Consider the following 72,089-nt stretch of genomic DNA (forward strand, 5'->3'; position numbering starts at 1 on the left):
TCCATGCAAGGTTATACAGGTCTGGTTGATTATGCTATTAGAAACGGAAAATTAGAAAATGAATTATAAATCTCTTTCAGCGCAAGTTTGGATCTAGTGATGGAATTCACTGCTGTATTATGATAATATGTTTTCTGTTTAGAAGCCTATGAAGAAACCACTATTTAAAAAAAAAACGAGGAATGAAGGAATGCTATTATTCAGATCAGTAGCTCAGCAGCCTGTACAGTAGCTCCAAGATCTTTTACTTTTATGTTGCATATTGAGATGCTTGTCCATGATGGACACTAATCCTACATCATGAACTAGATTATTAAGAATTATGGATCTGAATTGACACTGAAAAACAAGAAAATTGTTACTAAGTACTCTATACTTATTTATTTTATATCTTGCAGTATGTATTGTCCTCAAATAGGAGTTCATCTCAGAAAATTAGTAAATATCTTAAGTGTAGCAATGTCTGGGAACAAGGTAACTTAAAATTACCTTATGTTTGTAAAGATTTCACAGACTTTTAAGTTTGTTTCTTCCATTTATTTAATATTCATATGATGTTACATCTTATTACCTGAGAGTATGATCTGTATGCCAATATTGTAGGTAAGGATTTTATAAATCGTACACATGAAAGCTTTATACATGACACTATCTCAAATTTGCAACTCCCTTTTGAATTGTACACAGCTAAACCCATTGAAAAGGTATACAGACAGAAATCTATAACATGTAAAATGTGAAAATCCACAAAGTACAATATTTGTGTTTTCATTATACAAATAGGTCCCAGGAGCTGACCCTTGACAAGTATGACAACCGGGACCATTTCTGATATATATATAATGATGCATAGAGTGAAATGATGGAATGTGTTAAAAGAAAATGTAACTCTAAGGTTTAAATCAAGATGTCGATAAGAAGTGTGATGGTGCCTCAACACTTCATTTTGCAGCACTATGTCATTACAGTCGAGAAGCACTCTCCCCTTTATACTACTGTGAGAGATTTAGACATGGGACCTTTTTCCCAGCCCTGAAATGATGTAGGGACTCATGAAGGTCCAGAAAGCTGTTTTTGTGGGTCACGGGATGACTCTATCCAAAAGTTGAGATGATGTTAAAAAATATCGGGATGGGTGGCAACCCTGTGTTAAGGAGAGAGTAGTAGTGCTTGATAATTTTAGTGATGGTTCTAAAATTACTCTGGGGCAAGTACCAGCTTCTTCAATCCTCCCTTTACTGCACCAGAGTGCTCCAACTGCTTCACCCACCTTTTGCCAGTGGGGCTCCTACATCTTCCATCTTCTTCCTAATTAACAAAGTAAATCAGATTGCTGCCTCTCCCAGGCATAAGTGTCAGCCACCAAGGGGTTTCTACATGAGAGTCCACCCAACCCCCCACACTTGTGACTGGAATAGTTGCACCTCCTTTGCCTCCCTTGATGTAGAGGCCATCCTCTTGGTTACAGACCCAGCTCTAATGTCTGAGTACAAGAGACACACCTCCCTTGTTTGCGCAGGGGACCAGTGTTACAGGAATGGCAGGCTGCATTTTTCTCTTGGGTCTGGCTGACCAGACAGAACCTGTTTTGTGTCACTGACTCCTCCTGCGCCCTTGTGCCCATCCTGCCAGGCGCTAGTGCACCCCTCTCCCTAACATTTACATTGTGCTGCTCATCACCAGGGGCTGATCAGCTGGGATCAGTGCTTCACCCCCTCTAGTGACTCCAGCAGCACCTGTCCTTTCCAACATGCCCGGCTGCTGTTTTGCCCCCTATAACTGTCTGCTCTGCCCCAGCGGGTTTGCAGGTTCTCCTGTTGGCAAGAAGCGTTATCAGCACCAAAGTGTGTGCGCGGGGGGAGGGGTATAAACCATGGGAGGAGGCCTGGGGGAGTAATTTGGGGGAGGGCAGGCGGGAAAAGGAGTTAGGAAGGAGATGGAGGGGCGGTAGGGCAATGGGGGAAGGAAAGGGAGCTGGGGCGAGGGGGAATGAGGACGCGGGAGCTGGGGGAGGCGATCGGGACCAGCAGCGGGAGGCGGGCGCTGGGCGCCCAGCTGCGGGGGCTCAGGGGCCGCTCCCCCGCCCGGCCTGGAGGCGGAGCCGGGCCCGGCGGGGCGGGTCTCTGCGTCGGGGCCGCGCCCGCCTCCCGGCGGTCACCGGAGAAGCAGGAAGGACTCGCGGAGCCGGGTGCGGCGGGAGGCTCCGAGTCCGGCTCTCGCTGCCCGCGGCCTCTGCTCGCCGCCGCCATGGCCTCGCTCTTCAAGAAGAAGACGGTGGATGGTGAGCGGGAGCGGGGGGTGTCCCTGTCCGTCCGTCTGTCCGTCTCTCTCCGGGTCAGGGGCCTTGTTCCCGCGGGCCGCTTCCGGCGGAGCCTCCCTCCGCCCGCGGGCCCCTCCGTGTGTCTGTTCCCGCGGGGGGCTCGGTTGGGGGGTGCCCTGAGCGTGATCCCCCCCGCCACACACACACCCACACCCCGGCCGGCGGGCTGGGGCTGCCCCGGGCCGGGCTCACACGGACTCGGTCCCGGGTGTGTGTCTGAGCAGAACGGGGCCGGGCTGTGAGATCTGGGCTGGTCGGAAAATAAGGGAAAGGGAAAGGGAGGTGCAACTAGAGTGACTCGTCTATAACCTTGTGTGTGTGAGAGAGGGAGACACACGTACCCTCCCCACGTACTGGAAGCGTCAGGGACAGCTGATAAGTCAATTACACGAGGAAGGAAGTCTGTAATAAAAGTGGAACTTTTTTTGCTCAGTACAGCTTGGGGAATATGTTTGCACGGTCTCTAAGAACATGGGGTGACTCTTAAGGGTGGTGCCTCGAGATAATACAGTTAGGTCGAACCTAAAGAACCGGGGGCAGTAGTGATTGGTTGGTTTTTGGGACCAAATATATATTTTAGCTGTTCGAAGTGATACAAAAATATCTCTAACTTAAACAATCAGGAGAGCCATGGAAACAAGTTGCTCTGTTCTCTGAGAACACTTTTCTGTTTGTTTGGTGATGAGAACAGCAGATAAACATTGCCACAGATTCAAAGAGACTGGTGTCTAGCTGTGAGCTGTTGGTGTTCTGTAGTTATCAAATCACGGTTTACTATCTGTTGTTTGTATATATAGATTTAAAGTGTTAATCTGGCTATTTTGGGGGATAAGTTTTACCGACAAAGTATTAAATCCAACGCAGAAATAAGAACATCCTTTTAAATACACTACAAAAGGGCAGCTTAATTCCCCTCATAAGAACATTTTCTTGCATCATCATACGTTCTCCAGTAGGCAGGTGGGCTTAATTGGAGGAGAGTTGCTTGTCAGTTATCAGCAAGAGTTTTGAAACTGATTATGCAATACATTCACCTAGCAAACCATGTGGAGTCTCACTCTAAAACAGGTCACAAAAAGTGATGCTTTGTGTATCAGCCAGTTGTATTTCATCAAGCAAAGATTAGTATTTTCCATTTCTTGTCTGGAAGAGATTTTGGGCGCACAGCAGAGAGGAGTGCAGAAGTGAGTTTTGCCACCTTTTTGTTTGCTTTGATCATGAGGGCCAGTTCAGTCCCCTTGGGACAGTTGCCAGCCTAGGGTTTCAGGAATGGAAAGTGCCTCAAACATGTCTATGGAATGCACCATACATTGGGCATGAAGGTGATATGAGCAGGTCCTATAGAGTTGTCCCTTTATGCTACCTGGTGATCTCTATATACGTGGGGGAGTTTCCGCTGTTTAAAACCTTTTCGTCCCTTTTGTGCTTCTGGAGCTGGGCCAGGGATCTCACCCTTTGTTTTATTCCTCTGTGACAGTTTGCTGTTACAAGCTCTCATTTTCTATTGGATTCTTCTTCATTTGCAGAAACAAATGAAAGTGCCTCTAGTTACTGTTAATGCTAGTTACTATCGGTTGTCTATTGCTGTAGTTCTTTTAAAGTAGCTGAGAATCTTCTGTGGCAGAAGAAATATAAAGAAAATGAATCTGCTGACTTTTTCCCTGGCTTCTAACTTGTTTAAAATGCTAGAGCCTTTATTATATTTGGGTTCAGTTTCTACTCTGCAAGTTTTCTAACAAAAGGGAATATTGCCTGTAGAGTAAAACTGTCCAGGCTAATCTCATACATAAATATATTTGCATTACTATTTCTTCTCAGTGTTCTTAAACTCAACTATATATAGCATAGTTAAATTTTAAATCTCTTCACCTCCCTCCCCTCTCCCCCTCCCCCTGGCAAAGTCCTCTTTTTAAAGTCTTTTTGACAGAGCTCATGCTTGATGCTTGTCTCTTGAATTGCGCCCGTTGTTTCTCTGCTGGGCCAAAATACATTGTTTTTATTGGTCAGCCTTTATTTTAATATATTGGCTGTCTACTCAATGTCCATTGAAAAGTGTTTCTTGAAAATGTTACTTGTGGGGTCTTGGGAGCAGTAACATGACTAAAATGGCCCCTTTCACTATCACGTTTCTTTTCAGATAATTACTTCTTAGGCTTAAAACAATTCTCGAGCAGGAGTTTTTTGTGCAGTGTGTGTTCTTCTTAAGATTCCATTAAAATATTTTGTTGGAGCCTATTACTGCTGAAATAATTTCAGACTTAGATGGCTTGCAGTGTCTTTGCACATCTGGGAAGGAAGAATCTGAATTGCTATTCTTTTTTCCAGAAAGATTGATGTATGCTTTAAAATGAAGACTATGGCTGCAGTTTCTGCTTATTGTTCATGCTTTAGTCATCTGACAGTAATTGAGCCTGTCTAGATTGCATTTCACTTGTTACCCAAGTAAATGAGGAAAATAGCAGCATACTGAGACAAGTGTTAGTGTGCTTTTGTGGAATACAAAACCATGATGTAGACTTAATTATAGGAACATTATTTCCTGTTCAGACTGTTTTAAACATATTTTTTAAATAGAGGTTGCCCCGTCTTTACAATATAAACCTGAAAAGGGTTCCTGATTTCTCATCACAGCACAACTTTCAGTAACTTATTCATCTTTCTTTTTATGTTACATTTAAATGTTTGAGTATGAAACAACAAATTCTATGTTATTTATTACGGGGTTAAATCAGATGAAAAGTCATGTAAAGGAGCATTATTTCTGAATCTGTTTTTGAATCCAAACTTGTTTGCAAATCCAAACTTGTTTGCATGCCTTACAGTGCGAAAATCAGATAAGCATATAAATGTAATTCTTATAAAAATAGACTAGAAGAAGCCTTCTAACCACACCAAAAATCAACTGCTATTGGTAATTACATCATTCTAGTAATACACTATAGTATGTGAGGTATGCAAATTCAACTCTTGTGAATCTTGGTTCATATTCAAGCACTTTTTTTCTCTGTTAGGAAACCTAATAGGATTAAACTCCAGTACTTGCTGACTTTTTTACTCTTTAGAATTCTGCAAAATTAGAGCAATATGGGAGGCTGCTTTGAGTATGCAGCCTATACCCAGGAGAGCTATTTGTCCCTCCAACAGCAGAAAGGGAGTTCTGCTTTAGGAATAAATCCCTCTGTACATTTTAATATTCACTCTAAGGCCTACGCAGCCTAACAAATGAAGACAAATCTTTAATGGAAGCTGAAATGACTGGTTCTATATCATAAATTGAAATTTGCTTTTAATATATACACTTTATCAAGTAAATTCCGTAAGGCTTCTATGTAAACAATAGAATGAAGAAACTGTTCTCTTGCACCTACTGAAAGCAATTTGCATTATCCTGTCAGGAAGATAGTTAAGGTACTGTCTCTGCCCTCAGATGTCATTTTCTGTTGTTTGCAGGGGCAGTATACAAATGTCATCAATAGAGCATTGTTCATGTTTGTTTTATAAATGTCTTATATTAAGTGTGATGTTTTGTTATAATGTTGACCTTCGATTTCTGTATGCACATGCTAAAATTTCATGATCTGGACTTAGGGAGCTTGTACTGTATATGACGATAAAGTAATTCTATGACTAATCACATTTTGATAATCTGTTGGCAAATGGAATCATAGGACCCAATCTAGTGAGGCACTCATTGTGGAGTGCCTGCAACACCTTACAGGATTGGGCTTTTAATGATGAGTGGGGAAGATAGACAAATAGCATATTTAAGTCAAACTTTGAATGTGTAAAAATAGGCTTTTGTTTTGTTGTGTATGGTACACCTCTACCCCAATATAACATGACCCAATATAACACGGTAAAGCAGCGCTCCGGGTGGGCAGGGCTGCGCACTACGGTGGATCAAAGCAAGTTCGATATAATGTGGTTTCACCTATAATGCGGTAAGATTTTTTGGCTCCTGAGGACAGTGTTATATCGGGGTAGAGGTATACTTCACTACTGAAAGTGCCCATCCTTCTGGAAAGTGCTCGGGTACTGCGGTGAGAGGATGGTATAAAGATCTATATAGCTATTCAATACTACATTGGCACACCTATTGTTGATTAGGGGTAAAACATTCTAGTTTTTGTGGTAGTTGATGTGACAAAAGGGGCTTTTGTGGATGGATGTTAGTTTCTGATATTCTAAGGACATTGTTGACAGAGTATTGGAAAAGTAGTTTGTGTAGTTCAGTGCTAAATTTCTATACTTGCAGATATGAGGAGTGTTTACTAAATTTAACCTTTATCCCAAATTTCCTTATTTTTGTTTGTTAAAAAGTAACTCTATGATTGTAAAGATTCTTAAATTACTGATATGTACTCAAAATCGACTTCAATTTAAAGGTCGTCTAGTTTAAATACATTAAGAAAAAAAATCCTGACAAGGCAAGGGAAAGGAGCACTTCTCCATTTTCCTTTCATGTTACATTTAGATATGCAGAAGGGGATCTTAGGTGAAGCCCTAATGCTGAGTGCCTGTTGAGTCAGTTGACCAAGTCCTAGAAGGACTGTATGTCTCCCAAGTGTAAGTGTCATGGTAGTCAGAGAAACCCTAAGAGGTGCTTAATGGGCTTTCTCAAACCTCAACCCCCATGGGTGCCAAAGTTGCAGACACACTCACCTGTTAAATTCCTTTAAACTTTACTTTACAGGAAAATTTAGCATTAAAGCGACTGTCTTGACAGTTCAGGAAATTGAATTCCTTTCTCCTCAAAACAGATACAGAATGTGTATCTGTGCACTCCACCACTGTACATCAATCTTCCTATGCCCAGATCCCCTCCTAAGGGGTGAGACTAGTAAGAGGTAATTCAGTGACCAATCATTCCCAGTCCATCCCCAGCTTCTCTAAGGCTGCTTAACAAAGGTGTGGATAGACATATCCAGAACTAGCTTCTGGATTGTGAGACCACTAACTTTTCCCATAATGGATCAATGAACAGCTGGGAGCAAAGCTATATTTTTGGGCGTGCTCTTAAACCTTGTTCCTTTCCTGGCTGTCCTAATGGCTGGGGAAAATTTTAGCTAAATTTTAAGTTAACCTTTGGTAAAGGATGTGCCTACCACTTAAAGTACTGCTATATATTTGTTTAGGTTGGATTACTACCTTATAGAATTGCTCCTCTCAAAGAGGGTGTCAGGAATGGATAAAAGACTTGACCAGTTTTCAACCAATTCTGTGTCACATCTCTTGTGGCTTGACTTTTAGTTGAATAAGTGCAGCTATGTTGCATATGGGGAAGGGCAGGATTTTGGGGTGGTCTCTATGCACCTCAGTGAAGAAGGAGGTAAGCAGGGCCAGTGGATTCACATCAATGGAAGCTGCCTTCATTTCTCCCTGCTCTATAGAGAAGGTGCAACAGGAACCAATACTATTGCTCTGTTGAAGCAGCTCTGGAGCAGCTCCATGGTTATTCGGGGGGAGGGAGGATTCCTTCCCCCAACCCTATCATCCCAGACCTCATGGACCTCTCCACTGAATAGTTTGGCTACAGTGGCTAAGATAAGGAGGACTTGGCTCATATGCCTGTGAAATAGGAGTTACAGAGATATGCTTTTCTGCATGGGGAAATTGTTCTTGACACTTCCTGCATGATTAAGAGAGACATGTTTATGGAATATAGGAGTCTATTGTGCCAAATGCTTCTCTCAGTTACACTGGTACAAACTCCATTGAAGCCACTTAGGTTTCACTGGTATAAAAGGAGAACTTGGCCTGTAGTGTTGAAATTTAAGATAGTATTTCAGACATGTAAATTTATATTCTAACATCATTGCAGTAGGAGGCGCATGCTTTACTCTTATGATAAAAATCAAATTAATGAAGGGAACTGTTCTATCATCCAATAAATTGCAGATTTTCATTACATGTTTCAATACTGTTAAGCACTGGGCCTGAAGAATTATTTTACCAACTATAAATATTTCCTTTCCAGATGTAATAAAGGAACAGAATCGAGAGTTAAGAGGTACACAGAGGACTATAACCAGAGATCGAGCAGCCTTGGAGAGACAGGAAAAACAGCTGGTAAGTAGAACAGAGAATATTAATTTACCTTTTTAAAACACACAAGTAAGTGTTTGTTTGACATTTAAATAAATGGCAAGAGAATGTCTCATACCTAAATGACAGTCTTCAAAGTCTTTCTGACTTTCCCCACTATCTACATTAGTTAGCTTTTAGTGTTTCACCATTATACTTTAGGAGAAAGTTTTTGATTTCAAAAGGGCTAACTTTTAAAAATTAAGGAAATTAGTTAGGGAAGTGGATTGGACTGAAGAACTTGTGGATCTAAAGGCGGAGGAGGCCTGGTATTATTTCAAGTCAAAGTTACAGAAACTATCAGAAGCCTGCATCCCAAGAAAGGGGGAAAAATTCATAGGTAGGAGTTGTAGAACAAGCTGGATGAGCAAGCATCTCAGAGAGGTGATTAAGAAAAAGCAGAAAGCCTACAAGGAGTGGAAGATGGGAGGGATCAGCAAGGAAAACTACCTTATTGAGGTCAGAACATGTTGGGATAAAGTGAGAGAGGCCAAAAGCCATGTAGAGTTGGACCTTGCAAAGGGAATTAAAACCAATAGTAAAAGGTTCTATAGCCATATAAATAAGAAGAAAACTAAGACAGATGAAGCGTGACTACTAAACACTGAGAATGGAGTGGAGGTTAAGGATAATCTAGGCATGGCCCAATATCTAAACAAATACTTTGCCACAGTCTTTAATGAGGAGCTTAGGGATAATAGCAGGATGACAAATGGGAATGAGGATATGGAGGTAGATATTACCACATCTGAGGTAGAAGCCAAACTCTAACAGCTTAATGGGACTAAATCGGGGGCCCAGATAATCTTCATCCAAGAATATTAAAGGAACTGGCACATGAAATTACAAGCCTATTTGCAAGAATTTTTAATGAATCTGTAAACTCAAGGGTTGTACCGTATGACTGGAGAATTGCTAACATAGTTCCTATTTTTAAGAAAGAGGAAAAAAAGTGATCCGGGTAACTACAGGCCTGTTAGCTTGACATCTGTAGTATGCAAGGTCTTGGAAAAAAATTTGAAGGAGAAAGTTGCTAAGGACAGAGGTCAGTGGTAATTGGGACAAAATACAACATGGTTTTACAAAAGGTAGATCGTGCCAACTCAACCTGATCTTCTTTGAGAAGGTAACAGATTTTTTAGACAAAGGAAACACAGTGGATCTAATTTACCTCGATTTCAGTAAGGCATTTTATATGGTTCCACATGGGGAATTACTAGTTAAATTGGAAAAGATGGGGATCAATATGAAAATTAAAAGGTGGATAAGGAACTGGTTAAAGGGGAGACTACAATGGGTCATACTGAAAGGTGAATTGTCAGGCTGGAGGGAGGTTATTAGTGGAGTTCCTCAGGGATCGGTTTTGGGACCAATCTTATTTAATCTTTTTATTCCGAACCTTGGTACAAAAAGTGGGAGTGTGATAACACAAAGCTGGGAGGTATTGCCAATACAGAGAAGGACCGGGATATCATACAGGAAGATCTGGATGACCTTGTAAACTGGAGTAATAGTAATAGGATGAAATTTAATAGTGAAAAGTGCAAGGTCATGCATTTGGGGATTAATAAGATTTTTTTTATAAGCTGGGGACTCATCAGTTGGAAGTAACAGAGGAGGAGAAGGACCTTGGAGTACTGGTTGATCACAGGATGACAATGAGCCACCAATGTGATATGGCTGTGAAAAAAGCTAATGCGGTCTTGGGATGCATCAGGCGAGGTCTCACCAGTGCCTTGTATAACGATACTAACACCTCCTTATCTCTACTGGAAATACTTCATCTGGAATACTGTGTGTAGTTCTGGTCTCCCATGTTTAAGAAAGATGAATTCAAACTGGAACAGGTACAGAGAAGGGCTACTAGGATGATCCAAGTGTGGCGAAGTGAAGACTCACTGGCGTGGAACCAGTGGACAACCTCCTGCTGGTCATCTTGGGAATTAGCTCTTTCCAGCCTTCGGAGCACCCTCTGCCAGCAGGTGTCTCGCCTGCCTCAGGCCCTGTGTCCCTCCTGGACCCTTTTCCTCAGGGTTCTACCCCAGCAATACCCCCATACTCTGGGTCTCCCCTTCCAGGGGAACCCCCAACCCTCTACACCCACCTTGCCTCAGTGGCTACTGCCAGTCATCATCTAGCTCCCCGCTCACTGGGGCAGACTGCAGTCTGTAATGGCCACTCATCGTTGGCAAGGGGCTAGGACCAGCTGCCTCTGCCTATTCCCAGGCTGCACCTCTGTAGCCCCAGTACCTTCCTTAGGCCTGCAGCCTGGGGAGTTGCCAGGTTGGAGCTCCCCAGCTCCTTTGCTCTATTTCCCAGTACTGCTCCAGTTCAGGTACCTTCCTTTCAGGTAGCTAGTCCTTCTCCCTCCAGGACTGGAGAGAGACTCCTCCAGCTCCTGGCCCCCAGCCCTCTTATCAGGGCCAGCTGGGCCCTGATTGAGCTGGCCACAGCTGTGGCTGCTTTCCCAATCAGCCTAGCTTGCCTGCTTTTAACCCCTGTTCTCCAGGAGTGGGGCAATTGCCCCACTACACCAAGGAATGGAAAACCTGCCTTATGAAAGGAGACTCAAAGAGCTTGGCTTGTTTAGCTTAACCAAAAGAAGGCTATGGGGAGATATGATTGCTCTCTATAAATATATCAGAGGGATAAATACTAGGGAGGGAGAGGAATTATTTAAGCTCAGTACCAATGTGGACACAAGAACAAATGGATATAAACTGGCCATCAGGAAGTTTAGACTTGAAATTAGACAAAGGTTTCTAACCATCAGAGGAGTGAAGTTCTGGAACAGCCTTCCAAGGGGAGCAGTGGGGGAAAAAGACATATCGGGCTTCAAGACTAAGCTTGATAAGTTTATGGAGGGGATGATATGATGGGATAGCCTAATTTTGGCAATTAATAGATCTTTGGCTATTAGCGGTAAATATGCCCAATGGCCTGTGATGAGATGTTAGATGGCGTGGGATCTCAGTTACTACAGAGAATTCTTTCCTGGGTGTCTGGCTGGTGAGTCTTGCCCACATGCTCAGGGTTTAGTTGATCGCCATATTTGGGGTCGGGAAGAAATTTTCCTCCAGGGCACATTGGCAGAAGCCCTGGGGGTTTTTCACCTTCCTCTGCAGCGTGGGGTACGGGTCACTTACTGGAGGATTCTCTGCACCTTGAAGTCTTTAAACCATGATTTGAGGACTTCAATAGCTTAGACATAGGTTAGGGGTTTATTACAGGAGTGGGTGGGTGCAGGAGGTCAGACTAGACGATCATAATGGTCCCTTCTGACCTTAAAGTCTAAAGTCTAAGGCCTTGTCTACACTGCCACTTTACAGTGCTGCAACTTTCTCGCTCAGGGATGTGAAAAAACACACCCCTGAGCGCTGCAAGTTTCAGCGCTGTAAAGTGGCAGTGCAGACAATGCACCCGCGCTGGGAGCCCAGCTCTGGTAACTACTCCCTTCGTGGGAGTGGGTCTCCCAGCGCTGGTGCCACGACTACACAGCCAAGTTTAAAGCACTGCTGCGGCAGCGCTTTAATGTTGCTAGTGAAGACATACCCTTAGGCCAGGTCTACACTAACCCCCTAATTCGAACTAAGGTACGCAACTTCAGCTACGTGAATAACGTAGCTGAAGTTCGAAGTACCTTAGTTCGACTTACCTCGGTCCACACGCGGCAGGCAGGCTCCCCCGTCGACTCCGCGGTACTCCTCTCGTCTAGCTGGAGTACCGCAGTCGACGGCGAGCACTTCCTGGTTCGACTTATCACGTCCAGACAAGACGCGATAAGTCGAACCCAGAAGTTCGATCGCTCGCCGCCGAACTACCGGGTAAGTGTAGACCAGCCCTTAGTCTTCCTGACTCTCTAATAAATGCAGAGTCAGAAGCTGTGCTGTTTTTCATTATATAACCTGATTCTTTTTTGTCCAGTAGCGTTGGTAAATTTGGGCCAATGTTTCATAACCTGTTTTAAAATATTAAAACATCAATTGCCCTATGGATGAATTTGTCTTGCAAAGTTCTTTGGCAGCAAGTGAATATACTGTTGACTCAGTAGCCCAGTATTAGTGCTTTGCATTACAATGTGAGTTGTTGGGAATTCTATCCCAGACATGACTCTTCCATTATAGATAGCGAGGGCCATGAGCTTTGGAGGCAATGCTCTCAGTTCTTAGGTTAGAAAGCAGTCAGAAGCATGACTATAAGTCATTGAAGCTCATTTAAATGAACATCAGTGGTGAGGGTTTGAGGGGGAATATTAGGGCTTATCTTCAGTAGGACATCTCATCATCCCAAAACACAACATGACTTAACAACTGTAGACAAAGACAAGTCTAACATTGTCACCTGGATGTAGTTATTCCTATGGTCTTCGTAGAATTTCCCTACATCTAGCTGACTTTATTAAACATAACTGTGATAACTCACTCATTGAACGCTTGATTGTGAGAACATGTCCTTTAGTTTTATGTCCCCTCATACCTATACTGGTGGAGATATATGTCAAATTACATCCCTTGATAGATGACACACAAACTGTGTGGAAAAACTCAGTAACAGTCCACTCCCTGGTTTAGTGGTTAATAAGACATAGCCTCGTATGGTGGCAGGTGTTGTGAATATCAGTTTGAGCATGAGAAAAATTAGAGCGCCTCAAAGATGACTATTCTTGGAAGTTTTATCCTTTGCTAGGGATTTAAGATATGTCTAATAGATTGTGTAGGTGGTTAAGCTACCGTTATTTCTTTTAGTGCCTTGATTTCCGTAAAGAAATTCACCTTGAAGCTTTGAATACACTCGTGTCAGTAACTTGCTCCAGAAATATATTATTGTGTATTTTTTTCCTCTTGTGAAGGAAGAGGTGAAGAGAACAAGTCATTGAAAGACTCAATCTTCTATTGTTACCCTTGCTGCTCAGACTCTAAGGAATCTGAATTTTCAAAGCCTGGTACGCTTGTCATTTGAAAAGAGCAGGAAATTGTCAATGAATCAGAACATTGTCCTGTAACAATGGTCTTTTGCTGCTACTTAAAAAGAGAGGCAAAGCAAATATTTTTTTTTAAAGTAGATGTTGCTCTGTGATAGAATTGTTACAATTATTTACTATTTTTATATTTGTCTTTACTTGGACAATGTGGACTGTTTTGATGTCTGATCAGTATTGTATCCTGCTTACTATACTGTTGACTTGCTGAATTTTGAGTAGTAGTAACATGTGACTGGCTGCAATCAACTGGCTTAAAATTTCTTCATAAATACAAGAACTGTGGGTTAATCTTTTACTTTCAGAATTAGTGTTAATTATGAATACATCAGCCATATAGCAACTTGATTCCCTGGCACAGATTCAGTTTATAATTAATAGTTTAGTAATACTTGGCATTTACAGTATATAATGTTTCATCTTGAAAGTGTGCTTTTCATACCGTAATGAGATATATGGACTACAAGAACTACTGTATTTAACTGGGAAAACTAGCGCTTCCTAACATTTGCTATTATCACACTTGGAAATCTGTGTCCAAAATATGCATTCCCATGTCACTCTTATCTTAAACACCTAATATTGGTGCTGTATTTCAAAAGCATGATAGTTTCAGACACATTTTGAGCACCCTGTAAAGTGCCCTCATCTCTTATATATAGGCTACAAAAACAGGATTACCATTCCATTTCATGCCCACAATACTTTTCTATTGATCTCATGTATGTCACTTGCACACCTGTATTTTTTCTGATAAAATTGCATCTCTTACCAAATCTCTCATGAAATTTAGTTTTGTCAAAAGAAAAAAGAAAAGTGTGTGGGGGGGTGTATGAAGTAATTTCTGCCAACCTAATGTACCAGTCTCAAAATATTATCTTCCTACAACAGTTCAGTATTTATAGTTATTTCTTACACATGAGGTATCTCCTATGGTCGCAGGATGTTGTCTCTACCCTAGTGGTAAAACCAAAGCAATTAGTCAGTTAACATTTGCTTTTGGAACATCTCCGGCAGCTTTGTATCTCTCTTGCTGTTGGTTCCTCTGTGTCTATATGCTGTAGTCTGGTGGCCACTATTTACTATCACAGAGCAATTGGCTATGCTTCATAGCAGCCTCCTAGACATCTGTTACATTCAGGGGAGGGTAAAGCACCTCTCTTTTTCTGGCAGGTGCTTTCCCACCAACAGCTGTCGTGCTGTTATTGCACATCGTTTTACTTATTGCTTATTCCCCGAGAAAAGGTTGTGTCACAATTGTGACACATGAATTGTATATGTTCAGTCAGTAACATTATGGCAAATTGGAGATGAGCCCTATTTTTTTCTCTTCAATAAAATGCTTGGTATGAGGATTTTATATAGTGATCAAATTGATCATCATGTTCTGTGAAGAGCTCTTAAGTCAGGGGTGCAAAACTTTCCTTGCCTCCATTAGATTAGTCTTGTATTCCCTCCCCATATTGGTTATTGAGTTATCTGGGCATAGGCTTTGCCTAGACTAGGACTTAGGGTGTGATGTTAGTTTGTGGCACTGTAGACAAGGCACACTGCATTTATTATGTGCTAAGATTGAGTTAAATCCTGAGGGGTGGGGGAAAGTTTGGACTTCAACTGTTTCACAGGTTACTTCATGCAATCTGCCCTCCAAGAAAATAAAACTCCATAATCTTTAAGGAGAGGTGCTAAAGGGTAATGTTTTTCTGGGACCTACAACCTGTCCAAGTATGCTCTGTTGCTTATGTGGCCACTAGGTTGCAGCAGGTGAATGCAAGAGGAGGGTCTAAGGGTATGTCTACACTGAAATTAAACACGTGCAGCTGACCTGTGTCAGCTGGCTCAGGCTCAGAAAACAGGGCTGTTTGATTACGGTGTAGATGTTGGGGCTCAGGCTGGAGCCTGGGCTCTGGGATCCTCTCCCCTTGCAGGGTCCCAGAGCTCTGGCTCCAGCCTGAACATCTACGGTAACTCCTCACTGAACGTTGTAGTTATGTTCCTGAAAAATGCAACTTTAAGTGAAACGATGTTAAGCGAATCCAATTTCCCCATAAGAATGAATGTAAATGGGGGGGGTTAGGTTCCAGGGTAATTTTTTTTTTGCCATACAGTACAATACTATAGTTGGGAGGTGCCCCTGCCTTACCCCACACAGGCACAGCCCACTGGCACTGGAGACAATGAGGCAGGCAAGGAGGCTGAAGGTGCTGTAGGCTAGGAGAAGCACCTTGCGCAGCAGCAGTGGTAGCTTCCTCTACTCTGCAAGCACCAGAGGCGGGGAGCTCAACCCTCGGCCCGCCCACACCACCCCTTCCCCCAAGCCTCCACCCTTAACCCGCCTCTTCTCCCCCCTCTTCCCCCTTTACTCCACATGCTGCGTCCTTGCTCCTCCCCCCTCCCTCCCCTGCCTCCTGCCTGTGGCAATCAGCTGGCTTGTGGCGTTCAGGAGGCAGGGGAGGGAGGGGAACATAGGTGCTGACTCCATGGGTGCTCCGGGGCTGGAGCACCCACGGAAAAAAATCAGTGGGTGCTCAGCATCCACCAGCAGCTCCCCGCCCCGCCCCCCCCATTCCAGCTTACCTCCTCCGTGAGTGCACCGCCGCATGCTGCTTCTCCCCCCTCCCTCCCAGTGCTTGCACCGCGAAACAGCTGACTTGCAGGGTAGGGCAGGAGGAGGGGGAACGCGGTGCGCTGGGGGAAGAGGCGGGGCCGGGGTGGGGATTTGGGGAAGGGAGGGGGCAGGGTTAGGGCAGGGACCTCGGGGGGGGGGGAGGGGCGGGCACCCACCGGCGCCGGAGAAAGTTGGCGCCTATGGAGGCGAAGCCTGCGCACTGAGTCCTCGCTCCTCCCCCGTCCCTCCTGAACGTCGCAAGCCAGCTGATTGCTGTGAGCAGGAGGGGGGGGGGAGGAGGAGGAGGAAGGCGCTGATCCGTGGGGTCTGCCGGTGGGCAGAAGGCATTGGAGGGGGCGTAGGGGAGCTGATGGGGGGGGCTGCCAGCAGTTCACAAAGCAGGCAGCCAAATGATATAGCTAAGCATTGCACAACTTTAAATGGAGCATGTTCTGTAATTGAGCAGGGATGGAAGATCGAAACAACGTTAAGCAAGAGGACGTTAAGTGGGGAGTTACTGTACAATGCAGTTAAACAAGCCTGCAGTTCTACACAACAATGAAACAGCTCCACAGCCTGAGCTCTGTGAGCCCAAGTTGGCTTCATGGGCCAGCCGTGGGTTCCTCTTTGCTGTGTAGATATACCCTAAAAGACCAAGGAGGAGATGAGTTGGCAGTGGCACTGGTCGCGGTTAGTTCTTAACATGTATATTTATCAGCCTGTAAACTAAAGGATCTCTCATAAAAGTACACTTTAACTCTCTGTATATGACACCATGTCAGAATGCACAAGTAATATCTACCTCTATGTAAAAAATGGTATGTCAGAAGTGCACATTCCCACAGTATAACGTGAGTTATTCTTTTAGTGATAGAGTATTGTCATCTATTAACCTTTTTTCTTACTATAGACTTCTGCTAGAAAGGGAAATAGTCTTGCATCATTTGTCAATTCCTTCATTCTCAAAGAAGAGGTTTGTGAACGTGTGGTTAATTTATCCAATCTAGCATTTATTAAAAAGTGTTTAGTTGTATAACTTTACAGAATTCTTGTTCACTTAATGTGAATCTAAAAACTACTTTCCTTTCTAAAAATAGGAACTGGAAATAAAGAAAATGGCAAAGACTGGTAACAAAGAAGCCTGCAAGGTTCTAGCAAAACAGCTGGTGCAACTGCGAAAACAGAAAACTCGAACCTATGCTGTTAGTTCAAAAGTCACCTCCATGTCAACTCAGACGAAAGTGATGAATTCCCAGATGAAGATGGCAGGAGCTATGTCAACCACAGCAAAAGTGAGCAGTTAAATGGAATTCATGTTCCTGGCCACTGTCGTACTGAAACTCAAATACAATAGGTAGCTTGCAAAAGTCTTGACCAGTTCAATGTTACCTTGTAAAAATTAGCTGGAGATAAACGTATTGTGTAATACTACATCTAGCAGTGAGACGTTTACAGGGTAAATATTAATTCTTGTTTTGAAAAACACTAAATTAGCCATTCATATCTTGCTGGTCGATATCTGCTATTTAAACTAGCAGGCTCTCACACAGTCGACTTATAATATCTTTGTCATAGCCCAGAAAGCTGTTCAGTGTTAGTGTCTGGGTAATAATTAAAATGGATCCAGTAAGTCTTGATACAGAGGGTAATTACAGTAGACTAACAAACAAATAGCTTTTCATTATGCAATGTCTCGCCTGTAAATTTTGTCTGTCATGTAACTGCTTCTAGTGGATAAAGCCAAAGTAGGGTAGACTGATTCTAGAAATCAAGGCAGTACGTCACCCAGCTTTATGACTTGTGTGAAAATGAGGCATTACTTTCTGGCTGACACTTCTAAATGGCTTAGTGATCTAGAATTCTCCTTCATCTTCACCCTCTGCACACCAAGGAAATTGTGTTAAATTGTTTTGCTTCTTGTCTCATAAAACTAATGCACTGTAATTTGATTTGATGCAGGAAGTAGCTGCTAGGAAGACTTTGCTCTTAAAGGGCCACTATGAACAATGTTTTTTTTATAAAAAATAAAGTTTAAAAAAAACAACAGTTCAACCATCTAAAGCTGTGGCTGTGCAGTAGGCCTTTTTTCCTCCAAGAGATAGTACAGCTGACTCCTTGATCAAGTTAAACAAGACAGTTTATGCTAGCATGCACCTTCTTTCTCTCCTGTGCCCTCCTTGCCCATCATTCATACAACAGCTTCACATATGTGAGGAAGTTAATCTTGCTTTTTAGAACTATCACATCGCTCTCTAGCTGAGTGGTGTTCTCTCTGGGCTGTTATCCTTGGAATGTTTTAGATTAAACTTCTTAAAGCAAACATAGTGGTATAATCACAGTGGTGGAACAAAATCAGTAGAAATGTCAATAAATACAGATCTTAACAGATTTGAAAAAAAAATGAAGCAGGTTCGTCAGTGGGCTATGAAACATTATGGGTATTGAAGGAGAATTAACCATTAGATGGCTAAAATAACTTAACTTTTTTTCAGTTAATGCAGTAAAAAATACAGAACTAAAAACACTGACTTAATTTTGGAGCCATAGTGTTTTCTAACCCATACCAAGATCTACAGGCATACAACATTCCATTAAAATCGTATGCAACTCACTGTCTAGCTGCCTCAACAAATGAGATGAGTAAGCAATTTCCAATATCTTGTCCATAAATTTATCTGTAAATAGGACACTGGATTTTACTGTCTATAAAACTAAAGCACACCCTTCTCCGATTGGAGAATATTTTCCCCTCAGAAAAAATGTATCTATATCCACTGACAACCCTTGAATTGGAAAAGGAGAACAAAAAGCTTTGTTTTCTCAAGTTAAACAAAATTAGAAATGAAGGCAGACATGTTTCCCTTAAAGACTTCAGTTTTAAGTTTCTAACATATCACTGATATCAATTATTAATGTATCCTTTTAAACTAGTTTTCCATTTGTTCCTAAAGTGTATGTAGCACTTCCTACGAAGAGGCTACTTCCTTTATTTTTTGCACATACAGGGTATCACAATTTAGTGTTTGACATGGAAGCTGCTTTGTGGTGACAAAATACCATAGCTTTATATTAATGAATCAAAAAGGAAGTAGTATTGAATGAATGCGTTTTTTACACACCTGTGGTAATCAGTGCCATGGAGTTTGGTAAAATATTATGTTGTGTAAGGTTTAGTAGTGTGTGGCAGAGGTTTTCTAAGTGATACCAAGTATTCAACCTGTACTATTAACCTTTGAACACCCTGGCATTTGCCATTAGGAGAAACTTCATACTTGCTACTACATTATCCTATATGGAGAAACATCATAATGACTTCATGCCCTCTTCCTAGTGGTGGTTGATGAGTGTTCTTAACTTGCTTTAAACATTATTGCCATTTCCATCTGTCTGATAACAATTAGTTGCCTAATTATGGAACTTTTCTCCTCTTCCCCTATGCTCGTCCTGCAAGCCAGAAAAGTGACCTTAAATTAAGAAAAAAGTCTAGCTTGTTGTTTATACTGCACTAGTCACAGTAGTAGATTTTATTAATTACTAGACAAGGGACCAATTGACGATTCCATATGCACCCAAAGCTCCCACTAAAGTTGGAGTCTAGATGTGCAAAGCATGCAGAACCTGGCCCCAGGTTTGTTAGACTAGAAATCACTTAACTTTGCCTAGCATGGTCTGTGTACTGCACAATTTTGTGCAATTTTATGATTAATATTCTCTAATATTGTTAGACAATGCAATCTGTTAACAAGAAGATGGACCCTCAAAAGACATTACAAACTATGCAGAATTTCCAGAAGGAAAACATGAAGATGGAAATGACTGAGGAAATGAGTAAGTTATGCGTTCTAGTAAATAATTTCAGCAAGCATTGACACTATCAGTCAACTAAACAGGGTAGGCACACCTTAATCACACTTCTGCGTATTACTAACAACACATGAGCTTACTATCAGTAAGCAATGATTAAAGGGAAAAATATTTCACTTTCTGCATGGTTACTTTGGGTATTTGACAGTACTGTGTGTATAGTTGTATGAAAGACCTGTAAAAATGAGAACAGAAAAATTGAAAGAGGCACTGAGAGAGAGAGTTGTAGAACTAGTGTAATACCTAATACTACTACTACTTGAATTGACTAAACCGAGGGAATATCCTTTTAACCTAACAATTAGAAATTCAGATCCTGGGGAATAACTAGAGATGGCATACTGTTTTTCACGGATAGTAGAAACTTCACGTCAGCAAGTGCCATGGGGAGTTTCTGCTCTTGTGCAAGGAAAGAGAAGCAATAGCACAAGCTCTTCTGCTTTTTGAGAAGGGACAAAAGACTAGAGTGCAACAGTAATATGTAGTTAACAAATATATTTGCTCTTGTTTACAAAGAAGATGATATACTGAGTATGGGAATTCTAGAAATGAAGAAGAATTTAGTGTTGGCATACAGCTAAGCAACTCCGCCGTCTAGTCTGGAGTTATGACTGAGCTTTAGGATTAAATTTTAAAGTTTTGGGCTTGCCTGTAGATGTTTGTGTGTACACTGATCTGCAAATGAGAATAGTTGAAGGCCTCTCACTTGTAGCAGTCAGGGTTATGTAGAACTTGTAAAGTGTTTTGGGTGGAAGGGCAGGAGTCCTTAGAACTGTCCTTCCAGCAACTGACTTCTACATATAAAACAATAATGGACAAAATAGTGGTACAAAGCAGTCAAGCACAGCCTGGAACCCCATCCGCCCACTGACACTGGGTACGAGGAGCCACCCTTTTCTCTGTATTACCACAAGGGCTTATTAACTTGTTTGTAATTGTAAGTGTCAGTGATGCCACACTAGTCTTGCTACTGGCTACTATTAACACAGAATTCTTCTCATCCTAAAATCTGCCACTGCTTTGCCTCTGCTGGGGGAAATGTGCAGAATTTTAAAAATTACACTATGGTGCTAGGCATCGATGCACCAACCCCTTAGTTCAGTGGTTCCCAAACTTTAACAGCCCGCGAACCCCTTTCACTAAATTGTGAAATCTCGTGAACCCCCTCCTAAAAATGAATATTTTCAGGGATTTAAGTTTAAATTTCCTCAGTGTGATGGATGCCCCAACTGCCGGGCCCGGAATCTATGAACCTCTGAAAAATATTTTTAATTGAAACTTTTTTTAACGAACATAGAAAAAGCAGAAACCAAAAATGTTTCGTAAAATGTTTTTTTGGCTTTTGTTTAAAAAAAAATGGTTTCGAATAAAAATAAATTCATTTTTGGTTTTCAAAAATCAGAAAATGTTTCATGAAAACAGTTTTTGAAAATGGACCATTTTTCCGTTTCAGTTTTTTGTAAATTTTTCTTGGGGAATTTTGAAAAATGTGAAAAAAATTCAAAATTGTCTGTGAAAAATGCTTGGTATTTTTCACCCACCTCTAGTTTAGGGTGAGGTTGTGGCTGGTGGTAACAAGGAGGGCTGTGGTTCTGGCTTTAGATGAGATTTGGCAAATTCCTGGAGCTCGGGCTGGGGTTCGGGCTGCCGGCTCCCCTGCTGACGGGGGCAGGGCTCGGGCTGCCAGCCCCTACTGCCCGGCCCCGCTCTCCCTGGGGCTCGGGCTGCCAGCCCCGCACAGAGCGCTGGGGTTCAGGCTGCCGGCTCCCCTGCTGACGGGGGCAGGGCTCGGGCTGCTGGCCCCAATTGCCCGGCCCCGCTCTCCCTGGGGCTCAGGCTGCCAGCCCTGCACGGAGCGCTGTGGTTCGGGCTGCCGGCTCCCCCGCTGACCGCCGGGACTCGGGCTGCCTGCCCCAACTGCCCGGCCCCGCTCTCCCTGGGGCTGGGGCTGCCGGCTCCCCCGCTGACAGGGGAGGGCTGGGGCTGCCGACTCAAACTGCCTGCTCTCCCCAAGGCTCGGGCTGCTGGCCCCCCCGCTGACAGGGGAGGGGCTCGGGCTGCCGGCTCAAACTGCCCGGCCCCGCTCTCCCTGGGGCTGGGGCTGCCGGCTCCCCCGCTGACAGGGGAGGGCTGGGGCTGCCGACTCAAACTGCCTGCTCTCCCCAAGGCTCGGGCTGCCGGCCCCCCCGCTGACAGGGGAGGGCTCGGGCTCGGGCTGCCGGCTCAAACTACCCGGCCCCGCTCTCCCTGGGGCTCGGGCTGTCTGCCCTGCAACTGGGTCCCAGCAGAGTCCTCTGGCCGCCATTAATGAATTTTTTCTTTTGAACCCCCTGAAACGTTCTGCGAACCCCACTTTGGGAACCACTGCCTTAGTTGGATTTCTGCAATTTTGGGGAGCGGGGAGAGAAACGAGGATGTGGAGAGTTTTTTTTAATTGGTTTGCTTTTTAAATCTAAAAATTCTGAAACTAAATGCTTTCTGAAAAATAGTGAAATCAAACCTCTGTGTAAAGTGCTGGCACATTAATGCCTAGTGCAATTGTTAGCACTACTTCAGGGGCAAGATTTTAAAGTGCAGAGGTAGGCAGAGCACTCCTGGGTTGCCAGCATGTGGTGCTAGATGATGCAGTGCTGTTCTGCAAATGCACACAGTGTACATTCCTTTCTCTTGCCGTCTCACTTAGTGATACTACTGCTGCATGCTAGGATTGTAGAAGAACAGTGGTTTTTAGTTATTCTCCCACTTATTCTGTGAACACTAATCTTTCTGTACTAATGCAGCGCTGGTTTTTATTTTCCTTCCTAGTTAATGATACCTTGGATGATATCTTTGAGGGCTCTGATGAAGAAGAAGAAAGCCAGGATATCGTGAACCAAGTGCTTGATGAAATTGGAATTGAAATCTCAGGAAAGGTATGGAGAAATGTTCTTTAGGGTAGGGTCAAAAACCTTCCTTTATTTTTATTTTTTTAAATATGTCATCCTAACAGCTTTCATTTTGTAGTTCTGTGCTAGAAGTCAAATTGTCACAGTGCGTATTGTTTTTACTAAGTGAAGTTTGTGTGTTCCTTTAATAGATGGCCAAAGCACCATCTGCTGCCAGAGGCTTACCATCTGCATCAGCATCAAAAACTACCACCATTTCAGATGAAGAGATTGAACGGCAGCTCAAAGCTTTGGGAGTAGATTAGCCTGATGACAATATACAGCCTGCCTTCTAACAATTATTCAACTACAGACAGATGTAAAATGTGCACATTTTCAATACAACTAATGTACTTTGGTTTAAAAGGAGAACTGAAGGCTTCAGAAATAAGCTGATTCACACCAAAAAAGGCTTATTTCTTGCCAGAGAACCATTATCAGTGGCACTGAATTCCTAAAATTGTTTGAAAAACTGCTTTATCAGATGACATGAATAGATAACTTGCATGTGGGATTCTTTTGAACACCAGATTGCGATCTAGGGTAAAGGGTACATCCATTTACACCAGGTCTGAATTTGAGTTGTGTTGCATTCAAGATTTATCCCCACACCTTAGTTGCTTGAGCAGCACTGGCTTTTTTTTAATTTACAAAATGTCGGCTGGCAAGCAGACTTGGAACAATAACAATTATAATACAAGATCTTCATCAGTTTAGCTTTTTTGAAATTGTCATCCTATGATTGTTGACATTATTTCTCTGGATAATATTTGGAGTGTTTATAAAATCACTACACATGGAAAGTTCTTAGAATATTTTATGATCTTGTCTTTACAATTGCTTTCAGTTTGAAAAGGGATAACCTTTTTCTTTTGGTGAGAGAGAACCTTGACACTAGTAAGTGTAGGCAATTATAGCTTTGTTTTTCCGGTGTCTTTAGTAAAACTGAGTTGATTCATTCTTAGATAATTGTACTACTTACTGAAGGGTATGGGTGCAATCCAGCTCTTATTGACTTCAGTGGAAGAGGCTTGAACTAAATATTTTTAGTGAATATTTTGCATGAAAGGCACTGAATAAACTGTATTGTACTGTAACATAGCTAACTTCAACAGAATTGTTGTGCCTTTGTGTATATAAAACCTTGCTTATACCCTCCTGATTTTTCAAAATTGTATTAATCGTTAAAGGGTAAAGTAACTACTGTTAAGGCAGTTATTGCCAGGTACAAAATATTCTGAAAAGTCCCATCTAAACTTGATAGCAGTCCATGCTGAAGTTCATATATAAAGTACTTCAGCACTTGGAAAAGGAATCTTGCCTGAAATTTCATGTGTATATATTTTACAGTACTTATCCCCTAATAACAACTATTTAAAGATACAGTATTGTTTACAAAGGTACATGTGATTGCATATTGGCAGGTGAAATCTAAATCTTATCAGAATGACTTGGCTGCCTTATGCCTATGATTACTCCTTTTAGGTTAAAAAAAATGCTGGGTATTACATTGTACAATAGAAGGTATGGTTAGACAAGTGATTTGGATAACAGTATAATAGGAACAGGCTCAGATCCGAAGGTTTTCCACAGTCTCTGATCTGTATCATCATCAGGTCCATAGAATAGCAGTGGCTTTAAGGGGAAGCCATTTAATCAAAGAGTGCTTAGTCTCTAAGTGGGGAAGCAAGTCCTGAGTGGGATTGCTATTATCACATCTGCCAATGCAGGACTGAGCAGGGAAATAAGTTATAATCATCAGTTTGTGAGCCCAGGTCTAGGTTTTGGTGTAGAAATACAGAATGCTGTTTTCACTAGAAAACATGGGGCCAAACCATGCATTTGGAATGTGCAAGTGTACATAATACACACATACACTCCTGACACTTGGGGTGAATTTTCTTTTACAATTTATTTTGTAAAAATCTAATAAAAGCTTTTATTCCCACAATGGCTGTCCTGATGGTGGGGTCTTGCATGTAAGTTATCTAATAGTGGACTTCATAATCTTTTGTGATGTTATCACTTAGTAGAGATATTAGTTGTGAATTCCATCAGTTTTTTTATTTTTATTTTTTTAAAATTTGATTGTTACTGTTGCTGGTGGGGGTGGGGAGGCTTCTGCACACACTGAACCTTAGCACTAGCTTGTTGGGTTAGGTTGACCAGATGTCCTGTTTTTATAGGGACAGTCCAGGTTTTTGGGACTTTCTTATATAGGCGCCTATAACCCCTCCACTCCCGTCCCGTTTTTTCACAGTTGCTCTCTGGTCACCCTAGTAGGGCTACAAAAAAAAAAAAAAGTAGCTGAAAACTGCTGACCCTACTCTAGTCCCACTCCCCTCTTCACTGTTTCACCTTCCCCCTCCCACAACCCAGCCCTGCCCAATTTATTTTTGCTGCAATCAGAGCAAAGATTATGGCTGTAAGTATTAGAAACTGTGCACTTAAATACAATTGAAACAGCAGTGAAAATGGTCATTTGGCAAAACAAAAACCAGTATTCCTTGCTTTGGGCTTGATATTGCTATGTGCCCCATATTTCATCGACCATTTGTCTACAATGCGCCTTCACTATTTAAAACAATCTCTCAAATTGTTTAATTCAAAGCTCAGTTGCTTTTATCATTAGTCAGACAAAGTGGGTGAGGTAATATCTTTTATTGGTAGTGACACCCTATTACAGCTTAGTGGAGAACTTCTGTCCCACCACAAAGTTTAATATAAACTGTTAAAAGGCATCACCTTAGCCTTACGAAGGGAAATATTAGGAGCCAAGAATACGTATGACCTGTAAGGGGGGGAGGGAAGGGTAAGATACAGCCTGCATAAGTCAAATGCATATGGCTACCTTAAGACTGCAGCTGCTTGTCCCCCAGGTTTAAAGGATCAGGTATCAGAAGAGCATTCTCAGAAGGATGCCTGGAAGAGGGTGAAACCAGACGAGTGATCAGTAGCTTCTAGAGATCGGGTTGAACTCCCCACCTTCCTGAGGGTCAGGGATCTAGGTGTAGGACATCTTAAGGCTGTCAATCTGGTGGTCTGAAGTGTGCCCTATTGTGTTAATGTTTCTGTAACCCAGATGTTTTTGGACAAGCTGCTTGCTGTAGTTAACCGTTCACTATTCCGTTATGTGAAAATGGCACAGTGCCTGGTTTCATTTGTTTTGCCATGCTTTTGAAAGTGTCCTTTACCCATAATCACTCTTGGAGGACAAGAGCATCGGGGTAATGACTGCTGACGCATTTACTGTAGCATACAAAAAAGATTAGTTGCTCCACTCTGTTGCCACCTAAAGTAAAATCAAAATACTATCACAACCAAACAAATGTGGACCGTTACATTTGGTATTACAGGTTATTTGAACAATGCTTTATTTTTGGCAAAGAGTAGGGTTACAGTTTTTCATAATAACCCTTTTTAAACAGGCAAATAATTTAGAAAATAAATAAAATCTAAAACTATACCATATTGCAAGTTTGACTACATATGCATAATACACCACAAGAAACTTCAAACAAAGAAACAAAAAGTAACCAAGGAATAAAATTACAAGTCATCACCTTCATTTCTCTACTCTTTCCAATGTTTTTTTTTTTTTTTTTTTAAAATTATTTTTTTTTTTTTATTTAAACTTGCTTTGGTTGGGGGTGAAGACTGAGGCTTAATCCCAGAAAGTGCACTCTTGCTTTGTAAAGTAGTGACTGATCTGTGTTTGTGTTGCGACAGTCTGGGGGTTAGAATAGTTCAAATCCTGTATAAAACATGCATTAGCAAGGGGGAGAGGGATATTCTCCCCCCGCCCCCCCTTAGTTTTAATTTAGAATTCTCTCCTAAGGAGAAAAATAAAAGCAATAATGCAGTTCATTCATAACAATATATTTTCTTAATACAGGAGACTATATTCCTTAGTTTAACATGCCTAGGGCCCCTTCTTGGCTGTGCTTATGTATTATTTAAAGCACACCAACATAAATATGTTCTCCGTGATATACACTCACCTTAGTGACCTCAAATATTATAATCTCTTTCTGGATCTATTATCTAGTCATTTTCTAAATCACCATCACGCCTGCTTCATAAAAAATTAGTTTTGTATTTACCATTACCACTAATGTGCATTTCTGTAATTTTAGTCCTGGGAAAAAGCTTGAAATATGTACACATTAATTAGTATCACTGTAACAAATAATGGGAGCAATGTTGCTGCAGTGATCACGGGACTACCTGTCCCTTGAGTGCTGAAGTCACATTATTCCAACTCCCCTCAGTCCCTGGCTTCCTGGGAGGTGGAGCTATGAAATCATTTTGTCAGCTCTGCAGGACAGGAGAAGAGAGGACTAGAAATAATGATTTCTGCCTGTTCTTTTCTAAACCTCATTCTCCCCAGGGGAAAATGAGGTTATACTTGAGTTTTGATTTAATTAGGTTTAAAGCATTTAGAAAGTCAGCAAGACTTTCTGTAGCCTTTGGCAATCAGTGTAAAGGAAATGCCATTTCTGCTCAGCACCTGTCTAAATGGATTGGCTGTGTATTGAGAAATGTTATGCATTAGCGAAGGTGTCAGTACCTCAAGGGTCTTAAAGCTCATTCTACCAGGGCTAAGGCAGCAGCCAAAATGCCTCTGTAATGTTTCCATCCTAGAAATCTGCCAAGCTGCTACCTGGAGTCCTGGCCTCACAATTACATAGCAGTTCTCTTTTGACCAAGCAGCTACATTCGATGCTCCCTTTGGGAGGGCAGTTCTGCAGTCCTTGCTTAAATAGAACTCAATACAACCCCATGAGGGTGGGCTACCAGCTAGACTCCACAAGAGGGAAGATGTAGAGGCCGCTTTAAAGAAGAAAGGCTGTTTGCCAGTAAGCAGTTTTTTAAGACGGGCAACTGTCTCAATTACCTAGTCACTGTCCACAGAGTTCAATGATGCTGAAGTTTAGCAGGAGGACCAGCCACTGATCATGCAGCCTCCTCCCTCAGCTCTAAATGTTTGGTGCTGGGAAGGGGCACTTCAGTGATCCCAACAGTTGTTGCTTTTCTAGAAGGTTTGTGAAGCTCATTGCTGTTTGGGGAGTGAGGGGCACATCACACAAGTGTGCATGTGCAGTCAACATTTTCACACACTACAGTACCAGTAAGTAACTTCTTTGTAATTAACACAAAGGATTTCATTCCAGATCTTTTGGGCAAAATTCACATTAACTAGTGAGTGTATTGTACTTATGGTGCAATTCGTAACACATTAATCAACTAATGCAGATTGAATAGTTGACAGCTAAGCAACCGTCTCCCCTGCACAAATACATATAGTAACAATGTTTCCAATCTTTTACGTTAAGATAAAGCCCACTGAAGATATATTACAGTTAAAATTGACTAACTTGTAAAGGGAACAAGTGTTTCTGTTCAGACTGACAAAATATTTTTAAAAAAAAAATCCTAAAGGCCCAGAAATCCTCAACTATGCACAGGAAACTTTACCGGCACTCGTGATGCTCCTTCATAATGGAACTAAAGGTGTTCTGGTGTAAACTTGTCTTCACTCTCTTTTCCCTTTGTCTTCGGTTGCAAAACCAAACTCTCACAACTTCCTTCTCAAGGTTAAGCCCCTCAGCCATCCTCATAATCTCTTGAGAAGAAGGCTTACTTTGTTCCCCAAAGTTTCTCTCTAGAGCTTCTTTAGCAGCAATGCTGGAAGAAGGGATAAATAAAAATGCCCCTTTTATTGACTTTGGACATACTAAGGTCATGGCTGCTATTTTAGACTAAGCTGCAATGATATGAACATTAAACATATTGCTCTAAAAAAGGCAAGAAACTGCTTTGCTTTCCCGCTCAGTAAAAACCTGAGTTTAAAGGGCATTATGGTTCCATGCTGCCATGGGCTGCAAAAATCTGATAGCATCTTTACCTTCAATCCACACTGAAAATAATGACTTTATTATTTAGGGGTAACCCATTAAATGTAGTTCATGCAAGTTATATAGCACATGGCAGGCAACCTATCCCAAGAATCATCACACTCTCCCCAAAAGTCAGTTTTAGCCTACTATTTGCATTGCAGTAGAACCCAAAGGAGCTGGTACAGACAGCATAAAAGTTAAGTGCTATTTTCCTCCCATATTCAGACAGCGAGGCTAAATATAGGTGAAATCTGGCTGCTTTTTTTTTTTTTTTTTTGGTGCTGTTTATTGTCCCAAAAGAATAAGTGCCTGAAACGTGCTTGTAAAAAAGCAGTTAGGATGAAAAGCTTGATCTTGTCACACCTGGTTTTAGCATTAGCTGTATCTTTTTTTTTTGGTCCACAAGAGGTCACTGTACACTTTATTCTAGATACGGAGTGTGTTTATTTCTGTTAGGTTCAAGACACTTCAGCAGAAATTCTAGTACTGGTGAATAACTTTGCATGTAACTTTAGAGTGCTCTTAGTGTAATTTCATTAGTAATGCATTTTCTTTTTTATGTTGGGCTATTGATGCTAGCTAGCTGAAAATAAAATATAATTTCCCATATCCATATTATGGATAGTTTGATCAGGTCATACAAAGCTCCTGCACTGGAGTAGGCTAACTCACTTACTGTTTTTCATCTCCAGCTTCTATTTTATCCTCAAGAAACCTACCTAACAATTCTCCCTATCTTCAATGAGAGTGAAGTGCAGATAAGGTAGTGTACTCTCTTCCAGCTCATTCTTAAAGAGGTTCCCAAACTGGGTCCTCATGCTCCCCAAGGGATCAGTGAAGATTTTCTTACTGTGTCCACAGAGTGCCCCTTGCACAGTGTGTATACAAAACTGATCATTTATAGTGTGTAAGGAACCACTTAGTTGTATTGGCTTGCAAATCAAAGGTGTTTCATGGATGCCAGCATAGCACTGATGCATCAGGAGTGTGATAGCTGAGCAGCAGCATGCCATGTAGAATTGGAGATGTGAAGAGGTGTCTCATATTGGGACTATGACCTCTTCAGTAATTGGAAAAAGGGTCTTTGACTCTAAACACTAAACACCACGGATCTCTGAAGATTATTCCAGATGGCCACTCTCCCCCTAACATAGAAATCTAGAGTCATGCTGGTTTTAACAAAATTTTGTGCAAAGCTCTTTGCAATGACACTGGGATTGTATACATGCTAGTACAGGCATTGGGACAGATCTGTGTACTGGAGCCATTCCTGGGTGTTATCCAGGTCATCATAGTTTGGAATAACCTAGCAGAGAGGTTTCATCATGTTTAGCTAATAATTGGATCAAAATACATAATTTTATTGATGTATCATTACCCCTCTGATTTTGCTTATTTATGTATGTAAATACTTTTGTTAATGAGCTATATTAACAACAAGAGGGCCCGTGCCCGCTCTGCTTCCACAGACAGAGGGGGCTGAACTCCATAGATGTGGGCCACCAAAGATGCAAAAACAGAGAAAGCCAGCTCCAAGGGACATCGTCCCCACATTCTACCCTAAACCACACGGCTCATACAGGGAACACATACTACACCCTCGATGTCCGCCAAGCACTTGCTTTTTATCTGCACCGCACTTGTGCCTTCTGCGCTTCGTCCTGCCTCTTCCTCACCATTGCAGAATGCTGCTGGGGCTGCACCCTCTCTTCACAACGCCTCTCCCCCTGGATCTCCCTCTGTATTATGGACTGCTACGCTCTCTCTCACGTCCTCCCCCACACACACACCTCCCATCAGGGGTCATAGCCTACTCCATGCGTGCTTAAACCGTCATGGCAGCCTTATAAGGATGTTCCATGGCAGGATATTTGTTGGGAGGCCACTTGGTCCTCTGTCCACACTTTTACTGCCCACTATGCCCTCGCCCCTGCTGCAGTGGTGGATGCGGCAGTTGACCGAGCTGTCCTTCAGCCTGTAACTTCTGGTGAGCCCTCACGCCCACCTCTGCAATGAGTACTGCTCACTACTCTCCCACATTTGGAATCCACATACAGACCATCACTCGAAGAAAAGGTTATTTACTGTAACTGGAGGTTCTTTAAGATATGTGGTCCCCATTTGGATTCCAATATCCGCCCTCCGCTCCAGGCTCTGTTGCTTACTGGAGCAGCGTCAATCCTCACAGCCCCTTTAAAGCCTCAGATACGCCACGCAGTTGATGCACAAGGCATGTGCGGGTCAACGGACACAATTATGAACAGTTCTGGCGCACCGCGTGCATGCGCACCCACATTTGGAATCCAGATAGGGACCACACATCTCAAAGAACCTCCAGTTACAGTAAATAACCTCTTCTGCCAACAGGAGCGCTAGTCAAATCCCATTCACAGTCTCTCAGCACAAGCAGCCCTGGAATGCGCTTCAAAACTCTATGACAAACACCTGTTCGAATATGACCTACAGTCTAAACACATTTTCAGTGATTAGTGTATATAGAAATTCTATAATGTATTATTTCAGTATTATGTTCAATGCAAATTTATCATGTGTATGTACAAAATTCTTTGTTGAATTCTGTGGAAATGTTATTTAATGACATTTTTGGCGCCTTTTGAATGCTTAAATAGCGGCATCTAGTGACTTTTCAGGGTTTCTCTGACAACTTCCTGCTATGTGAAGTTGGCAACCCTGCACTCCCTTCCCTTCTTTCTTTACAGCCTGTGAAAGCCACTCTGCAGAAGCTCCACAGGATCCAGATCCCTGGCTGAGGGAGGGGAAGATGCTCTTTGCAGCAAGCTTTTCCCCAGACCCACCAGGACTAACCACCACAAGTGATAGCAGAAGTAGTGCAATTGCTCCTGTATCATCAAACCTCCCACAAAGGAAGTTCAGAGGCTGTATAAGGAGCCAGTGGGGTACAGAAGCTTATTACTGAGTTGGACATCTAAAGGATGGGATTACCAGGGGTCATAAGTGGGTATGTTTTTTACAAACAAAAAGTGTGTGTGTGTGTGGGGGGGGATGTTGTTGAAAAAAATTAAATGGCTGAAAGTTTTGGTGCAGCTCCTTAGTTGGTTGATAAATAGTATGAAATTTTTTGTGAAAATTTTCACACAAAATTTGTCCCCGTTTTTCAAATTTTGATTTTTTTTTCAAGCAGCTCTAGATAGGGCTTCTAGATTTCAAACCTAATAAGGATCTGAAAAAAAAAGAAAAAAAAAAAAAAAAGGACTTTCAATACATAATTTTCTGAAGTATTGTATTACCTTATGGTGGTTCTGCGCTTTCTTTTCCGCTCATTCACGCCAACTTTTTCATTGTATAAAGCTATATTAAAAAAGGGGGAGTTACCTTCCATACAAGATTAAAACAAGTACAATAATTTCTAGAAACCATTGTTACCAGTCATGTTTTAATACCAGGAACGCATGCCAGATATTGTTGCTGAATGGTCTGCTTTGAAACATTTCTCTGTGGGACATCTGGTGGCTGAATGTTGTAATTGCACCCTTCAGGAGTAAGTAAAGGTTTATGTTGTGAATAGTGCTGAAGGAACCTATCTATGCTGGTTCAAAACAGATTCATTTTTTGAGTGTGTCAGAATCAGTCTGTACATAAAAATATTTCCTGTCCAACCCCAGGTAATGTTTCCCAGGGCTGAATCTTGTTGCAAACTCATAGGCCTGGTTTGGGTTTGATCAGAGGTTGTTGTTTTGGTTTGATTTTTTTGCAGTTTTGTGCCAGTGGGTTTAATGGTCATAGTGGGAAATGTTGATGTAATTTGTTCCAAGAGATGCAGTTCATTTTCAAAATGCACTGGAGAAACACCAAGTCTGTTGGCCTGGATATCCACACACAGGGCAAAAGAATTTGTACCCATTATGAACATGTTCCAAGAAGCCATTGCTGGCTCATGAATGTAGGCTGAGCTCACACAAGGACTGATTTTGGGTGCATCTGAGATTGCATCATTGGCTTCCTCAACCATTAGATGCTGTTCCGGGAAGAAGGATTGCTAGGAAGAGATGGGGTCCACCTGACCAAGAAGGGCCAGAGTATCTTCGCGTACTGATTCACCAACCTAGTGAGGGCTTTATACTAGATTCAAAGAGGCAGTTGACAAATGCCCACAGTTAAACAGAAAAAAGCTAGATGTTGTGCAGGACATGGAAAATTACAATAGGGTCACAGGAGCAAGAAGAGGGAAATTAGTGGGGGAATCTGCTCAACATATTAGATGCCTATACACAAATGGAAGGAGTATGGGGAATAAACAGGAAAAACTGAAAGTTAGTACATAAGCTAAATGATGACAATTGGTATCACAGAGATTGGTGGGCTAAATCTCAGGACTGGAATAGTAGTTATAGAGGGGTATAGCTTGTTCAGGAAGGACAGTCAGTGAAAAAGGAGATGGTATTGCATTGTACATCAAGAATATATACCCATTTATCGGAGGTTCAGAAGTAGATGAGAGGCAGACCATTTGAAAGTCTCTGGGAAAGATAAAGGGGGAATAAAATAAGGGTGACATGATGATATGGAATCTACTATTGACCATCAAATCAAGAAGAGGAGGTGGAGGATGCTTTTCTAGAACAAACAACAACAGGCAAAAGGGGCAGCTGCCCCAGGGCCCGGCCATTTAAAAGGGCCTGGGGCTTCTGGTGATGGCGGACGTCGCTGCTACCGCAGCAGCAACCAGAGCCCCAGGCCCTTTAAATTGCCACCGGAGCCCCAGGCGGCACAGGCCGGACAGCGCTGGCTGGGGGAGGCTGACCCCTCCCATCCCCGCCCCTTCCACCCCAGGCCCCGCCCCATCATTTGTGGTTTGGAGGAGGAAAAAGCAGGCAGGAGTTCACTGAACAGATAAAAATGTAGGGGTTAAATAGCAATGGTAAAAACTACTAAAACAATGGAAGTATCTTCTTACTTACACATCATTTCTCTTTTCTTAATGATCAGTAAAGTCATTTTGATAGTGATAGAACATACATGATCTGATTTAATCCAATCTAGTGTGTACTAGGTCCTCTGTCAGTGGCACTCCAGAACATATTGCATGCCTTAGGAGAAGCCTTGATTGGGAGATTAGAAAGGATCAGCCATCTTGGAGCCCAGATGAGAAATTCTGTCCAAGCTGAGTTGGATCCTCAATAGGAAGGAGTCAGCTATACTGTATATGAAAGAGTCCCATGCTCACCTGTTTTGGTCATTAGGGAATGTTACAGTGGAGAGAGGCTTTGGATCTGGATCCGCTTTCTTCTAACCCCCAGCATACCATCTGCTGACGTGCAGAACCTCAGCTACATGATTAAGGCCAAGGACCACACACTGCCAGAGACTCTCCTCATCCTGAGCCAGTTATGTGCTGGGCAGGTCTTCCGATGTAATTTACAACAGCTAACCTATTCTAAATCATGTCCTAAATCATGCCTCTGCCACAGAATCCCAGGGGCTCATCCAGCAGCTGGGGTTTTGCAGGGCATAGGGAAGGGGATCCTTCAATGGCAAAGAGCAGATGTCAACACGCCCATGATAGCCCCCACCCTACTACTGATATAGGGGGCTTGGTGTTGGCTAGTCACATTCCTTTTCCCATTGCCACATCCCTTACAACTGTAGTAGGGAACAACATCAGCACTCTGCCATTGGAAGATCTCCTTATACCAGTGATTCTTCCACAGCCAGCTATGCTGTCTTTTGGACTAGAATTCAATGGTAGTGCATCAAAAACAGCTGCCCTGCACCTCAAGATCTGGGTTAGTTTGCATGAATAGGCTTGAGGGAAATGAGCGACATATAAGAGAGTCACATCTCTCTAATTTGTGCCGGCCACACGTGTTTGACAGGTCTGCTTCCCTCTACCCACGACACAGGCATCAGTCCTACTGAATTTAATGCATGTACTGATCCTACAATATTTATATTCAACTTCCCCACCTGAATAAACAAAAAGCTGGACCAGTGGAAGTTATACCCTACTAGCCATCTTATACATTAAAGAGCTTCTTATAGGGGTAAGACTAAATTCTAGGGGTATTATAAATATCTACCTCCTATTTGTTCTGCTTCTTCCAGCCACTTGGATAATATCAATTTCAGTTTGCAGGCATTCTTGAAGCTTAGCTGCAAATTTTCAAATCGGCAAATAGTTGTTTGACTGAATTCAGAGCCATGCACAGCTGCCAGGGCTTCTCCAACGTTTGTTTGTGTATAGCCTGTCAAAAAGCAATAAAGAGAAAAAAAAATTGAGTAACCTAACCTGGTTTATTTACATTAAGACACATTCTGCCTTGGTCACTGCCCCCAAAACACACTTTTTGGCAAGATGCCTTAAGCATTTTCTTTGACTGTTTTTGATCTGACATCAGTCTTACTCTGCTGTAACTCTCTTGACTTCAGTGGAGTTCACAAGTGTAAACAGATGAGATGAGCATCCGTCCCCATGTCTATCATGAGACATATGCAATTTGACCAGTATGATAATACAGGCAGGAAGCAACAGCAAATGGTCATGCAGTAATTCTGCACACAGAATTACAAGTTTATTTTAATGTTAGGGGTCTGATTTCAACCCAGAAAAGAAGAACAATTCAGAGTTAAGACTTAAAAATCTAAGAATATACATTGATTTTTACTCACACCATTGTAACTTCTGTGACTGCTGCTTCTCACAGTAATCATTATTGTCCTGTTAAATCTCGTTTACCCTCAGTTTGTTGTGTCCACCTGCTGATTCTCCTCATATACTTGGATTGTAAGCTCTATGGGGGAGGCTCTGTCTTTTCATTATGTATCTGTACAGTGCCTAGGACAATGGGGCCCTGATCCATGAGCAGAGGCTCTAGGCACTACCATTATGCAAAGAAGAATGTAAACAACAAAATAAAGCACAATTTCCAATCCCATTTCCTGGGTTGGTCCTTTCTCTCACAGGCCTGGGCCACACCTCAAAAATTCGATCGACCCAGTTATGTTGCTCAGGGCTTGAGAAAAATATCATTCAGTGAGCGCCGTAGTTAGGTTGGCCTAATCCCCACTGTAGACACAGCTAAGTCTTCTTCTACCTCCTCCCCATAACGGACATAATCCTCAAGGTGCTGAGTGTCTTCCCCTCCTATTGACATTAGAAGGTAGTGAGGGTGCAAAGTACCTCACAGTATCAAACCCTCTGTCTGTATTAACATTAACATTTTGCCCTAGCAGGGCACTGTCCACTTCAGTTTAGGCTGTTAGTACATCCCATTTTTATTAATGGCACTAAAACCAATCCTGCAGTCTCTATTCAGTCACATCTGTTTAAGTCAATGGAGTTCTGAGTGTTCAGGAATTCAGGATCATGCCACCGTAAATAATTACTACTGAAGTACTCTTGGGCATAGGTCAGTGGTTCTCAGACTTTAGTACTGGTGACCCCTTTCACATAGCAAGCCTCTGAGTGTGACCCCCCCTTATAAATTAAAAACACTTTAAATACACCTCTACCTCGATACAACGCTGTCCTCAGGAGCCAAAAAATCTTACCGCGTTATAGGTGAAACCGCGTTATATCGAACTTGCTTTGATCCACCGGAGTGTGCAGCCCCCGAGCACTGCTTTACCGCGTTATATCCGAATTCATGTTATATCGGGTCGTGTTATATCAGGGTAGAGGTGTATATTTAACACCATTATAAATGCTGGAGGCAAAGTGGGGTTTGAGGTGGAGGCTGACAGCTCGCGACTCCCCGTGTAAGAACCTCATGACCCCCTGAGGGGTCCCGACTCCCAGTTTGAGAACCCCTGGCATAGGTAATCTTGCCCTTTCTATGACTGACAGTTAAATAGTCAGGATATACAGCAAAACAGCACAGGTCATAAACACTGTTTCAGTCAGCATACACTTGCTCTAGCCCTCATTTCTGTACTGTAAATGGATGGTAATATCCCTGTAGCTGTAGAGATAATACAGATGACTTTTACAGCCATATAAATTACATGCTTTTATAGAGCTGTGTTTTACAGTGGAGTTGTGTCATATTCTGTAATGATACAATCTATTGTTATAGGAGATAATGTAAAAATGACAACTCTTAATTCACAAAGTGAATTTAGTACCCATGAGGGCTGGATTTGCAGTGTTTGACACACACAACATCGTTTTTTTTCAGTGCAGCACAGACAGGACCAAGCTTCCTCACTCTACCCCACCAGTGTGCTTCCATCTTGTCATGGAGGGAAATCTATAGGGGTGATTGGGATAATCCAGCACCAGTGCCCATTTAATCTTTGTATGGTACTGAGGCTGCCAGTGAGTGTGATGTGGACATCTATCCACCAGAAACCAAGGTGAGATCATCCACACATTTCACATCATCCCCAAGTAGTTCTCAGATGGTAACAAACTGGTCACCACGATACTCAGCAGTGGTTAAAATAAATCTAAAACTGGAGGGGGAGTCCTCAGTTTTGGTTGTTGTATGTTGTACATTGAGATCATTTAGTGAAATGAAATTGCGTCATCATGTGTGATCGGACATGGCCCGGGGACAAGGGAATACGTGAATCTGAGAGAAGTCCAGGTTCCCAAAGAGCAAAACAGAAGGGCATGTATGTGTGAGAGATAGGGCATGGAGCTGTCCCACCATCCGCCCCCCCCCCCCCCCCACACACACACCACACACTATGCAGTTCCAGGTAGAGAGAAGGAACTGGTAGGGCCACTCTGTGCCCCCAGGGTTCCAGCTAAGGAAGGGGAAGAAGCTGGCAGGCCAGCCTGTATTTCCCAGAAGAGGCAGGAGAGTTTGAGGCAGGAGGCTCCCTCCCTTTCCTTCTCTGCCTTCCAAAGGAGGGGAGGGAACTAGCCGGGGGTCAGGTGTGAAGAATCAGGCAGATGCTGATGGGGTCTCTCAGACTGAACAATTATTCTCCTCCTGTCAAGTGCTGGGGATACTCCACTTACTGACAAAAGGGCTTGTAGAAAGCCACCATCTCCTCCCAGACTCTGAATTCAGATTTTTCTGCTTGAAACATGATCATTTCAACAGCCAGCAAAGAGGCAGGAGAAGGGAGACCTCAGTTCCCCCCAAGAAGTAAGGGCCTCTCCCTCAAAATAGGGTGACCAGGTGTCTGGTTTTCGAGTGGAACACCCGGTCGAAAAAGGACTCTGGCGGCTCCAGTCAGCACTGCCGACCGGACCATAAAAAGTTAGGTCGGTGATGCTGCGGAGCTAAGGCAGGCTAATCCCTACCTGTTCTGGCTCTGCGCTGTGCCCTGGAAGCTGCCAGCAGGTCCAGCTTCTAGGCGGAGGGGCCACAGGGCTCTGCGCTCTGCTCCCACGCCGAGCACCGGCTCTGCACTCCCATTGGCCGGGAACTGTGGCCAATGGGAGCTGCGGGGGCAGTGCCTGCAGGCAAGAGCAGTGCGCAGAGCCACCTGGCGTGCCTCTGCCTAAGAGCTGGACCTGCTGGCTGTTTCTGGGGCATGCAAAGCATGGAGTCAGGACAGGCAGGAAGCCTGTCTTAGCCCCCCCGCTGCACCCGATTAAGCACGTGCCCCAACACTGAGCCCCACCCTCCTCCCCCATCCCTGAGCCCCCCCAAACCTGGACCCCCCTCCTGCACCCCAACCCCCAACCCAGAGACCCCTCCCACACCCTGAACCCCTCTGCCCCACCCCTCATCCTGGAGCCATTTCCTATACCCCAAACTCCTGCCCCAGCCCGGAGCACCCTTCCATACCCTGAACCCCTCATTTCTGGCACTACCCTGGAGGCCACAACCCCAGTTAGAGCCCTTACCCCCTCACGCACCCCAACCCCCTGCCCTAGCCCAGTGAAAGTGAGTGACGGTGGGGGAGAGCAAGCCACTGAGGGAGGGGGAAATGTATAAGCGGGGGCATGGCCTCGGGGAAGGGGTCGGGCTCGGGTGTTCGGTTTTGTGCGATTAGAAAGTTGGCAACCCTATTTTCAGCTGTGTTCTCCCAGGCTTTTTCCAAGGCCTTATCTACACACAGTTACACTGATTTAACTAAGGCCTGTGTACACACAAAATTTGTACTGATTTCACTAAATCTGTTTAGAAATTCTTGTAGTTAAGGCTATATCTATGCTACAGAGACTATGCTGACATAGCACCGTATTGTAGATGCACTGCACGCTAGAACGAGGTTTTCTGCCAATGTAGTAACACCTTCCCAAACAAAGTTAGTTATGCTGCCAGAAGCCCTCTTTCATAAGCACAGCTGTATCTACACTGGGGGTTTGTTGGCACACTACATTGCTCAAGGGTGTGCGTTTTTTCACATCCCTAACTAAGGTAGCTCTGCCAATATAGTTTTTAAGTGTAGTCAAGCCCTAATCACTGCAACTCCCTTCAATTAAGAATGAAGTATCAATTTTGTTTGTCAGCATGGAATTCATTTCAGCTATATTAATATAAGCTGAGTTTAAATCCACTTCAGAGTGTCCACACAGGGGTTTTGCCCCAGTTTAAATACATCTGTTTTAAAACCAATTTGAGTTAAACCAGTGCAACTGCGTGTGTAAACAAGTCTTTACTTTAATTCCTGCATACTGGTGAGGGGGTCACCCTATATGTATCAATTGGATATTTAAAGGAAAAAACTTGGGGTACAATTTTACAGGAAGCGTTGAAGACTAGAGCTGGATGGAAATTTTCCATCTAAAATGAAAATGGCTTTTTGACTAAATGGAAATGTATTGCTACAACAGCTGCTTTCTTTTTTAAAAAATGGGTTTTATATAAAAAAATGTATTTTTTACTATTTTGGGCAACCAAAAACGTGGTGAAAATGAATAAAATTTCACTTTCATCAATTTTTCACAGGATAAAAATCATTTCCTGTTCAACTCCATTGAAATCACTTTAAAATGTGTCATTTTGTATCTAAATCAGACCTTAAATCGGCCTTACAACTTGTACAATGGCCTTGGTGAATAATTTTTGACAGGCAAAGTATCCTTAGGTTTTTCACTATCATAGTAACAAGTAGCTTTTGTATCCAGTTTGGCAAATTTCCATGACAATCCTGAAAGGCTGAATTAAATGCAACTTTACAGCATGATTTGTGTAATTGATCACGCTTTCCCCTAGAATACAGCTAGTCCAGGTAACAATAATTTGCTCTCAGAGGCAGACAGAAGTAGTAGATACAGCAGAAAGTTTTAAAATCACTTACTATTATTGCAAAAAGTTGCAAAAAGCTTGAGGTAATTAATTCTAAACAAGTCTTCTAGGTATGGAGAAAGCTAGGTAAATGTCAGGCAGGTTTTAAATAATAAAGCATATCACATGGACTAGAATATAAAAGATACAGAAATAATTGAGCTTTCATTTGGATTTTCAGGCTATAGTTGGCTGGTAGAAAGCACATACCTAGCTTAATTCTCCTCAGTTTGAACTCATTGGCAAACTTTTCCAGTTCCCTGATTTCAGGGGAATCCATGTCTATTGGCTCTTCAACAGACTTGGTTTTTCTGCGGAATTCCTGCTTGAAGTCAGTGGCTGCGGGATCATCTCCAAGGATAGACTGGTGCATGGGAGTGAAGCCATGCCCCAGAGCACAGGAACTGGCACTCAGCGCATGTTCAGGGAATTTATAAAGGCAAGGGGTCAGGCCACCTGCATGAAGCCAAAAAACACAATTTGATATAATCATTCTCCAGCATTGAATAATAAACCTTTGTGCCAACTACCAACTGTTAAGCTTTGTAATATTACATACTATAGAGAGGAAGGACTATCCAGTGGTTAGGGTATCAGCCTGGCACTGAGGAGAGCAGGGCTCAATTCCCTGAACTGTTACGCTTTGCCTCAGTTCCTTATCTGTGAAATGTGAATAATAGTACTATATGCTATGAAGTGTTCAAATACTATGAGAATGAGGGCCATATAAGTACCTTAGATAGGGACAGGTACTCAACCGGTCTAAATTAGCATCGCTTTCATTGAAGTAAATGGACCTATGTCAGTTTACACCAGCAGAGGATCTGGCCCATAGTCTTTGTTAGCTTTCTGGTACCAACAATACTACTTTATAAACTACATGTGAGATGCAGATTCGGTACTATATGCAACCAATTTCAATGGGAAATTTCCTTGAGTAAAGAGTACAGGATGAAGCCCAATGAGTGATAAGATCATCACATTATAATTTTAGAGATGAAAGTAATTGCACAAGGATGAACTACTTTATGCTAAATTTTATTCACTGCTGGACTACACAGCGCCATTTAATCAAGATCAGGTGCCCTTTGTGCTGGGCACTGAACAAACAGGGAGACTCCCTGACCCGAACAGACAATATTTGATATCTTCCACTGTTGCTTGCATTGGTGTTGTAGTGGTGTCGGTCCCAGATTTTAGAGAGACAACATAGGTGAGGTAACATCTTTTATTAACAACAAAAGTGGGTCCAATAAAAGATATCACCCACCTTGTCTCTCTGAAGTGACAAGGCAGACAAAGCATGGGAGAAAAGAAAAATTCTTACCCCCATTTTAGAGCTGGGGAATCTAGAGAGTAATTGACTTGCCCAGTCATGCAGTCTGTAGCCTAGTCTGGAAATGAACCCTCATCTCCAGCCCAGCATCTAAACCACAAGACCATCCTTCCTTTCTCTTCCTTCTCTTTTGTTCTTCTTGTCTTGTTCACTGCCTAGATTACATCCTCCAGAGAGCTGGGAATACAATGGAGGTTCTAACCCTAGTGATATATTAAGTCGCATGCAGTATGACTGTGAAAAGGGGGAGGGAGTTGTTAAATGTCTGAAGGGAAAAAGACTAAACAAGAGAAGGACTTGCCTTGCAGAGTGCTGACTCCATTCACCACATTGGGATGGGGCATGCTGCAGGTCTGTAAAATGCGACTCTGGGAGAGACTTGCTGATAACATCTCTGGGGTTGCAGGCTTGATGCCTAAAAGGAAGTGGAAAAAAGGAGAGACTGCAGCAACATGGAATTCTTTTGGTGTAGAAATAGGTTGATATTTCTGAATGGAAACCCTCCTCATCTAATGATTCTTCTTCGGTGGACTTCCCATAGAGATCTGAGCAAGAATTTCTGTACCAGAGACACAAGAGGAGACAGAGAAGCAGGAGCATTTGGCCATGTGAAGAAAGAAAGAGTCTTACTTGCTGTCCCAGAAAAGTCTACATGAGGAAACATTCACCTATGCTGGTTTATTTTTACATTTTCCCTCCTTCTCAATTGAAATAAAATACTGTATTTGATTTTGGATTAGTTTTGAGCCATAGTTATTTCCTGGCAAGTCTCTTCCCCTGGCATCATTACATTATTTTGCTGGTTGATACTTGACTTGAACACCTTTATATTGAACAATTTATCTTCTCTCTTCAGTGTGGTCTCTAGAGAACTGCACTGGGTGCTAAAACATCTTTACAAGTTACATCATAAACTCTATTGATCCTCTGTGTGAAAACAGTTCATATTGCTGCATGAGATTTGGAAAAGCATAAATTGAATTAAGTGATTTCTCTTTGGCCTTCACACACATTTCCTTTCACTCTGAAGGACTGACATTCCTACATGTCAGCTACTGTATCTCTGTGAAAAGAAACTACTCCTGATGTGTTTACTCTGGTTGAAAGCAAGTTGTTAATACTCAACATAAGTACCTATTTCAAAGCTTGCCAGCCTGTTATTAATCATAAAGCCTGCAGCAGTCTCTGCAAGACTAATGCTTCTTATTCCTACTAAACGATGTCAGGCACCGGACATTTCCCTTGATGTTTCATAACAAGGTATAGTGGTGTCACACATACAGTAGCCCCACTATCACATAACAATGTGATTTTAATTGAGAGTATAAGGGACAATCCTGATCACCCATAGCTATCAGCTGTTAAGGTGTGACCTCACCCTCTTTGTTTTGTATCACTAGAGACTGGGAGGGAAGAACAACATGGGGGTAGGGAGAATCCAGAAAATGCCCTTTTCATTTTTTCTTCCCTACCTGCTCCAAGTCAGCTTAGAATAATAGAATATCAGGGTTGGAAGGGACCTCAGGAGGTCATTTGGTCCAACCCCCTGCTCAAAGCAGGACCAATCCCCAGACAGATTTTTGCCCCAGATCCTTAAGTGGCCCCCTCAAGGATGGAACTCACAACCCTGGGTTTAGCAGACCAATGCTCAAACCATTGTATTCGAAGAAAGGAGTGGGGACTCTGGATTGAGAAATAGAATGTTCACAAGCCAAAATCTGAGTCACAGTTAACTGAATGTTTGATATTTTGTCACAAGTTTTATGAGTACCAAAAAATGGCACTACATTTATTTTTGTTTCTTTAATTGATCTCATCCTGGGTGGATGATTCTGAAGCAGCTCCATCCTGTGCTAAATTTATCTCACTGAATTCGATAAAAATTTCATAATCAGTCATAATTTTTATTATTTGTACTGCATAGGGCCCTGAGGCCCCAACTGAGATTGGGGCCCCAGTGCACTGGGCATTGTACACACATACAGTAATGGCAGAAGACAGTTCCTGCCCCAAAGAGCTTCCAATCTAAGTGCACAAGACAGACAGTGGGTGAGAGAAAGGAAGCATTATCCCAGTGTCACAGACAAGGAAGTGAGGCAGAGAAAGTAAGTGATTTGCTCAGGATCCCCAGATAGAGGCTGTGAGAGAGCATGAAACTGAACCCAGTTCTCTGGAGTCCCAGTCCAGTGCCTTAACCATAAGGCCATCCTTCCTCTCATTAACCTCCATTTCCTCAGCCCCTCTGAAGGAAAATTCCCTCAAACAATCATGCCAATAACTAACCTGTTAGACTGAATGAATCTCTCTTACCTGCCATCACCCCATAGGTAGACTGTTGGTTTCCATAATGACAGGAAGGGACTGAATAATGAAGACCTGTAGATGCATTTCCCAAAGTCGCCATGGAGAAGTGCACGTAGGAACATTTAGGAGTATGGACCAAAGACAAAACAGACGGGACTGGTAAGAAAATGTATGAGGATTCAAGATACATCCTTTCAGTCCAGAGGCAGAGAATATCTTTGTACTTTGTTTTTGTCTGCATGCTAACCATTCTACACTGCTTTTTAACTCTCATGGTAATTCTGTAGGAAACAGCCTACAGTAGGTGCTCAGGCCTCAGCAGAAAACAGGCTAGCTCACTTTTAGCCAAGAGCAATGATTTATCTTGCCAGGTCTTAATTTATTATCTCAAATGTAATAATTTAGGCATCCTGACAAGATCTCCTCTTTACGTGTGTATGGAGATCAGGCCCCCAATATTGTTCCATCTATTTTTACTTTAATCTTTTCTAAGTTCTTGAAAAGCCCATCAGCCCCTAAAATGCAAACCCTAAAAGAAGCATATATAACCAAGAGGACAATTTTCTAGGTAGGCTAAAGCCTACATTTGCGCATGCAGTGATTTGGGGCACTCACCTGAAGACACCTTAAAAGGGCCTGATTTTTAGAAGTGCTGAGCACCCACCCTCTGACAACCAGGCCCTTTAAGGTGTCTCCAGATGGACATTCAAAAGTACAGACATGCAAAACTTTGAAAATTTAGGCCTAACTCAACATTTTGCAATAGCAGCAGCAATAGAGCCACAAGCATCTTGTCTAAATGGTTTGCACAGGAGTCTGGCAGGCAGCAGGATGGCTGGCAGAAGTTTGAAGAAGAGAAAAAGGAAGTAGATTCCATTGTTTGCTTGGCTACACTATTATGTATCAGGCATCTCAGGAAATCAGGTAAGGGTTTAAGCAGCAGCATGACCCTCAATAATAAAATTATTGGCCATGTAGGGCAGCATTTCATGCTGACAAAATATTCTGTAAAGTTTTCTCTATCCCCAAATGTTGGGCTATTGCTGGTCAATTCTGTGAATAAAAATATTAATAATTTTGACTGACTCTAATGAAGAGATTGAAGGTTCAGATCTCTGCTCCGTAATGTCTCGTGTCAGCATCCCAAAAATCTATCATGCATTTCTGCATGCATGCAAGCAAAACAGGAAGTCTGGTTTTTGAAGTTGTTGTATATTAAAGATACATGGAAATGTGCTAAATCACACAGAATGAGAATATATGGTCTCCTTCTAATGGCTGATACATGAAAGAAGTTTATGAGTCTGTTGTTGCTTCCAAATAAGGGATTTAGCCCTCTCCCTCAAACAATAGAGAGACCACATTTTTGACCTTTTCAGAAATTCACCTTGCTTCCAAATGGCCCCAGCAACACTGAATCCTACATCAGGGCTCGTTCAGGAACTTATGACAACTCAAACTGGGTCGCCCTAACTGTAATTTCAATATTAGTTAGTGGGATGGCAATTCAGTGGCCTGAGTTAATTGAGTTTGTGGTATTTGTTCATGTCTTGTTGGACATGTGTCCACATCACAGAAAACCTAGTCACAAATCAGCTCCTGTGTTGGCAGGCGCAGCAAAGCAATCAAGGAAAGGTAGACATGAGAACTGCACGTAGGGTCACCAGATGTTCCGATTTTATAGGGACAGTCCTGATTTTTGGGTCTTTTTCTTACATAGGCTCCTATTACTCCCCATCCCCATCCCAATTTTCCACACTTGTTGTCTGGTCACCCTAACTGCATGACTTGGTTACTATTCATGGCTAATCCTTCTACATCAAAGCTGAAGCATGTTGCTAGAACAGTCTGGAGAAATTTGCACTGCTTTCATCCTTGCTCTGGGACTAAAAGGAAAAATAGATACAAACAAGTGGATATTTTTAAAGTACTGGATTGTATATGAATTGTCTCTAAGACTACAGAACTATGTTGGTTTCTTTGATTCTTCTGAATTGTACAAATGCACAAAAGGATTTCTGCAGTATAGCAAAAATGCTAACAATGATCTATGAAATTTTAATAGTTTACAACATTGTTATTATCATGGTCATCAAAGTTCAGATATTTAGAACTACACTAATATAGTTTACATACACGTTTTGCGCTAGTATAACAATGTTAGCTGAGGGAGGAGGCGGCGTGATTTTTACCACCAATGTAGTTATACCAGTACAGCGGCTATTGTTGACACAGTTATACTGGTATAAGGGGATCTTAGGCTAGGTCTACACTACCTGCCTGAATCGGCGGGTAGAAATCGACCTCTCGGGGATCGATTTATCGCATCCCGTCAGGACGCAACAATCGATCCCCGAATCGACGCTCTTACTCCACCAGCGAAGGTGGGAGTAAGAGCCGTCGACGGGAAGCCGCGGAGGTCGATTTTGCCGCCGTCCTCACAGCGGGGTAAGTCGGATGCGATACGTCGAATTCAGCTACGCTATTCGCGTAGCTGAATTTGCGTATCTTAAATCGACCCCCCCCCTGTAGTGAAGACGTAGCCTTAGATAGGTATTGCTTATTCTTCTTTCCATATGGGAATAAACTAGACTGGTAAAGCACATTCATACCAGCAAAACTGCATCCACACTAGGGACTACTATTCTGCTTTAACTACACCAGTATAGATAAAGCTGTACAACTTTTGTGCTTAGACAAAGTCTTAAAGACTTATTTTGAATTACTTGTTTACTGTTGAATTTTGCCAATCTGCAGTTTGCTAATCCACACATCCCATGATTTTCAGACATAAAAGACTGACATTTCCAACTTCCTGGCAATATTTTAATAGCAGATGCTGGAGTGAAGTCTTACATTGCTAAGATATTTTTTAAAATAAAATCTATTCCAGAACATATCTTTAATAATATATATAGCATACAGATAACATATACTTGTCTAAAGTTTATGAGGCACTATCTTTGCTTTTGTGTGTGTGTGTTCACTTACGTGCCGATTAGCAAAATTAATTCATATGCAACGGAGCTACAAGGCCCATACGCATGGTGAGGGATTTTGTCATTTTAAAAAAATAATTATATAATGATTCAGTGTAAAAATCCTTATACATTTCTTTTTTGCACAAGTTCTTTACACGGACTCACCATAGCACTATGTATTATAGTTCTTGCCATCTGTATTGAAAACTTAGAACCTTTCCCCTAATACTAATAAATGTTCTCTCTATTATTGCTTTCTTTGTTTTATGCAGTGTTGTAGCTGTGTTGGGTCCAGGATATTAGAGAGACCAGGTGGGTGAGGTAATATCTTTTATTGGACAAATTTGTGTAGGTGAAAGAGACAACCTTTCAAGTTATAGAGTTCTATTTCATTTCCCCCTTTCCCAGACCTGAAGAGTTCTGTGTACCTCAAAAACTTGTCTCTTTCACCAAAAGAAGTTGGTCCACTAAAAGAGATTTCCTCACCCACTTTGTCTTTCTTTGTTCTAGGACTGTATACTGGCATTCTTGCTATGGGTAATAATACAATAAAATAGAATGTGATTCTGCATTTCTTATTAGGCAAAATTTCCATTTACTTCAGTGGGATTTGTGCTTTAGGAAGGACTGCAGACTTGGGTCTATGATTATTAAACACTAAAGCATAGACTTAGTAAAAGGATGCGGTGATATTTTCAGCCAACATGTGTTCATTTAATTCTTTACTTTGGAGCATGTCAGAAAAGAAACAATTCAGAAAATGCTACCATAAAATTGATATAGAAATTTGTCCTCTTTTCTCTAATTTAAGTTGTCCTATGTTTTTCTAACAAGCACTATGAAACATTTTGAGCCCGCTATTTAATATGCAATCATGTTGTCATCAATACTCTCAATTTTCTGTGGAGTGTGCTGTACTTAGGTGGTTCATTTTTCTTCCAATTGAAAGATGTTACTTCCAGTATGCTTAACAGGAGATCATCGTTTTACTGAAGACATCAAGTAAAATTCTCCCCTCCATGGAACTCAATTTGAGTCATTGAGTTAGCTGAGATTAATATTCAAGTTCTCTCTATTTCTGAACTTTTATTTTCATTCATTCGAAAGAACAGAAATGCCAATGAGATAAAACTCTAGTTCTGTACATTTTCAGGTAGCAAGCACATTTTCTGTCTCTTAGGAAACATTTGATTTTTATTCAGTTTTAACATACAGTTGAAGTTAAACATACTAAAATTCCTAGTCAGATAAATGTGCCAACTTCCAAAACACAGAAGGATGGGTCCAATGCACTTAAATAACTTGGCGCTTTTGAAAATCTCACCCAAATCCTAGTGTCTTTACTCAGTATTTATTATATTTATTAAAATGTTAATTTCCCCATTAATGGGTATTTTCCCCAGCTAATGCCATCAGCATCTGCCTCATTTTAAGTATATCACCCATTTGAAATCATACATTTAGATATTTATAAACTGCAGTTTCATAGGCAAAATATAATTTGGTTTATTTCAGGAGACGTTTGTCACTGAAGACTATTTTGCATTACAAAAGTTTGATAGTATTTGTAGCCAGTACATCACTGTGATGGTAAAATACCTCAACGTAATCCTATAACAAATTTAGAGATAGCTACAAACTTGGCTAAAATGCAAACATTTTAGTCACACTAGATGTATTCATTTTTACATAGCCTTGTGAAAACTTTCCTGCTTGAAGGTAGTCCCTAGTCTCTACAGAGCTGATACGAAATAGCTGTTCCTGTGTTTCCCTATCTCTATGTTAAGTTTGGCAACATTTACAGAAAGAGGGTAAAGCATTTAAAAAGAAAGTTAGTTAACAAGAGTGTAATTGTTCTAGTAAAAAAGTACCTGTAGATACGACATTGGTAGCATGGTTGGAGACGGGCAAGCATTCTGCAGCGCTATGATGCATTATCAGAGGCAGAGCGGGAGAAGAGTCAGAATTCAAGGGGACGAAGGTGTCGGCTGAAGTAAATGCTTGGCAACTCATTCCCACAAAAGGAGAAAAGACAAAGAAACACCTTCCCCTATTTTCTAACAAAATATATCCTTATTGATTAACAGCAGTCAAACTCTATTCCAGTTCTCTTAACTTGCATATATACATAAACAAGGGCTCCAGAGCACAGGGAGGTCGTGTGCAGGTATTTATACCACTAGGAAATCCCTTTATCCATGTTAATGTTCTTTCCCCAGCAGTATTGCTATATCAGCCTACAGCCTCCTTCCTTCCCACCCAAACATAATAGATGCCCAATTAATGGGGGGAGAAGAGGGAAACCAGAGACGTGATTTGACAGATACTTTAAATCAGGCCTTTTGTGAAAGAACAGTAATCAGGGGGGAAAAAAGGTGTCTCCAAAGTTTGTAGAGGTGAGGCAGGTACGGTTAATACTGAATAGCTTTCCATAGCTAACACCTGCTTCAAAAATCTCACTCGGGAATTGTTTTGATGGCTACTTGGCAGAGAAATCAAATGAAAGTCTATGAAAGAATGTATAGAGAAATTAATCTAAATTAATCGAATGCCAAGAATTTGCACGAATGTCAGCTGACTCGTCACATTTGCCTAAATCAGTGCTATACACCATAGAATGAATATCTAGCAAAGAGGCTCTGAACTTGACATAAGTAAGCATAAACTGCTAAATGTTTATCTAAGCTAATTTATGTCTGCTCTTGAAAAGCTGTGTACACAATATTTTAAGATTCTGAAAGAAAACAACAAATACTAGAAATTTAAGCATTCATACATTTATTATTATTGTTATTATTTATTTGTTCTATCACAGCGGCTATAAGCTGTAGTCAAGGACCTGGACCCCGTTGCGCTAGGCTCTGTACAAACACAGAACAAAAAGATGACCCTTGCCCCAACGATCGCCATTGCAATCTAAGTGTTTCATTAGCATGAAATTGCAATGGCCACGTTACTCAGGAGTAGTAAATCCCCCAGGGAGTTCGGCAGACCATCCCAGAAAAAGTGTGGGGAAAATCCTTATACCATACGACACAATCCTATATTCTGTAAATACCACATTTTTATAGAAAACACACTGAAATCAATGCAACTATGCAGAGTGCCCTAATCCAATAGTACAGGGCTCAGAGATACATCAAAATGTCTTTAAAAAAATCACTTAGATTTGTGGCATCTTAAAATGCCATGTCTTTAAAGACTGTTCCCTTAAGCTCCTCTAGGGCTAGAATAAGCAAGCGTTGTGTCCCACTGGGAAGCTGTGTCCCTCTGTATTTCTGAAGAGTTGATATCTAACTCTGACTTTAGGAAGTTTTTACTTTTTAAAAACACATGGATAATCTTTGTTTGCTACACTTAAAAAAATTAGATATGGGTGGGTCAGATCTCTCATATTGTTTTTATATGTGTTATGTCAATTTGCCAGGATATATTTGTAAGATTGGCTATTTGGCTTAATATCAATCTGTTGAACACTTGATATCACCCCTGAAAGTGCCTCTTTCAGGGGTGTAGCTGTAGTGATGCCATTAAGAATTAGAGTATGTACCAATTCAGAGGAAGGCCAAAATCCCCAAAGTCCTCCAAACAATTTTACGTCTGGAGGTATCCATAGTTCACATTTTCTCATAAGTCTGTCTTTAGTACTTACGCATTTCAAAAGAATTATAGCATAAAGGATGATTGCTAATGGGATTCAGCTAAGGTACAGAGCCATGCCCATAACTTCTTAAGTATAAATCTAAGCTTAAGCATTGCAGTAAATATTAAAATTTTAAGGACAAGTGTTGCAATATTGCAGGAAACATTTAAATTTAATGTATTGCCATCTAAGTTTATTCATTCTGGACTTGTTCCAACTTACAATTAGTCAGTGGAGAATCGCCCATTGACTGACAAGTGATGGATCAGAATGTATGCGTTTTATTTAACTGCTTTTTAAAAAAAGCAATTTCCATGATTCACACAGACACTGGATCAGAGCCTGGTGTGGTAGGAAGCTGAGACAGAGGATAATTTACATCCCGCGGACATGGCCTTAATGCTTAAAGTGGTGTTAACTGCATCAGGGGGCATCTGTCATATGAAAAGTAGTTTTGACCGACTTTTCACTGCTCAGCAGTGGATGTGTAATATCCTGGCTCATTAAAACTGTTACCATCAGAGTTAATGAGGCTCTAAACCAATGTATTGAATAATGGAGAATTTATAAAATATTCTTTGATTTTGTAATCATCTAGCCGCAATTCTGGTGCTTCTGTTCTCACTGACAAGCATTCATTTCAATATTTTATTCACTAAGCAGAAATTCACTCCATGAACAGAAAAGCCTGAATGTTTGGGCTCCATAGAGATGGACTGCAAAGAGATGGGGGAGGTGAAATCCACTTCTCCTGACCCAAGTCTTCAATGGCTGTGACTCTAGCACATGGGCTGGAACAGCAGCCACAACCCCTCTATGCCAGTGGCCCTTCATCTGGCCCATAGAATCATAGATATATAGGACTAGAAGGGACGTCAACAGGTCATTTAGTCCAGTCCCCTGCACTGAGGCAGGACTAAGTATTATCTAGACCATCCGTGACAGACGTTTGTCTAACCTGGTCTTAAAAACCTCCAATGGCAGAGATTCCACAACCTCCCTAGGTAATTTGTTCCAGTGCTTAACTATCCTTACAGTTAGGACGTTTTTCCTAATGTCTAACCTGCAGTTTAAGACCATTACTTCTAGTCTTGTCTCAGGGGATAAGAAGAACAATGTATCACCCTCCTCTTTATAACCACATACTTGAAGACTATTATCATGCGTGTGTCCCCCCCAGCCTTTTCTTCTCCAGACTAAACAAACCCAGTGCTTTCAATCTTTCCTCATAGGACATGTTTTCTTGATCTTTAATCATTTTTGTTGCTCTCCTCTGGACTTTCTTCAATTTGTCCACATCTTTCTTGAAGTGTAGTGCTCAGAACTGGACTCCCATTGAGGTCTTTTCAGTCTTGAATTTCTTCTCATGTCTTGCTTACAACACTCCTGCTACTACTTCTGAGAATGATGTTCACTTTTTTTGCAACAATATTACATTGTTGACTCATATTTAGTTTGTGAGCCACTAGAACCCCCAGATCCTTTTCTTCAGTACCCCTTCCTAGGCAATCATTTCCTATTTTGTATTTGTGCTACTGATTATTCCTTCTTAAGTGCAGTATTTTGCATTTCTTCTTATTAAATTTCATCCTGTTTATTTCAGGCCATTTCTTCAATTCGTCAAGATCATTTTGAATGTAATCCTCCAAAGTGCTTGCAATCTCTCCCACCTTGGTATCATCCACAAACTTAATAAGTATACTCTTTATGCCATTATCCAAATCATTTATGAAGATAGTGAATACAAACAGACCCAGGACAGATACCTGCAGGACTCCACTAGATATACCCTTTCAGTTAAATTAAGAATCACTGATAACTACTCTCTCAGTAGGGTTTTCCAATCAATTGTGCACCCACCTTATAGTAGGTTCATCTAGGCTACATTTCCCTAGTTTCCTTATGAGAGGGTCATGTGAGACAGTATCAAAAGCCTTACTAAAGTCGAAATATATCACATCTACTGTTTTTCCCCTACCGCAAGATTGGTTAATCTGTCAAAGGAGAATACTAGATTGGTCTGATATGATTTGCTCTTGACAAATCCACACTGACTGTTACTTAATCACCTTACAACAGGGGTCGGCAACGTTTGGCACACGACTCGCCAGGGTAAGCACCCTGGCGGGCCGGGCCAGTTTTATTTACCTGCTGATGCGGCAGGTTCGGCCGATCGCGGCCCCCACTGGCCGCGGTTCGCCGTTCCGGGCCAATGGGAGCGGCGAGAAGCCACGACCAGCACATTGCTCGCCCACGCCGCTTCCTACCGCCCCCATGGGCCCAGGACGGCGAACCGCGGCAAGTGGGGGCCACGATCGCCCGAACCTGCCGCGTCAGCGGGTAAATACAACTGGCCCGGCCCGCCAGGGTGCTTACCCTGGCGAGCCGCGTGCCAAAAGTTGCCGACCCCTGCCTTACAATCTTCTAAGTGTTTACAAACTGATTCTTTGATTATTTGTTTCATTATCTTTCCAGATATTGAAGTTAAGATGACTGGTTTGTAATTCCCTGAGTTAGTCGTATAGTACCTATCTATAAAAAGGGCAATATTTGTCTTTTTCTAATCCTTTGGGAACTCTCCTGTCCTCCACAAGTTCTCAAAGATCATTGCTAATGGCTCAGAAATCGCTTCAGCCAATTCCTTAAATATTCTAGGATTAATTTAATCAAGGCCTGCTGACTTGAAGACATTTAACTTGTCTAAGTAATTCTTAACTTGTTTTTTCCATATTTTACCCTCAAATCCTACCCCATTTACACTAATGTTCACTATGTTAGTTATTGTCTTTCCCTCCTCATTGAGTAATGGGCCTACTCTGTCCTTGGTCTTCCTCTTGCTTCTAATGTATTTGTAAAGTGTTTTCTTGTTACCATTTATGTCTGGAACTAGTTTAATCTCATTTTGTGCCTTAGCTTTCTAATTTTGTCCCTACATGCTTGTGTTTTTGAGTTTCAGGTCATTGAAGATCTCCTACTTTAGCCAGAGTGGTCTGTTGCCATACTTCCTATCTTTCTTATGCATTAGCAATGTTTGCTCTTGTGCCTTAATAATGTCTCTTTAAAAAACTGCCAACTCTCCTGAATTCTTTTTTCCCTTAGACTTGCTTCCCATGGAATCTTACCTAACAATTCTCTGAGTTTGCTAAAGTCTGCTGTCTTGAACGCCATTGTCTTTATTCTGCTGTTTACCCTTCTACCATTCCTTAGAATCATGAACTATCATTTCATGATCACTTTCACCTAAGCTGGTTTCCACCTTCACATCCTCATCCAGTTCCTCCCTGTTTGTCAGAATCAAATTTAGAACAGTGTCTCCCCTTAGTCATTTCCTCTACCTTTTCTAACAAACACTTGTGTCCAATGCATTCCAAGAACTTGTTGGATAATCTGTGCCCTGTTGTATTATTTTCATAGCAGATGTGGGTACTTGTAGCTCCCCATTACCACTAAGGCTGGTGCTTTGGATAATTTTGTTAGTTTTTTAAAAAACAAAACAAGCAAACAAACAGAACTCATCCACGTATTCTTCCTGGTTAAAATGTCTATCATAGACCCGTACCATGATATCTTTGTTTTTTATCCAGCCCACAAAGAGACTTACTCTACCAGCCCTTCATAGGTGACCAGGCCTGTGAAGTACAGACGGTGCACACGCATCTCTATGTGGCTACTCAGCCAGCCAACCCCAAGCAGAACCCTTACGCAGGGCTTGGTGCTTCTTAAGTGGAGGGCTTTGTTCTGGCTCTCTGTACCATAAGTGAATTTCATTCTTATAGGTCTTATTTTCAGAGCTGCTAAGCTGCTACAAATGCAACTTATGTCAGTGGGAGCTGCAAGTATTCAGCACCACTGAAAAATCAAGCATGTCGTAGATTTCATTAACATTAAATAGGTCATCATAATTACTCAAGACTGATGATCTTTGTAGAACTGAACATTACTAACACCAGATGCTATACATATGCTGTTTCTACAGTCTCCACTCTACAGTTGTGCATTACTACTTTGGGACAATTTCTGCTATTTATTAATAGCTGCCGAAAATGTAACTCTACTAACTCAGGGCATGTCTACACTTACCTCTGGAGTGATTGATCCAGTGGGGGTCGATTTATCGCGTCTAGTGAAGACGCGATAAATCGACTGCCGAGCGCTCTCCCATCAACTCCGGTACTCCACCAGGGTGAGAGGCGCAGACGGAGGCGACGGGGGAGCGTCAGCAGTCGACTGACCGCAGTGAAGACACCACGGTAAGTAGCTCTAAGTACGTCGACTTCAGCTACGCTATTGTCGTAGCTGAAGTTACGTAACTTAGACCAACTTAGCTCGCCCCTCCCCCCCCCAGTGTAGACCAGTGAGTTACACTAGGGACATAATTGGCTTATGCATTTAATTCCACTCTTGGAAAACCTGTGCAGATCTTACCTTGTTAAACAATAATTCCATTTGTTTCCTCCAACCTCTTCAAGGTTATTAATATTTGTATTTGTAATATACTCCATGTAGGAGAAGAGAAAGTAACAGCACTAATACAGGACTGTGGTTTCATTTCACAAGAGGTAGAAGTGGTGAAAAACCTTTGCAAGAAGTAGTTCTCAGAGAAATACAGATTAACTGGAATATGTTTTAAAAGAGTGTTTGTGGCAGGAATAATATCTGCAGATGATAATTTAGAACAGGGGTCGGCAACGTTCGGCACGCGGCTTGCCAGGGTAAGCACCCTAGGGGGCCGGGCCAGTTTATTTACCTGCTGATGCAGCCGGTTCGGCCGATCGCGGCTCCCAGTCGCCACGGTTCGCCGTCCCGGGCCAACGGGGGCGGCGAGAAGCGGCGCGTGAGGGATGTGCTGGCCGCGGCTTCCCGCCGTCCCCATTGGCCGGGACGACGAACCGCGGCCAGTGGGGGCCGTGATCGGCCGAACCTGCCGCGTCAGCAGGTAAATAAACTGGCCCGGCCTGCTACGGTGCTTACCCTGGCGAGCCACGTGCCAAACGTTGCCGACCCCTGATTTAGAATAATATACCCTATCTTAAATCAATGCATCTTGGAGGAGAATACAAACAAGATGATCCAAAATAGGTGTCTAAAATTATGCTTCCATATCCGCATATAGATAAGTGGCCTGACGGTCAAAACTTCTGAGCAACCAGCAGCTCCAATTTACTTCAATGGAACTGCTGAGTGCCTGGCAAACTTGAAAATCAGGCCACTTATCTGGGTGCATTAACATGGAGTTAGGGCTTATCTTTAGGTCCTTTTTTTTTTCCTGAATGTTCTGAACATTATGAGCCAAATCCTGAAAAGTGCTAAGAGCCTCCTGAATTGTACTAAGTGTCCTAGACTCATAGACTTTAAGACCAGAAAGTACCAGCATGATCATCTAGTCTGACCTCCTGCATATTGCAGGCACCAGAACCTCATCCACCCTCTCCTGTAATAGGTCCATAACCACTGGTTGAGTTACTGAAGTCCTCAAATCATGATTTAAAGAATTCAAATTATAGAGAATCCACCATTTACTATTGTTCACACCAGCAAGTGACCTGAGTCTCACGCTTCAGAGAAAGGCAAAAAAACCCAAAATAAAACAGGGTCTTTGACTGGGGGAAAATTCCTTTCTAACCCCCAAATATGGTGATCAGTTAGATCCTGAGCATGTGGGCGACACCCACCAGCCAGACACCTGGGAAGGAATTCTCCAGAGCTCTCCTCAGCCATTAGAGATATTTGCTATTAGCAGTCTCGGATGGGCCATATGCCATAGTAGGCAATCTCATCATATCATCCCCTTTCAGTCTTGAAACAAGTTAGGTTTTTTTTACCCCCACTGCTCCCCTTGCAAGGCTGTTCTAGAATTTCACTCCTCTGATGGTTAGAAACCTTCATCTGATTTCAAGCCTAAACTTATTGATGGCCAGTTTATATCTCTTTGTCCTTGTGCCAGCACTGACTCTTAACGTAAATAACTCCTCTCCCTCTCCCTGGGGTTCATCCCTCTGATGTATTTATAGAGAGCAATCATATCTCCCCTCATCAAAAAGCTCTTTATAACTCAATTGAAATCACTGAGATACACATGTCTATTTACAGTATATTAATGAAACCATGAGATCCATAATATCTTCACTATAAGTAAACAGCAGCGTCTTTTTAGTATATTATACTTATGCATGGGATACGAGTACACTTCTTACTAGGTGTGTGACATACAGATTAACTCCCTGTCAGTATGTACCATAGATGGTCACAGCTACTGTAGCATACACAAATGAAGAGGAGAAAGGGATTAAGAGATTTTAAAGGAAGACACTTTCCCATGGACCAACACAATGTGGTTTGCCTTTTAAAACATATAGGAGGCTTATTAGGTCTTGCTGCCAAAGTCTGGTTCACTGAGGTTTGAACAAAAACAAGCATAATTGCATTAAAGCTGACAATAGCCTTAAATCCAGATTCAAAAAAAGTAGGGCTACTTGAAAAAGGCTAAAGAGAAAATGTAAAATAATTTGTTTCCTTGAACCACCTGTCCTTGCACTAGATTATCTCTGCTGAAAAACAGCCACTGAATGTACATCACAGACAAGATCTATCATCTGAACAGAAAACATAGTGTTCCCACGGTTCTCAAAGAACAACTTAGTGACAGGTATGGGGTGAGCAACTAGTTCCCCACACTAGTGCCTCTGAATTCTGAATGGTAAATATTATAAAATACGTTTGAGATGATAGGTAGGATTTTCAAAAGAGCCTAAATGACTTAGGAGTGATTTGATTTATATGCCATGTGCTCTTAAAGCACTAAGGTGCTTTTCAAAATTTCACCCATTCTCCTTAAAGCATAAACTGACATGCAGTGGTGTACCAGTCCCAAAAGGTATTTCAGGCCTAGCCAGTAGACCTATGCCTTGTGATGAATTGTGCACACTATATCTAAAAATTATAATGAAATACTCTGCACCATTAAGGAGGATAAATAATAATTAGATGCTAGTGCTGAAGGGCAGATTTAAAAGTATTGATGCAATATGGGTCACTCACTTTAAGTTGATTCAGGGCCAAAGCTGCAGGCCTTATACAGGCAAAATTCAATCGAAAATCAAGGACACTTTGCGTAAGAAAGGACTGCAGGATCAGCTTTGGGGAAATTAGGCCTTGTCTACACAGGAAAAGTTTTTGTTATATTTTTGTATAATCTAAGGTGTGAATGTAAACCGATATAATGGTTAGGGTGACCAGGTGTCCAGTTTTCGACTGGAACACCTGGTCAGAAAGGGATCCTGGAGGCTCCGGTCAGCACCGCTGACCGGGCCGTTGATTGTCTGGTTGGCGGTGCCGCGCAGCAGGACTGGCAGGCTCCCTGCTAACCTCCATGCTGCGCGGCTCCCGGGAAGCAGCCGGCATGTCCCCGCTCCGGCTCCTACATGTAGGAGCAGCCAGGGGGATCCGCACACTGCCCCCACAGCTACCATTGGCCGGGAACCATGGCCAATGGGAGCTGTGGGGGTGGCGCCTGTGGACAAGGCAACATGCAGAGCCGCCTGGCCATGCCTCAGTGTAGGAGCCAGAGAGGGGACATGCCGCTGCTTCCGGGAGCTGCTTGAGGTAAGCACCACCCAGAGCCTGAGCCCCCCACCCCCACCCTCAGCTCCAATCCCCTTCATACCTTCCAAACCCCTCAATCCCAGCCCAGAGCACCCTCCTGCACCCCAAACCCCTCATCTCCAGCTCCACCCCAGAGCCCGCATCCCCAGCCAGAGCCCTCAAATTGTTACTTATATCTAGTTACGTTATCCTTCTGCACTGATGCTAACTGAACTGCAGAATACAAATGAAACTTGAAGCAGGAATTTGAGCTTGTATCTTTCACATCATAAGAGAGTGCCCAAACCACCAGGATATAGAGTCTCACTCTGGGCCAAAGGCTATTCAAATATTTTATGCAAAGTGCAACGGCTTCAACAGGCGAGACTGAGACAGCCCCACACCAGCATCTCTCATAGCCTACTGGCTAGGGCACTCTCCTGCAGGGGGGGAGACCCAGGCTCAGATCCCTTCTCTACATCAGGCAGATGGGGAATAGAACCTAGGTGTCCCATAACCCAGGGGGGTGTGCCCAAGTTGCTGGGTTAAAAGTAATAAGGAGGTCACCACCTCCTCTTTTGTGAATAGTACCTAAGTCCGGAGTGGGGGAGGGGAAATTGACCAGAACTATTCGGGAAATTCATGTCGTATTTGTGATTCATTTCAGGTTGACCAAAACTAGACTTTTTAGGGAATAAACTATTTGTCTGAACAATATTGCCCAATTCTACATTTGACACTACACAAAGTTATGCATGTATGTGTGTCCAAAATATCAAGAAAGGATCGTGTGTGCAATATCATATCCTATCATCCTAAACATAATCAACGGACTTCAGGGTACTTATTTCTTCCTTCAAGATGGTTGTAAACTACATTCATGATCAATTATGCAACTGAATCACACCTGTCTGGATTTCATAATGAACATTATTAGGGATGTACATATCTCTAGCTGCATCTGCAACAAAAAGCAATGGACAAGGTCATCTCTGTAAAACAGCTACAGAATGAAACTCACAAAAGATCTGCACATTAGTTCAAATATAGTCTAACTTAACTACAGCATATGGTTAAAAAGAAAAATCAAAATAACTTTGTTTAGTGTCAAATGCTGTGAAATAGAAACACTTGACAAAATTCTTTTTCCTGAATAGATTCTTCACCGGAGAGTAGTCGAGAACTATACAGTCAAATAGTAAGATGGTGGTTGTACAACATAATCCGAGATTAGGCTGTTTATAGGCCTAATTGAAACAATATGGAACACCTGGGAAAACACTGAAGTTTAAAAGGGGCCTTAAAATGGAAGTATGTTACATTTACACCCACTTTAAGTCCAGAGCGGAGTAAAACTGCTTTTGTGTAAATGAGAAGCTGGTCTTGGCTCATGCTTCTGTGGTTCATACTCCTGAGGCCAACTAGGAATTGAATACAACTTGCCAAGAAATTATATTTTATCTTCCTAAATTTTTTTGACAAAAATGAAAAATTTGATTTGGTCAAAATCCCTGAGCTAGTGAAAGTCTACCCAGAAAATGTCTGGGAACTCTAATCAATATCCACACCAAAAATAGCCAGTGGTGCTCATCTTTGAAATTCACTAATATATTTTTATAAGCTAATAATGTGCAATGTAACCTCTCCAGTTACACTATAAATTATCAGTAATTTATTTGATATTAAAGATGACACAATCTGACATTTGAATCCTAAGATGATCTGCCAGAATGGGTCAGAGGCTGAACATGCAATACAGACTGATGTGTAAAGGTCTCTCCAAAACCAAAGTGAATAAATCCACTGAATATATCTTTCATAAACTCCCACCGTATACATAACTATTCAACATTAGCGATAAGAAGGCACTGAAATATTTTCTCTCAACAGCTTCCTCTCAACTCCTCAGGTTCCAAAAAGAAAAATATTTTTTTTTCAATTCCCAAAGTGGGAATTAAAGTGATTTAGGAGGACAAGTCCGAATGAAGTTAAGGATGTGTATACATTTCAAGTGATGGAAAAAATAGTTTGAATAATGAAGATTCTGATTTAAGGCAAGTTCTCTGTGGCAGAATGAATTGAAAGTCAGTCACATTCACCTTTTGATGTACTTGGCTGCTTCTGTCCTCTTCTCCCAATATACAGGAAAAAGAAACAAGTTGATATATTCCCTACCATATTTGCATTTAAATTTAGAATCAGTAGAAAAAACACTGGGTAAAATCATGGCCTTGTTGAACGGCAAAGCTCCCACTGACTTCGGTGGGGCCAGGATTTCTCCCAGAATACTCAAGTGTTCACAGTTTGCCTTAGCCCAGCAATAAATTCACTCTGGAACAGAGTTTGCTACCCTAAGCACGTTTAGTAGTACCTTGCTATCTATTATCAGAGGTTTAGCCGGGTTAGTCTGTATCCACAAAAACAACAAGGAGTCTGGTGGCACCTTAAAGACTAACAGCTTTATTTGGGCATAAGCTTTCATGGGTAAAAAACCCACTCTATGCATCTGAAGAAGTGGGGGTTTTTACCCACGAAAGCTTATGCCCAAATAAAGCTGTTAGTCTTTAAGGTGCCACCAGACTCCTCGTTGTTTTTCTTGCTATCTGTGAAGCCCCACTGGAATCAGTGGGACTTCTTGGGTACTAAGTGTACTCACCATGAGAATGGAGGGTTGGCCAAAGCTGGCCTCTTGTAATTGAAACAAACAATGTAAAAATGAATTATATAAATAAAAATTTATATTATTTATTATTTGTAGAGCTGGTCAAAAGTGTTCAAATGGATAATTTTTCTGCTGGAAAATGCTGTTTCATCTAACTCAAAACTTTCCTTGGGACCATGTTGACTTTGATTAAATTTTGTTTGTTTGTTTTTAAATCAAAACAAAGCATTTCAATAAAGTCAAAGCAGCCCATCTCAACATGTCCAGATAAAACATTTTTATTTTTCATTTTGATATTATGGTTTGAATTTTATTTTAGATAGTAAAAATTAAAAAAAAAAAAGAAGCCAAAATTAAAATGAAACATTTTGATTGACCCAACATGATTTTTTTTCCCCTGGACAAAATACCATTTCACAGGAATTTTCAAAATTCAGCATTCATTCTGATTCAGAATGGAAGCAAATTTGGTAATCTCAGAATTTCCCATGAAAGGAAAACCAGGAATTGAGGCTCACTGGTTGCTGTACAGATAGTCCCCATTAATTTATTTACTTGGATTTTCACAAAGTATAATAAGCGGGTACCCATCCAGTGCTCTGGGCACCCTTTATAATCTTTTATAAATATACTAAATAAGTAGATTATTCAATTCATCCAGATCATTTTAGGCCAAATATCCCAAGAAGTTGCAATCTGTAGCCTCACTAGTGTTGTTTAAAGTATAGGCAGGTTTTAAAGATCAAATGTGCAAATAAATGCTTTGATCCCAAAGTGATGGTATTTTATAGGATTATAATGCCCAGCTTAGTTCACGTTAATAAGATTTACAGTGGTAAATGACACAAGATCAAAGTAAAAATGAGATATGCAAGATTTTTATTAAGTGTGAACATCCTCTGGTTGCATCTATTCTTATAAACCTAATACTTCAAACAACAGTTTGTAAAAGCAAATTCCCTTCTTTTGAATAGAAGATCACAGAACTTGTAAGGTTCTGTACTTCACACCAAAAAGAAAATGTTGCATATGTTCATCTAAGACTATTTAAAATGACAAGAAAATCTGTAAAGCAAATTTGTTTCCTAAATCCGGACCGTCCTATAAACTCAGTACATTCAGGGCCAGATTTTGATATTCTAACTCACACTGAGTAATACCTGTGAATAGTCACATTGATTTTGATGAGCTTACTTACTGAATAAGACACTACCGCCGTGTGAGGAAGGCTGACAAAATTTTGTCCTAAATGAGAATTTCCAATTTGATAAAATGGCTAGTGATGAGAATTCAATTGCTTCAGCATTCATAGTGCAGAATGATGAAATATTGCTTTTTCCTTCCAATATCAATGAAAGTAAAGGTCATGATGCTGCAAAAAAAAAAAAAAAAAAAAAAAAGGACCTAATGGAGATAATCATATGAGGCCTAGAAAATCCTTGTCTTCATCTATATTCATACCTGAACTTTCCTTACACACATTGCATTGATGAATATTAGTGTATTCGACAGAAAAACATCATCTGTTCAGCATGGTTGGTAGTTTTGAGTTTCATTACCGAACAAAACATCTTGCAACCAAAGTGATTTCATCAGCATATTCAAACCAGAGACCGGCTTAGTCTGAAGGTCATTTAAAAATCTTTGAAACATGAGACTAAGTTTTAAGTTTTTAATCTCAAATAACATTTAAATGTATTATTCGTTAGGAAAGTCTTCCATAACTCATACTAAAAAATTAAATCCACAAAGCTCGATTAATCATTCCCAAATGACGTTAAATGTGAAAAAGTATACCGTAGGATAGGAAGAATAATAATTATGGTATAATTATCTATGAAGAGCTCCTTTCAGAGGATATCACAGTGCTTTTCAAAGGTATCATCAGTTTATGGATGAGGAAACTGAAGCATGAAGTGATTAAGTGGCTCACCCAAGTAACCCAAAAAGTCAGTGGTAGAGATGGGAATAGTACTCAGGGGTGTCTACAGACACCCAGATTCTTGCTCAAAGCACAAAACTATGCAACTTTCTGCGTGCATCCCTGTATCATAGATGGAGGCTGAGACTGAGTATTCAGAGTGGACATTAATAAACAGACAACACTACCTACACTTTCTGGGGGACCGTAAGGGCCAGCAGAGTCTGTATGCTGTTCAGAATCAGAATTAACTACCTAAAAGTTGGAGTAAGTTAATATAGTATCAATACAACTTGGCAGGAAGGAGGTTGTTCTTCTCCCCATGTAAAATATGCAAAATTGAGAGAAGATTTTTAAAAAGGCAGCGAGAAGAGAAAAAAGATATTCTGAACTCCTCCTCCCCCCCCCGCCCTTTTAAAAAAAATATCTGGGGAAAAAATAAAGCAGCAACTACTGATATGTAAAATGCACAACTATCTTCAAAATGGCCATTGACTGAGCATTTTCATGTGTAGTCTGTGTGAGCATGTGAGAATTTGTTAAATGTGAAAGTATTCAAATATGCTCCTTCCTCCCCAAACCAACCATTTTAATGTCTCTGACTGGAATGGCTGATACTGCCTTTTTAGGCATCATTACTCCAGAGATTATCCTTTTAAAACTGCCTAACACATACTGTGTTTTTGAAAGCCATGCTGGGAGGCAGGGACATGAGAACTGTGAAACTTTCCTCCCTACCCCACCCCACCCCCTTTAAAACCACAATGGCAAATTTTAAGCTGCCAACAGGCATATATACCACGTGGAATGAAGGCTTCCAACAGCACCTAAAGGTGTTTGGCCTGTGGGAGAGGGATGTTTTTAAAATGGCAGCACTGTGACATTTCCCTGAATTAACCTACAGTGGGTTGGGCATCATTAACATCTGGGGCCCATATGCGTCTCCCTGCAAAAATAACCAAATAGAGGAGAAAAAACTCCTCAGTTTAAACTCACATTATTTCTTAGGAATTCTCCTTCAAGGTGGGATTTGCTCCCCTGAAAGAGCAGTCAAGGGTTCTCAGCCCCTGAACCCACAGGTCCTGGGGCATCCTGCATAGGCAAGGAGGATCCATTCAGATGATTCCTTTCTCCGCTGTCCTTCTGTATGGCCCCACAAATCACGCTAACCCTTGGACTGAAAGCAGGAGCTGTGCTTATAGGAGGTCCCCATGACAGCATTACTTCCAGAACACGTGCCATGGTGGATGGAGACTTCCAGAGCACAGAATGCAACATGTATAACCTCAGGCTATACTAACGTGTGCTGTGTTTTCCCCATCAGTTTGGAGGAAGGACCCAGAGGAAACAGCTCCTCATCCCTGCACTCACAAATCCCTCATAGAAGGGCAGCATGTCAGAAAGGTGGAATTCCTGGGTCCAGTTCTGTTCAATATCTTCATGAATGATTTAGATAATGGCATAGAGAGTATACTTATAAAGTTTGCGGACGATACCAAGCTGGAAGGGGTTGCAAGTGCTTTGGAGGATAGGATTAAAATTCAAAATGATCTGGACAAACTGAAGAAATGGTCTGAAGTAAATAGGATGAAGTTCAATAAGGACTAATGCAAAGTACTCCTTTTAGGAAGGAACAATCAGTTGCACACATACAAAATGGGAAATGACTGCCTAGGAAGGAGTACAACAGAAAGGGATCTGGGGGTCATAGTGGACCAGAAGCTAAATATGAGTCAACAGTGTAATGCTTTGCAAAAAAAGTGAACATCATTCTGGGATGTATTAGCACAGGGGTTGGCAACGTTTGGCACGTGGCTCACCAGGGTAAGCACCCTGGCGGGCCGGGCCAGTTTATTTACCTGCTGACATGGCAGGTTCGGCCGATCGCAGCCCCCACTTGCCATGGTTCGCCGACCCGGGCCATTGGGGGCAGCGAGAAGCGGCGCGGGCCAGGGATGTGCTGGCCGCGGCTTCCCACCGCTCCCATTGGCCCGGGACGGCGAACCGCAGCCAGTGGGGGCCGCGATCGGCCGAACCTGCCGCGTCACCAGGTAAATAAACTGGCCCGGCCCACCAGGGTGCTTACCCTGGCGAGCCGCGTGCCAAACGTTGCCGACCCCTGTATTAGCAGAAGTGTTGTAAGCAAGACATGAGAAGTAATTCTTCCCCTCTACTCTGTGCTGATTAGGCCTCAACTGGAGTATTGTGTCCAATTCTGGGTGCCACATTTCAAGAAAGATGTGAACAAATTAGAGAAACTCCAGAGAAGAGCGACAAAAATGACTAAAGGTCTAGAAAACATGACCTATGAGAGAAGATTGAAAAAATTGGGTTTGTTTAGTCTGGAAAAAGAGAAGACTGCAGGGGTGGGGGAGACATGATAACAGTTTTCAAGTACGTAAAAGGAGAAAAATTGTTCTTCTTAACCTCTGAGGATAGGACAAGAAGCAATGGGCTTAAATTGCAGCAAAGGAGGTTTAGGTTGGACATTAAGAAAAACTTCTTAACTGTCAGGGTGGTTGAGCACTGGAATAAATTGCCTAGGGAGGTTGTGGTATTTTCATCATTGGAGATTTTTAAGAGCAGGTTAGACAAACACCTATCAGGGATGTTTAGATAATACTTAGTTCTGCCATGAGTGCAGGGGACTGGACTATATGACCTCTCAAGGTCCCTTCCAGTCCTATGATTCTTTCTCACATTCCCTTGTTCTCCCATCCTCCTTTCAGATCCCTAATGCTTACCAGCCTAGAAAAGGGCAGCAGTTATATTTTTAAATCACTCCTCATTTTAGTTGGCTAGTCACATCTTGCAATGGTACTTGCCCACAGCTATGTTCCCGTTTTATTAGTGTTGTCTCCTACAATATAAAACAAAACTAAATGCAGTAAAATCCCCTGATGAAAAAAATGTAAAAAGTTGGTGTGGCTGGAAAGTAGACATGGTTTTACCAGGATTTCTTAGCAGCTCAGTCTCTTCATGTATATTACCTACTACATTTTACTTTCAATGAGAAATAAAATTGTGAGGAATATAATCTGCAATCTCTTTTCTTAATGAAAACTGGAAATTAAAAAATAAAAACAGCATGCCCAGCTGTGGAGCTGTAGTGAAACCTGGAAGCCATCAACACTATGAGCACTGTCGGTTAGCATTCGTTTAATAGGTTAAAGACACTCTCATTGTATTCTAATTATTATTATATAGTACTGATTATATTAACAGCAATTTGCACTTCTAAAGCACTTTTCATCTGATTGTCTCAAAGTGCTTTAAAAACATTAATTTTCACCACTCCCTAGGAAGGTTGGTTATATTAGACCCAACTTGCTGCTAATTCTGTTTCTAGTCATGTTAGAATTGTAATAGTTCATTGGCTTTTTAAAAATCTGTTACCCAGCTCTTTGTATAATGCACAGAGACTGGATGCATGTTCACAGTATATTCATACACAGAATATATAAACAAAACACAAAATTAGACACACTTTTCACTACTCCAGAATACTTAACAGTATGTATGTGATGAATTTTCAAGTACCCAATGAAATCACATTTGATGACTCTTTTTATATCACCTACTTCATGTGGTTCATGGCTATCATTACTTATCTTACTCTACAGCTATCACACAGAGCATCAAATTCAGGAAAGCAATTCTGCTGCGTGAATTAAGTCCTTACAATGAGATTCAATCAAGTTGCTGGTGCATGTTTTACAACTGAGTTAAAACAAATTATATTGCCTTTGTGTTCACAAAAGCCTTAACTAAGGAAGCTTACTAAGAAATGTGGTGTTATAGGAAAAACATATGTCACTGGTAATGCCAAGAATATCCTACTGTCTGTACATAGCAAACACAGTACCTGAGTGGAAGATCTCTCCAAAGCCATCCCTTAATCTTTTTCTTAATCCAGCACTCAACAGACTCATCTTCGTGTTTGCAAAACATCACCATTTTGTGCTTCTTCCTAAAATTGTTTAGAGCATATCCTTGGTACACCAGCCATAGTGTATTTATTCTTCCATATGTACAGCATGATATATTCCAATAGCATGCCACTTTTTTTTGAGAGAGAGAGGCAGCAACTTTATATAGAGAATAAATAAATTTATCAAATGAATACTTCATATTTAAAGGGGGAACTGATTGATATTACTAAGTGTCTCCACCTGTCAGAGTATTTTATTTATAACATCGCTTTAAATAATCATTCAGAGGAGAGGATTGTTGAAGTCACTTAATGATTTCCACCAGGGACTTGGTTAAAGATTGCTGAAAACAAAACAGTACAATACTAAGCAGTCTTAACTTTATAGAAAACTTGACTCTTGAATCAATTTGTTTCAAAAGTATTGCAGATGAGGAAAGATTTGGGGACAGTGGGATGTGTTGTTCTATTCCTTTTCCTGAGAGCAAGATGTTATGTGTCTCCATAGCACACAGCAAACTATTATGGTTAAACGGTAATTATGCAGTATTATTCCAGCTGTCATGGCCTTGATTTCCAGGGTAGATGCCTTCACTTTTAGGGTGTTTTCTTCACAAAAAGTCACTCTGTGGCTCTTATCACTATAAAATTTGTGTACCTCGCAAACCTTGTGAAGTAGAGAAGTGTTTGATTGCTGTTTTACACACGGAGAACTGATGCACAAAGAGATTAAGTGACTTGCTCAAGGTCACACAGGGAAGTCTGTGGTGAAGCAGGGACTTGAAGCTGCTAGTCCTAGGCCAGAGCCCTAACCATGACACTATTCTTCTTCTCCATGAATTAACCCTGATTGTACTCTACCTTACAAAACAGCAAAGCAGTGATAACCCCATTGAAGTCAATGTAAATCTGGTATAAGCAAACAGAGAATCAGGCCCACTGTTGTCTTCATCCCAGCCTCCCTGCTGCTGTGAAAGATTCCTCTAGTGCCAGCACTGTGCTAAGTGCCTTACAAACATGTACACAACAAGGGTCAAAATCTTCAGATGTGGCATTTATGCTCCCACAATCCTGGGGCCACTCTGCATCAATCCTGTCCCTGGACACAATTTGGAACAGGCTTGACAACTGCTCTAACTTGCCTCAGTTGCCTATTGCCCCAAGGGGCTGTTATAAAAGCTTGGGGTCACTGGGTGTAGGAAAGCACCAGCTATGTCCCTTTTTTTCCATTCACCCCACCTACAGAAGATACAAGGTTGGGAGGGTGGGATGGTAGATGATGGGACATTTCTCTGGCACGTGAGGATCCCCTTCCACAGAGAGAATCCTCCTAAGGCCAGCTAAGCCAACTTCCAGGCAGCTTCACACTAGCAGAAGAGTACACAGCTGCTCTATTGCGCCGCAAGGCCCCTGACATAAAGAACTTAAAACATAAGTGCCCAATCCTGCAAAATTCCACCTAAGGTAGTTCTGCAGTGGCTAAAGTAGATTGAAATAGGAAGGGGAACTGTCACTAGACCAGACAAGGAGAAGAGAGAGCAATGGACAATGCTGCTTACCCAAGCCAGGGAGATGAGGTGGAGCTCCCCTCTCCTTTCAGCTGCTCCCCTCTTCTCCAGTTACTTTGACCATGAGTAGACACCGTGAGTTCATAAAGTTACTCACATGCACGGACCAGACCTTGTAAACTCTTACTCACGAGAGAAGTCCTTACTCATTTTAGTAGTGCAGTTGGAATAAATAAGAACCTAATTAAGTCAGGTTTGCACAATCAAGCCCTAAATGTCCAGCAATATTTGCAAACAGTGTGGACTTACCAGATACTGTATTGCACTTTACACTTATGGGACCTTACCTGATTTCCCATTAAAAATGAATGGGTGACTTAAGCTTTCCCCATTCCACATAAATATCTGCAATCAGAACCTACTGCCTTTGTGTAAATAAACAGTCGTTTGTGTTTGTAGAGTTGTGTTCATATAGTTCATGTTATGTGAGTAAATTTCACAGGCTAAAAGCCATTCCATTTTCACAGGCCAATAACGTGGCTAAAAAAAATCTACTCCAGGCTGAAATGTAAAGAACTGAATAAGATAGCCTGGCAGTGAACTATTTTTGGACATTTAAACAATACATTTGGCTCGTTTTTAACTTAGGATAGTGAAGCAAGCTAAAAGTTCTAAAGATACTTGTTAAAGGTCCTGTAAATTAAAGTAACTTCTATGAAAGGAAGAGAATTTGTTATTTATTTCACACATCTCTTCTGAAGTACAGCACCATGCCCACCCAAACTCTGAATAAATAATAACTCCAACTTCTATTAGCATCACCAAATATGACAGCACTGATGGCTCATACTGGGGGCCTGATTCTGCTTCCTCTGGCCTCAGTGAGTAAAGTCTGCAGGAGCAGATCTGAAATGTTTGATGATCAGAAGCATACACAGAGATTCCATTTAAAAATATGATGCAAAGGATAAAAACTTCACAGACGATATGTATGCATGTACATACACACACACACACACACACACACTTGTTTTTCAGATTTCAAATTTATAAACTCCACAACTTTATTCCAATAGTACAAATAAGTGAATTGAAATTCCACTCACTGAGTTTTCATAAGTAGGGTCATCACTGGCCAAGGGTGCAATTAAAAAGTTATGCAAGGTTTAGGCTCCAGTTCAGCAAAGGACTTAAACACATGCTTAAGTTCACCTCTCTTCAGCAAAGTACTTAAAAAAGTTGAAGTTAGTGGGACTTAAGCATATGCTTTAGTGCTTTGCTGAATAGGGATAAAATCAAGCATTTGCGTAAGTGGTTTGCACAACTGGGGTCTTAAAGAGAGTGGATATTTTAATGCCCCTACAGTCTGTTTCTTTCACAATGACAGTTTTGTGTGATTCATGAAACCAGCCACTGGAAAAAAAGAACTAATAATTTAATATATTTAAATAAATGGCAGCAGTTTTATGAAACAGTTGAAGAAACCAGAATGTACATAAAAAATAAATTAAAAACTGAAAAAGTGTACGTAATAGCCAGTGATGGACTATATAAATTATGGAGGCATTGGCAGTGACTCTATAGTCAGAAGTGCATTTAAATTTGCACTTATAGCAGGACATCATCATCATCTACATGCAGCCATCAGGGAAGCTCGTCCCTCAACATGGACTCAAGTGCCAGCAAGGGGCAAATGACACACAGTTCTACCTGTCTTTCACCATATACAACCACACCACTCTCACCACAATCACTCAGTGTTTGGACAAGATCAACTCATGAATGAAGAGCAACTGGTTGAAGCTCAGCCTGAGCAAGACAGAGGTGATGCTGGTGGACAGAGGAAAGCATTGTGAAGTTTGCAGCCATGGTGCAATCTCTTTCAGGGGAAGATGACCCACAATTTGTCAGTTCAGTTGATAGTATAGGAATGCTCCTGAATTTCTTGCTGACACTAAGATCTCACATAGCAGCATCCATGAGTAACATTTTCTATCATCTCTGGTTTGCTAAGACACTTGGTCCTGTCTGAAAAATAATGACCTGACCTCAGTTATACGCATCTTCATCTCCTTCTATTTGGACTACAACAGTGCAATATACCTGAGCATGAAGACACCAGTGTGTAGGAAACTCCAACTAGTACAGAATGCTGCAGTGTCTCCCCATAGCAACACAAACTACCACGAACATGTAAAATCTGTCCCCCACTCCCCACACTGGCTTTCAATAGATTATCGAGTACAAGTTCAAGGAGTCAGTCCTTTGCAACAAGATGCTTAATGGCCCAGGCCCAGCATATCGACAAGATCATCAGAAGCCCCGGGATGAAGATCATGGTCGACATCTCTGCTTCTCTGGCACAATGAAATTTTCTACCACAAAGGTAAAACTTGTTTGTGCAGGAGACAGAGCCTTTTTAGGGGCTGGAATGAACTCCCACAGGAACTAAAACCATCATAAACTTCACCCCCTTCCACTCCCAGTGCAAAATGCCCTACTTTGGTCTGCCCTATCTCATATAAACACATAGTAGCACATACATTTAAAAACAGCAAACAAAATCCTATCAAAACAAAAACACTACACTGCACACCATTCTCCCCCTGGGGAGTGGCTGAGAGAGAGAACGAACCAAGCATGGCAGGTATTAGTCACATTGCTTAGTGCAGTGCTGGCAGGTGCTCAGACACAAGAGTAATGAGGGCTGTATAAAAAGCTCTTTAGAACAGAAAAGAGGAACATCCCTGTTTCATGCTGTAATGATTGAATTTAGTCTTCAACTTTCTCACAGTTCCTCTACAGAGGTGAACTGAATTTTCCATTAATTATTTTAATAAAATATTTACTTGAAATGCTGCCACTTTTCTCATATTTTGGGGTGGGGGAGCACTAAACAGTCACATTCTCCACAAGCTCACTCCAAAGTGCACATGCACATTTGCAGAACATCCTGCACACAAGCCACTTTTGGAAGTTAAAATCTAACACACAGAATTATTCCCTTTACCGTTGTGGAAGCAGAAAAAGAACTGTCAGAAAACTGACATTTTGTTAAGATTAGATGATGGATCTGCTCCAATATGTCAGGTACTACCATTTTCCACCATTGCCAGCTTGGGATCCTGATCAGAATATTTTTTTTAAATCAAACCAGATTATTTTGAAAAGTATTGTTTCCATTTTTCATTAAAAATGGTTTTCACTGAAATTTTCTAAGCGGCTATATAATGACCTTCATTTAACGGAAGTTTGGGAAATATAAGTTACTTGGGATAAAGTGGATGCGTAGCTCTCGGTCCTTAATGGCCTGGGCCCAAAATGTAACGAAAAGATCAGGTAAAGCTCAGGGATAGGGACTGTGGTCAACAACTATGCTCTGTCACACTCTATCATAAGCCTGTCTGGGCAGAAGACACTTTTCTCAGGGGAAACAAGATTGGAACAAATGCCCACAGGAACTGACAATCATCACAAACTTCACCACCTTCCACCCCAGGCGCAAGTCACACTTCTTCAACGTGGTCTCCTCTAGCATAAATACATAGCAGCATGTACATTTAAAAACAAAACAAAACCCTACCCAAACAAAACACTACACTGCACACACAGTTCTTCTGAGGAGAGGAAGAGGGAAAGAACAAGCCACACATAGGACAGATGTTAGTCAATTAGCTTAATGCACTGCTAGAAGATGCTCAAATAACACAGTGATGAGGGAAGTATTAAGACCTTCATAGATAGAATACATACATAGAAAGTATGTGAATGTGTGTGTATTATGTATAAACATACACACATTACACAAAAAAATGTCTAGGAAAAGGCTTGAAAATAAGTTAACTGAGAAATAAACAGAAAATTGAATTTAACTGTCAATTATTTGTCTCCTAGTGACTGAACAATAAAGGAGCTATGAAAAGCTGATTTGAGATCTGCCTTTTGTGTACAGAAGTGGCTGGCAGCCCTCATTATGTCTTCTGTGCGTGCTCAATAGGTTTTATGACATAGTTTCTTTTGTATGAAAAAATAGCATAAAAATCAATTGTGTGACACAAAGAACCTAATTATGAAAACTTGTACACACCCACACACAAACACAGAAAAACTTCACAACTGTGCAGTTTCCATAACATCAGCAAGAATTTATGCAATACACTGGTCAAAAGAAAGTGACCTTAGTTTCAGCAAACATTTTAGGGGTATATTCAGATGACAGGGGACTTGGCGAACCAGGTCCCTGGTAGAGGACTCAGCTTTCTAAATCTCCATGTGCAGCTCCCATTCAGTTTAACAAGCATTTTTCCCACAGAGGGCTTGCAGGATAGGGTCCAGAGAGCTTTTTGGAGTACATGGTTTTCACTGATGTCCTC

General features: G+C 41.7%; 2 protein-coding genes across 3 annotated transcripts; one reads left to right on the forward strand and one right to left on the reverse strand.

Moving 5' to 3' along the window:
- Window positions 1-2,164: 2,164 nt before the first annotated feature.
- Window positions 2,165-24,738, forward strand: CHMP2B (charged multivesicular body protein 2B). Its single transcript, XM_024209260.2, has 6 exons — window positions 2,165-2,281; window positions 8,298-8,389; window positions 17,088-17,282; window positions 19,716-19,818; window positions 22,660-22,766; window positions 22,931-24,738. Exons 1-6 carry the CDS (start codon window positions 2,248-2,250, stop codon window positions 23,042-23,044), a joined length of 645 nt encoding a protein of 214 aa, XP_024065028.1. The 5' UTR covers window positions 2,165-2,247; the 3' UTR covers window positions 23,045-24,738.
- A 3,514-nt stretch (window positions 24,739-28,252) lies between these two features.
- Window positions 28,253-48,483, reverse strand: POU1F1 (POU class 1 homeobox 1). 2 transcript variants are annotated; one of them, XM_026652486.1, is made up of 6 exons: window positions 48,342-48,483; window positions 43,496-43,567; window positions 40,060-40,305; window positions 34,738-34,902; window positions 31,948-32,008; window positions 28,253-28,466 (listed from the first exon to the last, which is right to left on the reverse strand). In XM_026652486.1, the coding sequence occupies exons 1-6, from the start codon at window positions 48,481-48,483 to the stop codon at window positions 28,253-28,255; spliced, it is 900 nt and encodes a 299-aa protein (XP_026508271.1). The 2 variants fall into 2 exon arrangements, with proteins under 2 accessions (XP_026508271.1, XP_026508269.1); XM_026652484.1 differs by having other exon boundaries at window positions 43,496-43,645.
- Window positions 48,484-72,089: the final 23,606 nt, after the last annotated feature.

Source organism: Terrapene carolina, unplaced genomic scaffold (assembly GCF_002925995.2).
Source record: "Terrapene carolina triunguis isolate 2854851 unplaced genomic scaffold, T_m_triunguis-2.0 Scaffold38, whole genome shotgun sequence".
Taxonomy (NCBI): Eukaryota; Metazoa; Chordata; order Testudines; family Emydidae; genus Terrapene; species Terrapene triunguis.

Bases quoted from the DNA above. Each gene is read 5' to 3' on its own strand.
- CHMP2B (XM_024209260.2), top strand. From the start codon at position 2,248: ATGGCCTCGCTCTTCAAGAAGAAGACGGTGGATG. The intron at 8,390-17,087 runs GTAAGTAGAACA...TTCTAAAAATAG, and splicing joins AGAGACAGGAAAAACAGCTG to GAACTGGAAATAAAGAAAAT. The intron at 22,767-22,930 runs GTATGGAGAAAT...TTCCTTTAATAG, and splicing joins GAATTGAAATCTCAGGAAAG to ATGGCCAAAGCACCATCTGC.
- POU1F1 (XM_026652484.1), bottom strand. From the start codon at position 48,483: ATGAGTTGCCAAGCATTTACTTCAGCCGACACCTTCGTCCCCTTGAAT. The intron at 43,646-48,341 runs GTACTTTTTTAC...TTTTCTTACCAG, and splicing joins TACCAATGTCGTATCTACAG to TCCCGTCTGTTTTGTCTTTG. The intron at 40,306-43,495 runs GTAAGAGAGATT...GGCTTCATGCAG, and splicing joins TACCTATGGGGTGATGGCAG to GTGGCCTGACCCCTTGCCTT.